Source organism: Sorghum bicolor, chromosome 1 (assembly GCF_000003195.3).
Source record: "Sorghum bicolor cultivar BTx623 chromosome 1, Sorghum_bicolor_NCBIv3, whole genome shotgun sequence".
Taxonomy (NCBI): domain Eukaryota; kingdom Viridiplantae; phylum Streptophyta; class Magnoliopsida; order Poales; family Poaceae; genus Sorghum; species Sorghum bicolor.
Genome location: NC_012870.2, coordinates 58,054,736 through 58,126,824, shown reverse-complemented (window position 1 = coordinate 58,126,824; position 72,089 = coordinate 58,054,736). Strand labels below are relative to the sequence as shown.

At 41.1% G+C, this 72,089-nt stretch overlaps 3 protein-coding genes across 6 annotated transcripts; 1 reads left to right on the top strand and 2 right to left on the bottom strand.

The window, feature by feature from the left end:
- On the bottom strand, positions 27,332 to 29,002 carry LOC8055654. Its single transcript, XM_002464895.2, has 2 exons — positions 28,346 to 29,002; positions 27,332 to 27,908 (listed from the first exon to the last, which is right to left on the bottom strand). The coding sequence occupies exons 1-2, from the start codon at positions 28,628 to 28,630 to the stop codon at positions 27,840 to 27,842; spliced, it is 354 nt and encodes a 117-aa protein (XP_002464940.1). The 5' UTR covers positions 28,631 to 29,002; the 3' UTR covers positions 27,332 to 27,839.
- Positions 30,155 to 53,192, top strand: LOC8058085 (CCR4-NOT transcription complex subunit 1). Of its 4 annotated transcripts, none has more exons than XM_021454994.1 (51): positions 30,158 to 30,370; positions 30,731 to 31,031; positions 31,140 to 31,368; positions 31,460 to 31,799; positions 31,877 to 31,990; positions 32,066 to 32,194; positions 32,272 to 32,448; positions 32,554 to 32,745; positions 33,500 to 33,637; positions 33,754 to 33,879; positions 33,981 to 34,225; positions 35,263 to 35,366; positions 35,910 to 36,004; positions 36,077 to 36,313; positions 36,470 to 36,673; positions 36,814 to 36,919; positions 37,033 to 37,130; positions 37,343 to 37,488; positions 37,576 to 37,684; positions 37,755 to 37,901; positions 38,182 to 38,229; positions 38,329 to 38,457; positions 38,543 to 38,782; positions 38,872 to 39,018; positions 39,102 to 39,187; positions 39,265 to 39,370; positions 39,475 to 39,570; positions 39,738 to 39,890; positions 40,069 to 40,251; positions 40,333 to 40,568; positions 40,684 to 40,780; positions 40,876 to 40,995; positions 41,351 to 41,395; positions 41,545 to 41,622; positions 41,709 to 41,825; positions 44,929 to 45,055; positions 47,692 to 47,792; positions 47,871 to 47,996; positions 48,081 to 48,164; positions 48,585 to 48,731; positions 48,807 to 48,941; positions 49,967 to 50,008; positions 50,094 to 50,240; positions 50,353 to 50,414; positions 50,721 to 50,874; positions 50,952 to 51,143; positions 51,221 to 51,325; positions 51,525 to 51,656; positions 52,164 to 52,406; positions 52,509 to 52,610; positions 52,683 to 53,176. In XM_021454994.1, the coding sequence occupies exons 1-51, from the start codon at positions 30,272 to 30,274 to the stop codon at positions 52,818 to 52,820; spliced, it is 7,254 nt and encodes a 2,417-aa protein (XP_021310669.1). In that variant the 5' UTR covers positions 30,158 to 30,271; the 3' UTR covers positions 52,821 to 53,176. The 4 variants fall into 4 exon arrangements, 3 of the variants coding, with proteins under 3 accessions (XP_021310669.1, XP_021310665.1, XP_021310673.1); XM_021454990.1 differs by having other exon boundaries at positions 30,159 to 30,370; positions 40,672 to 40,780; positions 52,683 to 53,192; XM_021454998.1 differs by lacking the exon at positions 33,754 to 33,879 and having other exon boundaries at positions 30,159 to 30,370; positions 40,672 to 40,780.
- On the bottom strand, positions 65,722 to 67,758 carry LOC8055653 (GATA transcription factor 2). The gene is made up of 2 exons (XM_002464894.2): positions 66,944 to 67,758; positions 65,722 to 66,805 (listed from the first exon to the last, which is right to left on the bottom strand). Exons 1-2 carry the CDS (start codon positions 67,328 to 67,330, stop codon positions 66,038 to 66,040), a joined length of 1,155 nt encoding a protein of 384 aa, XP_002464939.1. The 5' UTR covers positions 67,331 to 67,758; the 3' UTR covers positions 65,722 to 66,037.

Sequence of the window (72,089 nt, the reverse complement as noted above, 5' to 3'; positions counted from 1 at the left end):
GCACACACAATCTTTAGAAGATATATAAAAAACAACATAAGTATAGATAGATTATCTTTCCATTAGGTTGAGCGATCTGATCTGACAAATGTTTTAAATGTTACACTCATGATCTTATTATCCATCAACTTTGTCTTGCTCACTATGCTTAAGGTTAGAGAAGAACAAATACACTTTTGGTTCTGTTGGTGTTTTCCACCAACATGGCCCATGCACTTGATCTCTGCCTTGTCTCTATGAGCAGGTACACTTCGAGCAAAATATGAAGAAGTTTTACAACTCCCAGACTCCACCAAGTGAAGAACCTGGATCTACGAGCACAAACACACTGAGCAGGATGCTGCCAACACCTAGACACGTAAGAGAGGTGGAGGTATGCACCAACTCAAGAAAGTAGACATGATGTCTGCCAAGCTAGACCTGCTCATAAAGAAGCTCGATGATAGAGCTGGAGATAAGAAGAAGTCATGCACGTCTACGACTCTCACATGACTTGTGAGGAGTGTGGAGATACTGGACACTCAGGCAATCACTGCCCTGAGATGCTTGAGGACGTAAACTACACCACCACCAACAACAACAACTACTACTACAACCGTCCTCAACAAAATCAAGGTTGGAATCAACAGAGGCCTAACTACTTAGGTAATTATCAAGGTAATAATTCTTACAATAATAATAATAATTTTCTACCTCTGAGAGAGTTAGTGTCTAATCAAGGAAAGCTAATGGATAACCTATCTAAGAAATTCGCATCTAATGATAAAATGTTAGAAAATATAAATAATAGAATAGATAAAGCATCTCAGGGCAGTGATTGCCTGAGTGTACAATATCTCTAGTGTGTTTGTGCTTGTAGATCTAGGTTCTTCACTTGGTGGAGTCTAGGAGTTGTAAAACTCCTTCATATTTTGCTCGAAGTGTACCTGCTCATAGAGACAAGGTAGATATCAAGTGCATGGGCCCTGTTGGTGGAAAACACCAACAGAACCAAAAGTGTATTTGTTCTCTCTAACCTTAAGCATAGTGAGCAAGACAAAGTTGATGGATAATAAGATCATGAGTGTAGCATTTAAAATATTTGTCAGATCAGATCGCTCAACCTAATGGAAAGATAATCTATCTATACTTATGTTTTGTTTATATCTTCGAGAGATTGAATGTGTAACATTTTTGCTTATATGATTAGGAGTGTGGGATCATGAAGGTAGTAGGACTAAACATATTGAATCGATTGGGTTGGTTAATCTAGAGTTTTAAATCATACATGTTTGTCTCTTTTATTCATGTGAATGCTAGAACCAAGGAGAAACTTATAAAAGTGATAGTCAAGTACCTTAAGATGTTATCTTACTTGAAGAGTGATGGTACAATATCACCTTGTGGAAGCTTTCCTTTCTTAGCGGTTGTGCATCGTGTTTGTAGCACCCTCCATGGCTCCATGGATCATCTCTTGTGAGCTATGCCTTCCTTGTGTAAATTGTTAACCTTCATGCGTCTCTCTCTTTGTCTCCAATGTGAGTTTATCTCAGGACTTCCCAGGTCGATATTGAAAGTTTTCCTGCAGGGGTTAGTCCAACAAAATATCCAATATCTACTATAGCATACTATCGGCTCAAAGATCAACCTAGACACCATGTCTAATTTGATTTAGGAGGGTATTTTAACTTAAGCACCATGCTTAATTTAAAATCCCGTGGAAGTAAGATCATCATTCCTAAACTAAGCACCATGCTTAATTAAGAGATAAATGAAACTACTCCAAACCTAGACATATACTAAAGCAAATAAAGGTAGCATGAGAGCATTTATTGAGTTCTACTCAAGTGGAGATGAAGTAGTGTGATTAGTATTTAACAAATTGAGCATGTCTCAAAGGTAGGCACAACCAACATAGCAACATAACAAGGGATGTTTTTATGTAAAGTACTCCCTCAAGCTTGAATTTTGCAAAATTCAAGTTTGGATGAATTTAATTCAATGTTGTATGATGATTGGTTGGACATACCTTGTGCTTGTCATTCATCCGATCTTCTAGCTCCAATCTTGGAAAGGTTAGTGACAAGAATACTCGAAGGAATTTTTTTACAATTATCCTTATATGCTCAACACACAAGATAATGTTGCAAATAATTAAAAGCTCATGTTATGATGTGATCATTGCTGTGTTTTAGGACACTAAGCTTGTCTTTGGGAAACCATCAATTTAAGTCTGCGAAGTGGTTTCCCCACCAACGATGACCTATATCAAGATCAACTCAAAGAGATCTGCAAAATTTATTATAGACATATGCATCGACAACCGCCCTTTTAAAGTTTTTATAAATAGAAAGGAAGAGGGGGTTGGAGATCTCGAATGTGGCGATGTTGGAGAGATCAATGGATTGGGAAGATGTTGCATATGAGCATGGAGTAAATGAAGTGGCTATGAAATAAATTGCATGCTCATTAATGCTTGGAGTGAAATCCATGTGGTGTGGTGAAAATGGTAAGGTGAATGTGGTAAAAAAGGAAAAGAAAAAGGATACACGGACGACTTGGTTCGAAACTAGCACAGCTACCGTTCCCCAGCAACAGCGCCGGAAAGCTTGTTGGGTATTTTAAACGCAAACAGAAAAATCCGCAAGCGCATGGATACCAATGTAGCCTTCACCCGGGAGTATTCCAGAGTATCGATTTTCCACAGGGAACGTGAGTGTACTATTTAAGATTCAAGATCGCCCAAGGATAACTATATAATTATTTTTGGTGGGAAGAGAGGAAGTTTCCTGAGAGTTCTCTAGTTGATCTAAGAATCAAGAATTACTTCAAAGATTATTTATTTCGGGACATCAGAACACTAACCACAGAAAGAGATGAGAAGGGGGCTAGGAAGCTCTGACTACGGTCCTACAAACACCGATCCGAACGAGGTGGAATACGTCGACCGTTAGAGCTGTCACTACCCTAGGGCTACCACAACAATCCGCAGGATTGGGTGCAATTCGAGGTAATTGCAAGACTAAACACCACGTCTAATCTATTAATTACTACTCTAGCGTTATAAAGACTAGAGCACTTGATGCAAGCGGGAATCTAATAAATAACTTGAATGTAAATAAAAGTAATTAAAGAACTCAGGAATTATGAATTGAAGAACTTGGAGAACGATGAAGAATGAACCAGTTGCAGCAAAAGTATAATGTTGAGAAAGATCCGACAGCTCCGGCTCCTCCTCCGCTCTCCTCTTCTCTCTCCCTATTTTCTAGATTACAACTAGAACTAACTAGAACTAGAACTAGATGAACTAGAGGGATCCTCTCTATTTGGATGAAGAATTGAAACCCTAGCTTTGATTCTGTAGAAGAGGTATGATCTCCAGGGGCCAGGGGCCTTGCTTATATAGTCTTTTCAAACCGACATTGATTGAACGGTTATCCTTGATCCTTTAGGTCGGTGGAGCGTGATCCGCAAGACGGGTCTGGATTGGACACTATAGCAGGGCGGGCGCCCTGGGCCAGGCCCCGTTCGGCCTCCGCTTCGTTCCCGTGGCTACTGGAGTCTTCTAGATGATAGAAAATTGCGCGGCACGTTAATATCTCTATGTAAACCCGACATGTGGGCCTTTCTTCCGTATTTCCTGATAACCCCCTACAGAAATAGACAAACACCAAAACTCGTGGAATTCTGTCAGATAAAACCCTAAGTCTGGGTGTTAGTTGCATTTGGATCCTTTTCCATGATTAGTTGATGGTTAAATGTGAGCATTAAGGACCGTCAACAAGCTCCCCCAAGCTTAACCTTTGCTCGTCCCTGAGCAAAGATGAACTCAAGAGTTTCTGCAGTGGTTTCATGCCTTAAAGATATACATGTGTTCAAACAAGATCTCATCTCTGGGTTAGGGTAAACTGTTAAGATTTAAACTTACTCGTTTTTCCATCAACCATGGGGCTTGCAACCATCACTTGTGTCTTGAGCAGTTAAAAGATAGAACGATCTAATCAAGCGCCATGTCTCTTGTTCTTCGATTAACTATAGCTCTGGAGTTTTTGCAGATTTTCAAATAAAACTCAGAGATTCCTTGTATGACTCTCTCTAGTCTCTCTTTTGTGGTATTTCTGGATCCTTACCAAGGCAGTAATGGTGTATGCCTTCTCTCAAAGTATGTGGTATTTTGGTATGAGGCATAGTGGCATTGCCTTCTCTCTCGCCCTACTCTAATAAGGTTTTGATATCTGGAGCTCACAGGTGGGAGACAGCTAATACATACTTACAAGATATTTATTGTATAGTCAAACCATGGATCTAGAAGAACAAGTCAATAAGTCAAATCAAGATGTGCATGTGTGGCGAATGAATGGTGTATGGTGATAATGGTGATAACAATGGTGAAAGTCTAATTCTACTTGTGCTCTTTTGAGGGATACATACCTTTCTTGCTCTTTTGAAACTTCTTGAGGAGAATGAGATGCTCTATATTTTCTTTTTCTTTTCTCTCAGGTGGGTATCTTGTACCCCTAATTCTACTGTCGGACACTTGTCCATTTTTACCTCTCGTCTCACTTTTTCTTTTCTTTCGAGGTTTCGGGCACTTGCCCCTTTTTATCTCCTCGTATCTTCTTTTTTTTAGAGCACTCACCTCTTTAAATAATGTAGCAAGTGGTAGTAACCGAAATATCTTGAGCATTTATTTCACAGGGGAAAACAGAAATAGGAGAATGTTTTTGGCTATTCTCTCCCGGATTAGGAGTAGAATATTTTTGGGTGAATCTAGATATGAAAATGAGTGGATGTATGTGGATGCGTACTTCCGGAGTAGAAGCAGCATGTGTGAGTGAACGTGCAAGTGAATCTTGATTTAACCACATGAAAAGCTCCTAAGGGTCTACACAGCTTGACCACACTCAATGCGCATAAGTAGTAAAAAGTAAATGTGTGGATCAAAGTCTAGCAAGCTTGTATATATGGTTGTGGTCCAGAAAGCTTGTTGGGTATTTTAAACGCAAACAGAAAAATCCGCAAGCGCACGGATACCGATGTAGCTTTCACCCGGGAGTATTCCAGAGTATCGATTTTCTACAGGGAACGTGAGTGTACTAATTAAGATCCAAGATCGCCCTTTTATAGTTTTTATAAATAGAAAGGAAGGGGGGGTTGGAGATCTCTAATGTGGTGATGTTGGAGAGACCAAAAGATTGGGAAGATGTTGCATATGAGCACGGAGTAAATGAAGTGGCTATGAAATAAATTCCATGCTCATTAATGCTTGGAGTAAAATCCATGTGGTATGGTGAAAATGGTAAGGTGAGTGTGGTAAAAAAAGAAAAGAAAAAGGATACAAGGACGACTTGGTTCGAAACTAGCACAGCTACCGTTCCCCGGCAACGGTGCCAGAAAGCTTGTTGGGTATTTTAAATGCAAACAGAAAAATCCACAAGCGCACGCATACCGATGTAGCTTTCACCCGGAAGTATTCCAGAGTATTGATTTTCCACAGGGAACGTGAGTGTACTAATTAAGATTTAAGATCGCCCAAGGATAACTATATAAATATTTTTGGTGGGAAGAGAGGAAGTTTCCTGAGAGTTCTCTAGCTGATCTAAGAATCAAGAATTACTTCAAAGATTATTTATTTCGGGACATCAGAACACTAACCATAGAAAGAGATGAGAAGGGGGCTAGGAAGGTCTGACTACGGTCCTACAAACACCGATCCGAACGAGGTGGAATACATCGACCGTTAGGGCTATCACTACCCTAGGGCTACCACAACAATCCGCAGGATTGGGTGCAATTCCAGATAATTGCAAGACTAAACATCACATCTAATCTATTAATTACTATTCTAGCGTTATAAATACTAGAGCACTTGATACAAGCGGGAATCCAATAAATAACTTGAATGTAAATAAAAGTAATTAAAGAACTCAGGAATTATGAATTGAAGAACTTGGAGAACGATGAAGAACGAACCAATTGTAGTAAAAGTATAATGTTGAGGAAGATCCGACAGATTCGGCTCCTCCTCCGCTCTCCTCTTCTCTCTCTCTATTTTCTAGATTACAACTAGAACTAACTAGAACTAGAACTAGAGGAATCCTCTCTACTTGGATGAAGAATTGAAACCCTAGCTTTGATTTTGTAGAAGAGGTATGATCTCCAGGGGCCAGGGGGCCATGCTTATATAGTCTTTTCAGATGAATCTGGGCCGTTAGATCAAACCGACATTAATCGCACGGTTTTCCTTGATCCTTTAGGTCGGTGGAGCGTGATCCGCAAAACGGGTCCGAATTGGACACTGAAGGTGGGCGGGCGCCCAAAGGAGTAGGGCGGGCTCCCTGTCCCTGTGCCCTCTCGGCTTCGCGTTCATTCCCGTGGCTTCTGGAGTCTTCTAGATGATAGAAAATTGCGCGGCACGTTAATATCTCTATGTAAACCCGACGTGTGGGCCTTTCCTCCGTATTTCCTGATAACCCCCGGCAGAAATAGACAAACACCAAAACTCGTGGAATTCTGTCAGATAAAACCCTAAGTCTAGGTGTTGGTTGCATTTGGATCCTTTTCTATGATTAGTTGACGGTTAAATGTGAGCATTAATGACCGTCAACAGTGAGGGACCGCGTGTGACGGTGAAGCTTTAGCAAGACTTGGCGCCGATTGACCAAGGCAATGGTGAAGAGCAAGTAAGGTCAACATCTAACTTTGCATACATGTTAGGATCAAGTGGCATGGTAAGTTGAGAGGCTAACTTCTTTGGGAAAATGTTTGTGAAAAGCTAACACACATGCACATAGTGGTGTATACTTGGTGGTGTTAGCACATTTGCAAAGGTAGTAGAGTTTGAAGGGTTGAGAGGGGTTCGTGGAAATGAAGTACTCATTTTCCGTTGCACTAGAGAAAAGTTTCGGAGAAGTCACGGGCACTCACTAGACGCTGGCAGCAGAGGCGTCGGATGCTGGCTTGTAATACCCGATTTTAAGAATAAAATCAGATATGCACCATATGTGAGTCTTAGAAGCCAAATCTCACATATAGCTACAAATAAGGGGTAATATCAAAAGATAATGCTTAAATATATAGCGTACTTAGTATAAAAGAGATAACCTTTGATAGCAAACAGCGGATAGACAACTCCAAACTTCGGGTATTAACTTCACTCTACAGGATCCAACTGACTGGTTGATCACAAGCCTAAACTTCTCCTGAGGTTTGAGGGAAATAGCAAGAGTGAGTCCATGTCGAACTCCACAAGTATAGCAACTAGATTGTATAGATCCCACAACCTCATGATCAATGTGACATAAATAATGTAGAGCATTAAACAATAAATAATGAGCATATTTAACACACAAGAATCATCATCGTCGATGCAAGAATCCCCAAGGCCGCTCTTGACCGTGAGCACGGCTAGTATACCAGTTTTTAACACTCTGCAGAGGTTGTACATCTTTACCCATGAGTCATGATTTACCCTTTCGCCCGAGGTGATCAGCCTCTTAACCCACTACCAAGGAGGGTCGGCAGGGATCACTATGAAGCCTTTCAAAAGTTCGTCTCACCTGTTAGAGCCGCAAGGTTTCCTTTGCGCGCAGATATAGAGCCCCCCTTCTGATGGCACAATGACGCGCAGCCTATACACATACAGACAGAGGCCACACTATACCCAAAACGGTTCAGCCCCTCCGCCCTTTCGGGTAACCTCTAACAAGCTAGAAAAGATCTTCATACTGAGCTAAAGCCAGAGCCATTATAGCCCTCATGGTTGCACTGTTGTGCCGGTTATCACTTACAGATAAATCATCAAGATGCTAAAAAGTCATTTTTATCATTTATTACTTAACATTAATCTAGTCACAAGATCATGGTCACAGAAATAAAACTCAAATGCTATACTTGCCTTAATCCAAATGCTCTTGTTGATCTTGCTAATTGTCCAAGGCTCTGATCTTGATCACCACAAAGTGCTCACCGTCTAAACTCGATCATCGATCATCAACACACAAACAATCGAAGACAACATACACGAAGCAAATAAGGCTACAATTAGAACAGTACACCAATTCAATAAAAAAGGTTTAAAAACTAATCTACGCATTACTACGAGCACACAGATACGAAAAGCACTCTAATAGGAGGTAAGGTGTAAAAGAAACAACTACCGAAAGATTTGCAAGAGTGAAGGCTATATGCTTGTTTTATTCTAATTACAAAACCATGTGAGAGATATCAATTTAGTCAATTTAGTAATTCTACTATATAGAAAACATGTAGCATTACGAATGTTGATACTGGCACGTAGATTACGTCAACATGTACGTGAGTCTGAACGATGAACCAGAGGAGAATTAAAGGCCACGTACAAATTAAGATCAGTGGACGTAAGTAGAAAAAGAAAACACATCCAATACTTGGATAATATATAGCTAAAAAAATACCAAACTTGTATGGAGCAGGAATAGGTGGACTAAAAAAAATTGATTGAATAACGATCTGCTCTAGTCATAGATTGTAAGGAGGCAAACCCAGCGCGGTAGACTGTATGATCCGTAGATAGCTAGTAACTCACATATCAATGGTGGAGAGGTACTGCAGATTTGCACGTAAGCATGCATCATGGAATTGTGCTTGCTTGGTATTGGCCTCCTGCCACACAAAGAGCAGAGAGATTGACGGCGTGTGATAGCTGTTTGCTCGGCTTGCAAAAGGCAGTGAAACAGATTGCTTGACAGAGCCTTGTAGTCTCTAGACATAGCAGATAGACAGGGTATCGTCATGAAACAAACAATAGCTAGAAACGGAAGATTGGATTGTATGACATACACATAGAATCATGGTTGACGAGAAGATTGGTGTACAAGTGCTCACCATGTTTCAGCTAGTACAAACGGCAGCGACGTGCGGCCGGGCTCGACGTGGAGACGAAAATATCAGCTTCGTGTGGTCTGGTTCCTAACGTGCTTGATGGGCATCATGGTGCGATTGTGGCGTTAAAGATTGTATGGTAATTTACTACCTAGGGATTTCCAAATAAAGGACTCCCCTTACGGTAGTTTTGGTGTGGTTTGTCTAAAGGAGCTGGTGTGTGTGTCTATATATATATATATATATATATATATATATATACACTAGGTAGTGTGCCCGTGCGTTGCTACGGGACAACTAAACTTTCATACTAAAAATATACGAATCATACGATAAGATAACAATATCATAAAGTTAAATACCGATGTTAAAGTGACATTTAATCCAAAAGACAAAGTTCATGAAATTAACATAGTCACGAAGAGTACAACATCACAGGCTCACTGACTCTATTATATAGATATTTCCATGATACGACTAAGATAATGTTTTGTATCAGTAGGAAGAAATCCCCAATATTTGTTTCTTTCGTACATTATCTTACCTTCTTTGGCAGTCCGAGTCTTATCTCCTAACGATGCACAAGAACGGTTATTTTTCATGCGTCAACAACCATGTACATAGGGTGATTTAATTATCATGCAACTGAAAATTCATCAACCCCATATCTGAGTTTTTCCAACTACTGTGGCTACAACAATGTCAAGTTTGACCTTAAGTTCAAAATCCATGATCAATGCAGCATGTTTAAAAGTATTTCACGTGTTGCCTGAGGGGTACTGCAGCTTCAACCGGCCATGTGTTAAAGTATTGAGGCCAGTATCATTATCCTTCAGTTGTACAATTATAATACTTAGTTCGGATAAAAACGTAAATATTCACGGAAAGTACAAATACTATTTCTTTTAGTCATTAATGCAAACCTATCAATCAAAATAGACAAATATTGATATGAATGATTGCCATTTTGTTAAGCATCTATGGGTACCAACTGCTACAACTGCTGCCTCCCCTCATTGCTGCACAGTAGCAGCTCACAGTTGAAATCCAACTTGCCCCGGGGTGACGACTGACGACCATCAGCATCAGCAGGCACATGCGTCTCAATGGCTCTTCCCATCCTAAGGTGCTGCATCCTCTTACTGCAACATGCATCATATAGATAACTTATAATGGTCCAAATACAAATTTTAACCAAAGTTTAACATTGGTTCTAAATGAGTTGCGTGAGGTTTGCTTTAGAAATGAGCTAAATGATAACTGGAGTTTAGCTCCAAATGCAAAGCCATCTAACAGACATAGCAAGCAAAAGCGCACCGGGAGAGCGAGCAACTTTGATCCCGATGCCTCTGATGATGTCTTTGGGCCAGAAGTTGTTATTCGAATTACATGGAATCAGCGTGTGGACCAAAGATCACTAACTTAGTTTGCTCTGATGACAGCAAAAATCATTTAATGTTGCTCCTAAGAAACCCTGTCATATTAAAATTATCATGATGTTTATGGGCTCTTGCTAGACCGGAAACGATACCGCCTACAATTCAGGTTTTGTTGATGACAAGTAACAGTGCCGTATAAAAACCTAAACACAAATAGCTAAAGAAATCCCATCAAAATAACAAAAAGAAAAACAATGAGTTGTGGGTGCTCTATGTCTTGTCTAATTGAATCAGGGAGTGAGGCCCTGATGGGTGAGCATGTCAACAACATTTAGTGTTCCACTGCAAAATGGCAAGCACCATAGGAGAGTAAAAGTTTCATGGGACTGAACAATGTAATTTATAAAAATCAACCTTCGATTTCCAAAAAACATAGTGTACCACTTATAAACCCAGACAGTACTATCAGTTCAAACAAAAAGTAGAAGTTCATATATACTCAGATTTACATGGCCAAAAATTTACAAACTTAAAAGTTTCAGGCAAGGGTCATGGCGCCGATGCCACCTCTGCTCCTATGGGCAATGGCCACAACAGACTACTTAGAAGCATATGAATTATGCAAACATTAGCTGTTGTTGAGAACAAAAACACAGAGATTAAAAACACGGTTTCCATGGTCTGCAGGTGTCTAAGTTTCTATGCCAATTTTTAATCTTAAAACCTAAACAAATAGGAAGGTGCAAAAGTATTTTTATAGGAATCTATAAACAGGTAAAATACATTAACTGTAAATGAGAAGAACCATCACCTCGTCCTCTAGAAGGGAAACAGAGGCTGACATAGCAGATGCGTTCAATTGACGAAGCCATCCAAGTTATACGGAAATAAACACATGATTGGTAAAGGGTTGTGCCAATGACAAACTTGTCTTTTCGGACCGACAAACCTGTTTATTAAGTCCACATAGTAACTTTTGTTTAAGTATGATACTTAAGAAACTTACAACCTGGAGAAAGACAGTCTCATGGCTTTTGCAGTAAGAATAAACCTTGGCCAAACCAGCCGAGGAAATCCACCACGCCAAATCACATCAAAAAGATGTGACACAAGAAGCAGAAAATTGCAAGACTAAACCATGGTAATCTGAATCCATGTCATTTTTTGCTTTAAGCTCGTCAAAAACTTGTCAAAAAAGACAAGAATTCAAACTCTTGCAAGCAACTAAGTAGCTTCTTTGCTGATGATTTTCTCCTATTTGAGTACACTATTTCTCTTTATCTTTGGCAGCAAATAAGCTAAGAACATTATAATACTTGGCTGTATGCGGTCGCAGAGGCCAGAATTATTTCTAAAAAAACTAAGAAGCTTCTTAAGAAGGTAAAAATCATCAAGTCGGAACGGAGAACCTACAAAAGTTCTGAAGAAATTGAGGCCAGCATTTTTAAGGTCGAATGACATCCATGAAAATAAAGTAGACGTAAACAGTAGTTTATCAAGTTTGCATAGGCTAGTGGTGTTGGTCAGATCTTTGTGGCGTGTGATCCTCAGATTGTTCTGAAGATGCCATATGCAAGGCAAATCTCATGATTAGTAAGTGTAACTGAAAACATAAAGTTAAGTTACCAAACAAATGAACAAATTTTAATTACATTGAGGGAGTATGTAAGCTTGAGACTTAGAAGACCTTAAATATGTAGTATGTACATTGCTGAAACTACTTACCAAAGCAGCTTTCCATGTCTCATGTACTCCAGTAGAATGTCCTCGTCCCCATGCTCCTGCTGTAGCTGCCTGCCTCTCGGACACAACACAAGACTGTATGAAGTTGTCACCATATTTTAAAATTTCTGATTCTCTACTACTAATAAACAATTAACATATGTTTTCAATGAGCATGAAAGATTTTTAGAAAAGCATACATTCTTTTAGTGTGCTACTGCACTTTACTGATTCAATTATCAAGCATAGTTTTATTCACAAGTAATTAGCTCACACATTATATTATATGAGATGGATGATCTTTGTTTGAGGTATTTTATATTTTGAAAAGGCATGTTTAGCAAGCATCTTTGGACATCTTCAGACCACCCTCTTCACTGGCCATCCTGCTGCACTGTGCTGATTCAATGATGAAGCATAGTTTCTTCAGAAGTATTTCACATGATTTATCTTTCTTCTAGCCTCTTCAAACAGTTCATCAAACATCATGAAAACTTTTGACGTTGCAATACATGGGCACGTATGTAGTCTATAAGAAACAAGAAGCTGACAGATGCCAATATGACACACCATACTTCTTAGTTTGCAATTGTGCCATGCCAGACATCTTGAATTACAGTAGCAGCATAAAATCCAACAAATGTAACACATAATACTAAATAGGCCATCCATCTCTCACCTGACTCACCTCGGTGTCCACTGAAGGTGTGATGCCGAGGACCAGGAAGTCATCTATCTCCTTCAGCAGATCTGCAGAAGCACATGTGCCACCATCAGCACCACACAAGATCCTAGAAATGTAAATCATTTTAGCACATGATGAAACTGAAAACTTACATTGGATCCTATTGTTTTCCTCATCGGTCCAAGCTAACCCCTGCCACTTCTATTGCGTGAATGGCAATCTGTCGTCTAGGAGAATCAGAAAAAGCACACATCAAACAGGTTGTCAGTTCCCGTCCTGAATCAGATCACAACACCCAAACAGTAGGAGCGGAGAGGAAAAGAAATGTGGGGCAGGTGAGCAGGCAGCCGGGCACGTATTGGAAGAACCAACCATTCGAGGAGGCGGTAGCCCTTGAAGCCGGCGAAGAGGAGGGACTGCACGAGGGCGTTGTCTTGTGGGTCCTCAGATTCCTTTGTGCGCTCGGGTTACAAATCGGCCACAGTGCGGCACCAGGCCATAGGAATGCGTCATGCGGTGTTTGTCGGTGCGTGCGATGGCATTTAGTCAGATCGACGCATCAGGGCGGCGGCGGCAGGCAGATCGTGGAGGCAGTAGAGCAACTTGGCAGCGGGATGGTGAAGGCTAGGGTTCGTGAGGGTGGGTCATGGAGTGTAGGCGTGCGTGAGGGAGTGCAGGGTTCCCTCGCGATGTCAGGGTGGAGGGGGAGGCGTGAGCTGGGTCCCACTTGCCGGCCATGGTACCTGTGGGGGAGCCGCGATCGCAGGACGGGCAGGCAGACAGACGAAAACAAAAGTCACACCAAAAAAATGTCCACACTTTGTTCTTTTTATTAGTTGTAGGAGATATATATATATAGGGAAAAAAACTCTTTATATCCACATCAATTAGTAATATGGTACTAATTGATGTTGCAACCTTCATCTTTTACTAATAGACCTAATTAATTATTAAAGCCCATTAGTAAATAAAATCATGGGCCTTGAGCGTTGGAAAAAGAATAAGAGATTTATTATTTTCGGAATTATTTAATTTCATGGATAAAATAATTCCAGAAAAATCTAGAATTATTATTTAAACTATGAAAAATATTCCGAAAGCTCTAAAAATTCAGAGAAAATTCTCAGAGACATTATGGAATACGAGAAACCCAAATAAAGTATTTGGAGCTCATGATAAGATAATTTGGAGCATCTAAAAATTAGATTGTGCTCTAAAAAAAGACCAGAAAAATTTCCTAGAAGTTTGTAGAGATTGCTTGATGGACGAGGAACTAAAAGAAGTGCTTTGAGTGACAAAGAAAAGATTTTAGGAAGCTCCTAATAAAAACTTGAGCTTAGAAATAAGGAATTTTGTTGTAGATAAAGATAAAGATGTACTGACCAAGAAAGATCGTTCTACTAAATGAAATTTTAAAAAACTTTGCTTAGTCTCAACACATAAAGGAGCAACAAGCATCACATCAAAACATATGCACCAGCATGTTTGCATAATAATATTGCTAAGCCTTATGATAAATTTTAATTTAAAAAATATATTATTTTTCCTATATTTTCATGAGCACAAAAATATAAAATTAAATAATTTTATCTATATTTCAAAAGGAGTAAATTTTAGGGTGTTACATGGCTACCGTCCGGTGCATTTAGCGTAGTTCTGAGCGGTGTGTCGACACGTCCGATCAGTTTGTGTCGGATCCCGGCCAGACATTCTTGAGCGTTCGATGCTGAGTGATGTCAGCAGGGACACGAGTGAGGGTTTCGAGCAGTGTGCGCATCGGACGCAGCTGAATAAACTTATTCAATGGTCACTGCTAACGACTTTTGGTCCCAAATCTTTTGTGTTGCTTTTTCCAATAAACGTTGGTTACATTTCTTTATGCTATTTGTATGTTTATGGATGAGTGCTATTGGCATAGTTGGTCTAGTTCTGAACCTACGTGTCTATGACTTTGTTTCCTAGAAAATTTGTGGAGCGGAAAATCCTAAATTTGAGACTTTCTACACCAAAAATATTCTTTTAAATGAGGGTATTCGTGCATGGATGGCAGCTCGGGATCAACCTCATGAAAATCTTATATTCCCTAAGGTGGTTCTACCACGTGGAAATGCTCTTTAATGGAACTTTCATTTTAGCTAGTCATGACCAAGAAACCACCAACTTTGCTTGGTGGGCTAGGAATGCAGACTTATCAATTTGTCCGGTAAACTACTTGGAGCTCATGTAGCCCATGCTGAATTAATCGTATTCTAGGCCGGAGCAATGAACCTATTTGAAGTGGCCCATTTTATACCAGAAAAGCCTATGTATGAACAAGGGTTGATTTTACTTCCGCACTTAGCTATAGAAGGTTAGGGAGGAGGGCCGAGGGGAGAAGTTCTAGATACTTTTCCTTACTTTGGATCCAAAGTACTTCACTTAATTTCCTACGCAGTCTTAGGCTTCAGTGGCATTTATCACACTCTTCTGGGACCCGAGACTCTTGAAGAATCTTTTCCATTCTTTGGTTATGTATGGAAAGATAGAAATAAAATGACTATAATTTTGGGTGTTCACTTAATTTTGTTTGGTCTAGGTGCTTTTCTTCTAGTACTCAAGGCCCTTTATTTTGGCGGCGTATATATATGTGGGCCCCGGGGGGATGTAAGAAAAAATACCAATTTGACCCTTAGCCCTGGTGTTATATTTGGTTATTTACTAAAATCCCCTTTTGGGGGAGAAGGATGGATTGTTAGTGTGGATGATTTACAAGATATAATTGGAGGCATGTATGGTTGGATTCCATTTGTGTACTTGACAGAATTTGGCATATCTTAACCAAACCCTTTGCATGGGCTCGCCATCCATTTGTATGGTTCGGTGAAGCTTACTTGTCTTATAGATTAGGCGCTTTATCTGGTTTTGGTTTTATTGCTTGTTGTTTTGTCTGGTTCAATAGTACAGCTTATCCAAGTGAGTTTTATGAGCCCATTGAACCAGAAAGCTTCTCAAGCTCAAGCACTTTTCTAATTAGAGACCAGCATCTTGGAGCTAATGTAGGGTCTTCCCAAGGACCGACGGGTTTAGGTAAATATCTAATGTGTTTTCCAATGAGAGAGGTTATTTTTTGGAGGGAAAACTATGTGTTTTTGGGATCTTCGTGCTCCGTGGTTAGAACCTCTAAGGGCCCAACGGTTTGGACTTGAGTAGGTTGAAAATAGATATCCAACCTTGGCAAGAACGGCGTTCAACAAAATATATGACCCATGCTCCTTTAGGCTCTTTAAATTCCATGGGTGGCATAGCTACCGAGATCAATGCAGTTAATTATATACCGAGATTATATGACCCTCTCTCTCCTAGAAGTTAATTAGTTAGCGACCTCCCATTTTGTTCTAGGATTCTTCTTTTTTGTGGGCCATTTGTGGCATGCAAGAAGAGCCTGGGCTATTGTAGTAGGCTTTGAAAAGGGAATTAATTGTGATTTGGAACCTGTTCTTTACATGAGCCCCTTAACTAAGATTTTTTTATTTATACATGTTCTAGTTTTTTTTCTGTTCTGGCTCAGTTATCCCATCTAGCCGAGTCATTCATGTTTTTTACGAAAGAATGATATAAATGGGTTGAACAAAGAAAAACATAGATAGAAAGAAACAAATGTATTCAATATACAAAAGGAGAGAGAGAGAGAGAGAGAGATTTGAACCCTCAATAGTTCCTAGAACTATACCGGTTTTCATGACTAGAGCTACCAACCACTCAGCCATCTCTCCACAACCCAATCCTTATTTTATTCCTACAAATAGAACATATGAAACGATCTACTAACTCATCTCAGATGCAAGTCCACTTTCAATATATCTTTGTATACCGTATACATGGATATAGAATCCGCTATATCCGTTTGTGAAATAAAGGCTAAATCTCCTCCCCTCAACTCCATATCCAAATAAAATCGGTAAGGAAAAAGTTTTAATAAAAAGAAGAATCAATGGATTCATGATTAAACCCCTCCTACTTCTTGTATTTTTGTACAATTTTGATTAAGTGAGGGATCAAATAGAAATATGTAGTCAAATTCATTTGAAGGTAGTTTGGAGGATTATAAACATGACTATTGCTTTCCAATTAGTTGTATTTGCATTAATTATGACTTCCTCAGTTTTAGTAATTAGTGTATCCCTTGTATTTTCTTCTTTAGATGGTTGGTCAAATAATAAAAATGTTGTATTTTCTAGTACATCATTATAAATTGGATTAGTCTTTTAGGTAGCTATTCTAAATTCTCTTATTTCTTGAATTTGTTTACTCCATCAGACGCATCCGGCGTGTCCCCGAGAGGTTTTGAACCTCTCTGAGTAGCATCCGGTGCTACTATGTCAGGCGCATGTGCGAGTTAGCCATTAACGGCAACAGTTGTGTTCAAATAGCTAGTGACATGTGGCAGGTCGGTGAGTGTTAGACGCTAGGGAGGCGTGTTCCACGCCTAGCATCGGAGCATTCGATGCTCACACATCTTGTGCAATAAGGGCTCCAGTGGCTCTATTTGGCTAGGGGGCTATAAATAGAGACAGAGCTCAGTTTTGGCCGGTTGCTGAGCACACTAAGGCCTTGGTGGCTTATGTGATGGTGTTTAGGAGCTCTCTAACTTATATATGCTTGATAGTGATCATCCGTTTGTGTGAGTGAGCGATTCTAGTGTGATTGCATCGTGAGGTTGTATCGAGTGGCACTAGGTGTTCGTGTTGTAAGCCAGTGGTGCTTGTTACTCTTAGAGGTTGCCACCTCCTAGATGGCTTGGTGGCTGGTGACTCCGTTGAAGCACGCAAAGAGATTATGCAGTGCTGCAGAGAAGAGATTGTGAGAGGGTACGGTACTCATCCCGCATGGATCACGAAGAGCAACTCTAGTAGAGCGAGACATGAACGGCGACAAGTGGTCCGACTGGGTCAAGTGCTAGAGCTTATTGTAAGCACTCCATTGGGAAGAGTGTGACTTGCGAGTCACCACTAACAAGAGGACCAATGACAATCTTGGAGCTTGTCACAACGAGGGCACTGCTTGGTGGCAACCAAGTGAACCTCGAGAGAAAATCATCATAATAGCGGTCCACCTTCTTGGACTCCGTTTCGATGCAATGTCTCCTTGATCCTTCTGAAGTCTTCTAAACCATATTTTGCCATGGTTAAGTTTTATTTGTTTTATTGATAAATAGATCCTCTTTCTTTCATATTCTAGAATAACCCTACATAAAAATATAATTCACCAAAACTAGTGAAAATTGACAGTTAAAACCCCTAAGTTTCTATTGGTGATCACTTATATGCATAAAGTTGACAGTTTATGATGAACAATAACTACTATCAACACTAGTGAAGCAAAATCACAAAGTTCCTAAGCTCACTAGCAATGCTAAAAAACAAGGCAACTAATGCCAAATTAGAGAACATAAATTACTTAGCTACACAAAGTGACTAACAAGGTTACACAAACTAAATTAGACATGCAAGGGAACTACTTCTAGTTACACAAGTAAGAAGGTAACTAGCAAGCTACACAAGCTAAACTAGTTACAAGAGCAACTAAACAAGCACAAGTATATAGAAAGTAAGTACAAGCTTGTGTATGGCGAATGCAAACCACCGAGAAGGGTAGATAATGTTGACATAGTGATTTTTTATCGCGGTTCACTTGGTTGCCACCAAGCTAAGTCCTTGTTGAGACAAGCTCCATATTGCTGCCGGTCCTCTTGCTAGTGGTGACCCGCAAGTCACACTCTCCCATATGGAGTGCTTACCACAAGCTCTAGCACTTGACCCTATTGGACCACTAGTTGTCCTTAGCATCTCACTCTACTAGAGTTGCGCTTCACGATCCCCACGGGATGAGCACCATACCCCTCACAAATCCTCCTTCAGAACATCGCACGATCTTCTCGTGTGCTTCAACAGAGTCATAAGCCACCAAGTTGTCTAGGAGGTAGCAACCTCTAAGAGTAACAAGCACCTTAGGCTTCCAACATGAACACCTAGTGCCACTTGATGCAATCTCTTAATGCAATCACACTAGAATCAATTTCTCACTCGATAAGATGAACACTATCCAGCATTAGTGAGTTAGAGGGCTCCCAAGCACCACCACACAAGCCACAAAAAGGCCTTAGTGTGCTTAGCAACCAGTCCAAGGTCTACCACCACTTCTATTTATAGCCCCATAGCTCAAAAGAGTTGTTGCCCCTTCACTTGGCAAAAGTCGGGGGCATCGGATGTGCCGACGCCAGGGCGTTGGAATGATGCTGCTCTAACAACAACACCTAATTGCTGCCATGTATCCTCAGTTGAATCTCACATGTTGATCTCCAATGATCATAAAGTTAAGCATTGCCATACTCATAGAGGCATTGAACACGCCGATGCAACTTGTTGGACACCAACGCCTTATGTTGGACGCTACTCAGAGAGGTCCCGAACCTCTTAAATATGTGTCGGACACGTCCAATGAAGTACCATCGGACGTGCGTCAACATCCAACGCATACAACCGTGAAAGCCTAAAAACACTGTGAGCATCGGACGCGCCGACGACCCATGATGATGCACGTAATTCTACAAAACTATGTCAGACGTAGGTCCAGCGTCTAACGACTCTCATGGCTTCACCTCCTCTTCAACACGTCCTCCCATGTAGTGGAAAATAAGCATTTCACTATCATAGCATGTATGTAAGGTTAGATCACTCAGGTGGCACTAGATGACTGATATACAAACAACTTTGCCTCTCTTGATAGTATGGCCATCTATCCTAAATCTGGTCATAAACTTCTCTACACACCTTTTGTAATGTCGTAGGCTATACCTTTGTCTTGCATATTACATTCCATCTCCTCCAATATTGATACAACATATGCACCAACCAATCACCAAATGATATGATCCACTTCATATCCTCATGTGACCATATTGGTTTATCGATCTTGACCTCACTTGCTCTTCACCATTGCGTCGGTCCATCGGTGCCAAGTCTTGCTCAAAGCTTCACCGTCACACGCGGTCCCTCACTTCAAAGCCTTCGACTTGCCCTTCACACTTGTAACCAGTCCATCAAGCGAAGCCTGATCTTGATCTTCTCCATCTTGGTCACATGACTCCATGTCATGTCTCATATACAATGAGCTCCTCCATCATAAAATATTCATATGTGGACTAATCTTCTGTGGATCTCACATAAACACTGTTAGTCCACCTAAGGTTGTCAGTTAATTAACCTTTCAGTGTGCCCTTGCAAGCTAGAATTGGTTAGATGAGCACTAGCTAGCCAGGCACCTTTGTTGGCTTTTTGGGATCCTTTTTAGGTGCTTGTGAATTTAGATAGAGGGGTGAAGTCTTGGCTAGACCGATAGTTTTAATTTTGCATAAGTTTTAGTTAGTAGGTGCGATAAGTTTAAGAAAGGACTATTCACTCTCCCTCCAGTTCGTTATCTTGACCCTTCACTTGTTGTAAAGAGCCTCTCAAGATGCTCTACCCGTGACCTAACCAAATTAGCAAGAGCCACTTGTCGGAGTGGAGGAAGAGGGGTGCCAATGGCTAGTGGCACTTTGTACGGAGTGTCATCTCCAATCAACATCGTGCAGATCTCGCTACACGCAAGGCAGAGATTGCATGCCAAATTTCCCTCCATATATGTCTTGGCCTCACCATTTTTTCTGCCATTCCTCTCCCTTGATGGTCTCTACTGCCCTTGCACGCCTTTACCGATGTCCGCCACCTTGCCTCTCCTGCGATGTCTAGCAAGATGGCATCAGTTTCGGAGAGGAAGTCCATGACAGCTTCGAAAAGCAAGGCAACCATAGCGCCAACAGTAACGTCAGCGGCAAAGCAGATTTCCTCACAGAAGTGGCTCACCCCAGCACCCATCCCCGCCAGTCTCAGGAATGGTGTGGCAGCAACATTCGTCAATGGTGGAAGTTTTGCCTCAATGGATGCACCACAAGCTAGTGGAAGTTTGTCTCAAGGAGTGGAAGTTTTATCTGACCAGCAAGCTGTTGAAGTTGGCAGTAATAATAAAAATTTCACGACTGAAGAGGATCATGTAGACACCAGAATAAGGTGAAAGATTGATGAGTGCTTGGTTGAAAAATTCGACAAACTCATCCACATATTGGAGCTGATAGGAATAACGAGCACTATTGGGGTGATGTTGTTATGTCATACAACATGACTACCCCATCACATAGGAAAAAAATTCAAAACAAGCCAAGCATCAATGGCATTAAATTAATGGCTGGACTGACCTGTATGAACGTGCATATATGAAGTCTCACAGAGTATTCACAAGTGGCTATTCTGATCAGATGTGGATTGATGCGGCACAGTTCTGTTTAGTAGACAACAAAAAGGCTAATGAATGTTTAGAAAATATACTGTGAGGAGCCAAAGTAGAAAACATACAACAAAGAGCTAAAAGGTGCACGTAAAAGGAAGTCATATCACATTGAAGGAGAAGTGAATAAAAATGATGATATTGAAGAAATGCTAGAGCAACCTATTGGACAAAAGGCAGCTAAAAAGGTTGCTCTTGTTGCAGAAGGGAAGCCCAAAAGATCAAAGGATGCAAACTGCTTGACAAATTTATGCATTGTAATTCTATTTTTTCGGTTACTACTAATTTGATTTAGATGGAAAATTATCAATATTATCTAATGATTTGATGCAGTTAGAAATTAGATTTTGGGATAGTAATTGCAAGATCCATGTGTTCTAAGATCATTATTTTCAGTTACTAATAACTGATGACCGAATGTTTTCTAGCTACTGAATGTTTTCCTTAAAAGATTAGCTCTGATAACTGAATGTTTTCTAGCTACCGAACGTTTCAGCTCCTTGTTCACTTGTTTAGTTCACTAGAATTGATATATCTGTTCATTTTCTACTAGCATGGAAAAGGAAGAAGCCATGGTGATTATCTGAACAACAAGGAAATTCTGCTACTTCTGGTAGTAATTGAAAGGTCCTAATATGGCTAGAGGGGGGTGAATAGTCTATTTAAAAAATCTACAAACTCACTAGAGCAAGAGGTTAGTAAATAACAAAGCGAAGCTTTTAGCTCTAGCTCTAAAGGGGTGTTTGCAAGCCACCTATCCAACAATTCTAGTTGATATAATTACTAGGCACACAAGAGCTATGTCACTACAAGCTACACTAGTGAACTATGCTACACAAGGCAAGACTAGCAACTAAACTAGTTATACTACTTTGTGGTAAGTAAATTGGGAAGAAGAGATATTTATACCGCCGTGTAGGGGATAAACCAATCACCAATATATGAACAACGAAGCATCGAGAGAATGCCAATCAAACACAATTGAGACACCGATTTTTCTCTCGAGGTTCATGTGCTTGCCGGCACGCTACGTCCCTGTTGTGTTGACCAACACTTAGTGGTTCGGCGGCTAAGAGGTGTAGCATAAACCTCGTCCTCACTAGGACACCGCAAGAACCTACCCACAAGTGAGGTAGCTCAATGACACGCGTAATCCACTAGAGTTGCCTTTGGCTCTCCACCGGGGTAGGCACAAACCCCTCACAATCACCGGGAGATGGCCACGAACAATCACTAACTCATGTCAATCCTCCTCCGCTGCTCCAAGCTATCTAGGTGGCGGCAACCACCAAGAGTAACAAGAAAACCGCAGCCAAATCGATCCTCAAGTGCCACTAGATGCAATCACTCAAGCAAATACACTTGGAATCACTCCAAATCTCACAAAGATGTTTAATCTATGAAGAAGATGAGTGGGAGGTGTTTGCTTAGGCTCACAAGGATGTCAAGTATGCTAGAATGCCAAGAGAGTGAGCCCCAAGCCGGCCAACAACTATTTATAAGTCCCTCAAACAAATAGAGCCGTTGGCTCTTTCACTAGGCAGAAATCGGGACCATCGGACGCGCTGCAGGAGACCACTGGACGCACAAATCCTGCGTCCGGTGCTCCAGAGGAAGCCACGTGTCAACCTTTTGAACTATGCGTGTTGATCTCCAACGGTCAAGAACGAACCACCGGATACACTCAAGTTAGCACCGGACGCGTCCGGTGTACACCAGTCACGTGCGTAGAGAGAACTGCAAACGCACGGGGTCACCAGACCCACACCACCAGACGCATTCATGAGCGTCCGGTCCCTTACCTAGAGAGCAATGCAAACGCTCAGGGGCACCGGACGTAAACCACCGAACGTGCCCTGAGCGTCCGGTGCTCTCAGTCAGAGACACAAGCAGAAGACAGGCAGCATCAGACGCATGAACAGAAGTTACCCTGCGTTCGATGCTCAGCGTCCGGTGCTTAACCCTAACCAAGCCAAGCATGACAGCACACCGGACGCGTAGGCTCAGCGTCCGGTGCCTCTGCGGCCAGCGTCCGGTGAGTGTTTATTAGTGAGAAACACTCCCGCGACTTCTCCAAACTTTCCACCGGTGCAATAGAAAATATGCATTTCATTTTCTCAAAAACGCCAAATCCCACCTCGCAAGCTTGGCGGGAGGGAGAGAGGAACCCAACCCCTCTCTACCCTTCAACCTCCACCTCCTTCTCAAAGTGTGCCAACACCACCAAATGTACACCACGATGTGCAAGTGTGTTAGCATTTTCATAATCATTTTCTTCGAAGGAGTCAAGTTAGCTCACTAGGTTCTAAATGCATGCATATGAACAATGACACCTAGTGGCGCTTGATAACCGTTTAGCCAAAGAATTCCCCTCTTTATAGTACGGCTATCTATCCTAAATGTGATCACACCCTCTATGGTGTCTTGATCACTAAAACCAAAACCCTAAGCAATACCTTTGCCTTGAACTCCATAGGGTTTTGTTTTTCTCTTTCTTCTTTTCCAAGTTGAGCACTTGATCATCTTGTGGTCATCACCATCATCACATGCTCCATTACTTGGCATGTACCAACCTCATTAAGTCTACACACTTAGTATAGAGGTTAGTACTAGGGTTTCATCAATTATCCAAAACCAAATTAGGGCTTTCAGTAATCAGCTGATGGCATGATGATTTTTCTTGTAACATGTTGTCTTGGTATACACATGTCGTTAAATGGTTTACTTTTTGGGTGCCAACTAGTTGAACTTGTTGTTATATGGTTTAACTTGTGACTTATTTTTGGTTTGCTTGTGATTTAGCAACACAATAGTATGATAGAAATGGTATTCATTATTGATCATAGCTACATGCAAACATTAAACAACTTGTAGACACCAAATAGAAAGTAGTTGTCTATGAATTGTCTATTTAGTTATCTATGTTGTAAATTTTAAGAAATTGCAGATGAATCACAAAAATTATCTCCAAACCGAAACTAGAACCTATTGTCAAGCCCAATTCCTGCATCATAAGACAAAATTCCCTCGAGCCGAAACTAGAACCTATTGTCAAGCTCACATGACTCTGAAAATGGATCGAGAGAAGGGAATTCTGAAAGTGTCTGAGCTGGTTTTGAAACACAATCATGCACTACACCTGCCAGAAACCTTACACTTAATGGTGTCACAAAGAAAAATTTCAGATTTACAAGCTTTTGAAATTGAAACAGCAGATGATGCATGAAATGGGCCAAAAGCTGCCCATGAGTTAGCTACTCGCCAAGTTGGTGGTCCACTTAATCTCAACTACACCCTCCATGATCACAAGAATTATTTGCAAACCAAGCGCCAACGAGAGATGGCATATGGACAAGCAGGTAGTATGCTTAAGTACTTTCAAGACAAAATTGCTGATAATCCATCGTTTCAGTATGCATTGCAAATGGATTGTGAAGAACAAATAACAAACATATTCTTGGCTGATGCTAAAATGATAATGGATTATGCACACTTCTGTGATGTTGTTAGTGTTGACACTACTTTTGGAACAAACAAGGAGAGCAGGCCTTTTGGTGTGTTTGTTGGATTCAATCACTTCAGAGAAACTGTAGTTTTTGGTGCTGCTCTCATGTATGATGAGACGTATGAATCTTTCAAGTGGTTGTTTGAGACCTTTCTAAAAGCTAGTCCACCAAATGATTTGTTGATCAATGCTAGTCTGAAGAAAAAGGATGTCCAAACAAAAAGTTCAAAACAAAAAAGAACTTGGCTTGATAAGAAGCACAAGGCTAGAAAAAAGAGACAAAACAAAGCTTCAAATTCATGGAGGGTGTAGCTGAGATTCACAGTTTGGAGACAAAACAAAGCTTCAAATTCACAGTTTGGAGAAGAGGCTAAGAATGATGCTGCACATGCACAGGAGGCAAGTAGTGGTGGTACAATCTGTACATTATTTCCTCGGCAGAAGGACAAGTTGCATTGCTCCCTTTGTTTACTGAACTCCCTAATTCGGGTGCTCCACAAGCCCAAGCACAAGTTAGCTTCACTCAAATGTTGACGGTAATACACTTATATAAAGTCAGTTTACAAATCTAGAGGTGATAATTTTGTTTAAAACACTAATACATTTAACTTATAGGATTTTGGTGTTCCTGTTGTTATGAAGAGGTAGTAATATTTGGGGGCATAGTGTGTTTCAAAAATATTTGGGGGCATAGAGGATCATATGCCATATATCACTCATTTTCTCTCAGATCAAGATGCTGCAACTTAAAACATTCTATACAGATCAAGATGCTGCACTGGGAACTCATTTTTCTTTAAATAAACATACTTCTATTTAATTTACAGGGACAAATGGCGAATGACGTTTTATCTCAGCTGTGGTGAAGTAATCTGTTAAGTAGATGAATATTTGGGAGATAACTAGGCCTATGCTTTGCCAAGAGGCAAGAGCTTGAGAGCTTGATGGAGACTAGAATTGTTTCTTTATAATTTATTGCTTGATTATATCGGTAGAGTCTACAGATATTTATATGTCCCTTCTACTTTACCTCTTTTGCTAAATAACCAATCTGGGACTAATATATAAATTGCAAATACAAAGATAATTAAACTTATAAAGATAACTGGGCCAAACCTGCCCAAGACATCTCACCCTCCCTTGAGGACTAGCTCGTCCTCGAGCTGCAGTGATAGTGGTCAAGGAAGGTGCCGAGAGCGTCTTGGATCCCATGGGAAAGACCCAACAGCTAGCGTTGCGTGGGCTAAAAAGAGGAGGACGTAGCAGCCAACGAGTCCTCTGGGCGCTTGAACAGATGAGATGGCCACTGGAATTCGTGGCACAGGTTCAACCGCCGGTGGTGTTGGTCGCTGCGTTGCCATGGTTGTTGCCGGAAGACACCAGACCTGGAACGCCACAGGAAGAATATGCGAGCTCGAGTAGTCAAACCATCAGGCTGTGAATTGCCAGCGCGCCGGAATGAGGAACATGCGTCTCATCCGCACCATGCGACGGACAAGAAATCCTCGCACTGATCCTTGTCGGCGCACCGCTGCTTGCTCCTTCGATGCTTTTATTGCATGAAAAGCCTGTGCTCGACGGCGTGCCAGGAGTCCCCATGTTGCTGCTTAGAGGCGTACAACCGCCCGACGTTCATGTTCCTCCTTGTCCTTCACCTGGAGACGCGCCCTGAGGCGATCCAGCTATGTGGACACATCAGTAAGGATGCGTAGGGTGTTGTGGACGCCAAGGGATACCTGATGGAGTAGGTTGGGCATGGGGGCGATTTGAAGCGCAGGTGCAGGAGCTCGGTGAAGCGACGCCATGCCAGGGTGCCTTCATCATGCTGGACTTGGAGGAACCAAACCCGGGCGTCATCTTCCAAATTACGGGAAACCAGCCAAACCTTTTCGTCCTCCATGATGCGCTCTCGGCGGAAGTAGGAGTCACACTGGTTGACGAAGGCCACAGGATCAAACTTTCCCGCAAATTTAGGAAAGTCCATCGAGGCAAAGCGTGGTGGTGGCGGTGTGTGGTGGGGTGGCGGCGAGGGGTTGCGGCGTATCTGAATCGATGATTGCAGCGGCGGCGAATGGTGGTGATGGGGCTATGGCGCGACGGTTGTGGTGATGGGGGTGCGATGACGGCCGGTGGCGTTGCTGTGGCAGCGCGACACGATGGATGAAGTAGGCGATGCAGCGATCTGGATCGATATCTGTTTTTTTTGAAATGGCTGATGGAGGATCGGAGGTGCTGGAGGATCTGGGTGATGGAAGAGAATCGCTGGACTCTACATACCAGATGTTAAGTAGATGGATATTTTGGAGATAACTAGGCCTCTATAGATATCTATGTCCCTTCTACTTCACCTCTTTTGCTAAATAACCTATCTCGAACTAATATAAATTGCAAATACAAAGATAATTAAACTTATAAAGATAACTGGACCGAACTATCAGCCCGTCGGCCCTGGCAGCCTGTTGGTTGCCCATGACATAATCCTATTCGGGTCACTTTGCAAAGAGGACAGGTTACAGCATGTAAGCAGACATTTTGTGAGCACTGAAGTTGGTTCAACATGGAGACATATAAAAGGTTCAGGTCTCCATCTATTGCTCTAAGTTGTTCAACATGGCACCATGAAGGACAAATCACAGATGATACTTTTGTTTTTTTGGCAACCCTATGTCAAGAGTAGGATATGAAGAATGGAGGATTTTCAATGCAATTCAATTATCTTTGGCCACCTGCAGTATAGTACTATTTTACAACGACTATCTGAATGTATAGCATATATGTTAACTACAACTAAATTTAAGTATCTAGATGTGATCTGGAACAGAAATGGGCAATTCAGTTATCTTTGCCAATATGCCTTATGTATTTCAGATAAAAACAACCCTGTATACAGGATTCAACCCTGCCAAGATGCCATATGTATTTCAGATAAAAATTTACAATGTGCATACATCTTATGCCATTTGGACGGCAACTCTTACAAAGCAATTTCAGAACAAAACGATGTCTAAGCTAGACTGAAAAAAATCGTACACTGATCTACTTGGGTCCTTTGCAACCTCGGCGAGATTTCCATCGACAATAATCCTGCACATATGTCCACACTTGAGCAAATTCTTGGCTTTAATAGCTTCAAGAGGATCCTGCATGAAACTGAACCTCCTCCGATGGCAACAGGAATGGATGGTAGGTAGCATCACCATGGATCATTGATATTAGCCTTTTTGTACCATTGCAGAGAGCTAATTCTTCAAATGACATAGACACAACTAATAAGACAGAAGTCTCGATTAAAATTCAAACACAGTTGGAGATCCACCATGTCATCCAGGCATCTAGCTTATACAGCTCATCAGTCTGGATCACTTCCCAGATATTCTGCTTCCTCATTATCATCCTCATCCACCTCTTTATTTCCTGCCTACAAGTTTGCAAGATAAAGAAAAATCATTCACAAATTTACTGCACATTACATGTTATCTCTATATAAGTTTTTCCATGTAGCACCTGGCAACTAAAAATAAAGAATCCGATGGACTGAAAATCAGGTTTAGTGGCATGCCTCAAATTTGAGTTTATTAGCCATGGCCGTAGATAAAGCATCCACCTCAAGCACACCCAAACTGAACCAACAACTTTAGAATCTGAATTCCACATATATACCATATAAATATACTTAAGCTCACTTTATAATTTCACTGATAGGATTAGAGCCAATATACAGGCAGTGGCAGTCAAATCCCAGGACATGATTTCAGTAGAGTTTAAAGTTTATCATGATTACTCCATATATACATACTAAGCATAGATGGGGAAGCAAGACAAATATGAGATGGATGGGCGAGTCTGGTTGGTCACCTTGCTGATCTTTGGCACCACCGAGCGCAGCATGTAGAGGCGGTCATTCAGCTTCTTGTGACAGCAGCGCTCGGCCATGAGGTTCTTGCTCGGCATCCCTTTCTTCTTGACTCTCCCGCTGCCACCTCCGGCGCCACTTCCCCACGGTGCCGCGCCCCGCAACATTCTCCATGGAGTTGAGCGGCAACAACCGACCGGTGGCCATCTTCTTAAGCGTGTCGGCGGCGGCACCGGCAGCGAATGAATCTGGAGTGTCTCAATTTTTTCTTTTTCCTCGAATAGCATAGGACGGAGGAGGCCCGCGGTGGAGGAGAGCACTTTCCCAGAGACCTACTTGCCTGCTCCAGTGCCGAGGGAGGCCGCGAGCAGCATCAGCCGCCCGCCGGTGGCCATCTTCGCACGCACTGCAACGACGGCGAGTGCTTGGAGCACTCCGTTCCTTTGCAGAGAATGAGGGCGATGGAGGACAGAACTTGCCCAGCAACCTGCTTGCCTTCTCCAGCACCGGGGGAGGCCGTGAGGCCCGTGAGCAGGCAGTAGCAGCAGCTAGCCGACGGCCGACGAGCAGGGCGCGGCGGACGGCGGCGTGTGCCTGGAGCATTTCGTGTCTTTTCCGACTCTTGCTTTGCGTTTTCTAAACGTGGGCCGTGTCGAGTATATGGGCTGAGGCAAGAATTAGGATACTTTTTATGTGTATGTCATTATAAAAGTTGATAGTTATTTATAAATTATTAAAAAAGTTAAGCTTTCACATGTGTCATTGCTTTGGCTCTATGTTCAGGAAAGGAATGCCCTCAGGGAAGAAAGAGGAAAGTAGCATAGCATAGCAGAGAAAAGAATCTCTGTTCTCAGTCTAAGTAAGCCCGTCCTAGCAATAGTGGCTGAAGCTGGTCTCGATCTCGAACTCAAACTGATGCCTAGCTGCCTCCATCTCCGCTTCCTTCTACTACCAGCGTGCGCTCATCCCTTGCTTGTTCTTTCAGGACTGAGTATGATGAAATATTTTGAGATCTGACTTACTTTAGTCCGTATCGTCGGTCTACTTCTGACAAGCAAAAGGCATAATATCCCCAATGAGTCAGGAATAGAAGATGCCAACGTGTTGAGACCGACCTAAAGATCTTGTCAAACAATACAGGCTTTCTTCCAAAGAATATCCCACTTTGTTGGCTGAACTTTTTTATCTTCTATGCTACTTTCATTAGATTTGACTCCAACGGTATTAAACTACAGATATAAAAAGTAAAAAATACTATCATATCTAAAATTCAATTAATTTTGAGTATCTTAACGATCTCAAATGAAAATACTTAAAACTATAAAATCGTAGATCTCGTTGACATCTACAATATTTCTATAAAAAATTTTATTTGATTTTGTATAAAAATATTTTTTTCTAAGACATATTAATCATATCAAATCATATATTTTTTTATGGAATTCAATGAAAATATTTTTATACAAAACTTACAGGTATTGTTGAGATCTACAACTTTGTAGTTCTGAGTTTTTTCATTTAAGGTCATTAAAATGCTCAACAAAATTTATTATATGTTCAGCCTTAAAGGTATTTTTGACTTTTCATACTCGCGGTTTGACAACGTTAGAGTCAAATCTAACGGAAATGATATAAAAGACAAAAAAAAGTTTAGAGCAGTGATACCTATAAAACTTCAACATTTTTAATGGCTTATAGATAATTATCAATTTTTATAATGATATATACCTAAAAGCCTCAAGAATTAGACGGCTTCCGAGCTTATTTCTGCTGCACCGTTGGATGCCCAACGAACGTCATCCGGCGTTCTATGTACTGGTCACCTCGCCTGCGCTCTCTCCGCCTGGCGATTGCAGAAGCAGAAGCCAGCAGCAGCGATCCCGCCCTAGCTAGCTCGCCGCCCTCGTTCACCGCTTACTGCCGGCGGGATGATCCCGTTCAACCCCGCGGTCGCCGCGGAGGTGCGCGCCCTGATCCAGGGCGCCGAGGACTCCACCTTCGATCCCATATATCGCGAGCTCTCCCAGGTAATACTCCAGCATCAGTTGCCTACCCCAACCGTAGACAAGCTGTCCGTGTTTCGTTAAGGTCGAGCGCGCGTTGCACGACCGATTCGCAATTTGCTTGTCAGGATCCAGCAAACGATCTGCACATGGTTGATCCCGTGCTTAGAAATAATTCTAGTGTCAGGATTAATCTAGGGTTTCTGTACAATCTGCCCACTGTCGATCCAATGTTTAGAAATGCCATTAACGTTGTGGGTAATGTATGGTTTTTGAGGATTTAGCTGCCATAATCTCCTTTTTAACATGAACGTGTATCCTTGTTTGCTCTAACTCTGAACACACTCTTGGCATGTTTCTTACTAATTATTAGTATTGTTTCAGCTTGTGGATTGTAGCCCTGATGGGTGCGTTTTGTTGCTTCAAGTTTGTGTGGATGAAATGCTCTTGAACATTGGTGGGGCAAAGAACCACCAATTGAAACATGATCTTGTAGCCACCATCTTCAGATATTGTGTGGATAAACCCTACTTCAGCACCAGTTTCTGTGAAGCATTGAGGGCAATACCTGTCAGCGATGGGTTCCTTGAAACACTGTCCAATGAACTTGAGTTATCTGCAGCTGAGAGGGTTGGAGTTGGACTTGCTCTCTCAGATTCTGAGAATCCAGACTTGAACCTGGAAGGTAAATACTTGGATTTTGGAAAGTTTTTTTTATTAGATTAGAAATAGATTTGCTTTGTGAACTATTAATTCACTTCCTTGATATGCTTATCTGATTCTTCCTATGCAGGGAGAAAATTTGTAATTGCTCAAATTGAGGAGTTATGCTCAAACCATGCTCATTCTGTATCAAATGAATGGATCCAGGAGATTGTTGTGTTTCTTCTTCGGACTGAAGGCCTCTCAAAGCATATGAACTCCTTTACTAAGATTATTTCCCTATTAAATGTTGAAGAGGGGCCATTCTATTTTCCTGTTCCACTTCAGCAAGCCAACAGTGATCAAGCAAATTCTTTGAGGTTTTCAGAGTTGCCTCATTTATATATGTCTGTTCCATGTATCAGGTTGCTTTATTCACACATTTTTCTTTGCTTTCTTTGTGTTGTACAGATATACAGAGATGTGCATTGGTAGCTCAGATGATGATTTTGACTCCCTTCTATCTGAAATTGGAAAACAAATAAGCCTGCCTGATATCATCAGTGAACTGGGATATGGATGTACTTCTGATACTACTCATTGTAAAGAAATGTTATCACTCCTTGAGCCTCTTGATGATATGGGAATCTCTAAGTTACTAGGGGCGGTTGTTTGCACTCGTATTGGTGTTGGAGAAGCTCAAAATACATATTCAATATTCCTTTCGGCTTTTGGGAACAACCAAACAATTGACTCATCTCAGTTGACTGCATGGGATATTGATGTCCTTGTGGATTCAATCAATGAAATTGTGAGACTTCACTATTGTTGTTTTTGGTGCTCATTTTTTTTTCCATTTCTTTCTTTTACAGTACTTGCAAACTGCAGGCACCTGGAACTAACTGGACGCATGTAATAGAAAGTCTTGATCATGAGGGTTTCATTATCCCTGATGAAGCAGCTTTTCGTTTATTGATGTCTATATATTCTCGATCCTGCAAGGTATTTACCATTGTTTCTTGTTCTAGATACTAGATTTCTGAACTGTTCAGCTGACTTGTTCATGGAGTCATGTAGGATCCATTCCCACTTCATGCCATTTGTGGGTCACTGTGGAATAATACAGAAGGACAACTGTCATTCTTGAAACATGCAGTGGCTTTGCCAAATGATACATTTACTTTCGCACATTCTACCAGGAAGATGGTATCTCATCCTAGTATATTGTCAACTTTTGCTTCTTAATAAACATGCACACATATAACATTTGTTGTATTTTTTAGGCTTTTCCAGACTTGGGAAATCACAACCAAGGCAACCAGGCTTGGTACTGTCTTGACCTTCTTGAGGTGTTATGTCAGCTTGCCGAATTTGGCTATGCAAAGCCAGTGCGAGCAATGCTTGATTATCCTCTGATCAATTGTCCTGAAGTGTTACTTCTTGGTGTTAGCCATATCAATGTATGTTTTGAGTCCTTGGTGTCTCAGAATTGATCATATTTGCTAGCTGCATCCTTGAGTAATTCATATTTGTTAACTATCATGAACTCTAATCATCTTTTGCAGACTGTATATAATCTCATCCAGCAGGAAGTGTTGTCATGTGTTTTTCCTTCTGTGGTGAAGAACACCATGCACAGCAGTCTTATGAACTATCTTTGGCATATCAACCCTTACCTTACTCTTCGAGGATTTGTTGATGCTCATTCTGACATAAGTTGTCTTCTGCGAACGGTTGAGATATGTGAAGACCTAAAGGTAGACGACCCTTATGTAGCGAGTTGGCTACTGAACAACCTTATCACAATTCCCCTTTGCAAGTTGAATTGTCTCTGTTTTTTCATGTAATTTAACAAGTCCTAACTGGGTAAGCTGATAATATTGTATGCATGTGAATGCTGTCATAAAAAAACTTCAAACTTGTACTTGTCACATGGACCGTTTAAGTTGGAAATATGTTAATGGCAACTCTCATGGTTGCACATGGAGAAGCAAAATGTAAACTATAAACTAGCTAAAGGAATGGTGAGGACTGAGGGTACTATACAAGTCTTAAAGTTTAAACTGTGGATAACATGCATTAACACAAGAATGGATTTGATAATACATTTCACACTAGAGGCTCCAGCATGGCTTATGAATCGATAATATATATGGTCCAGTTTTCTGTTGAAAGATTGAAAGAAGATGCTTGGTCCACATTGGATCAGCTCATAATACTGAACACTTCACAGAAGCAACCTTGGGCTGTGTTTCGGTTTTGTAGTAGATTAAAGTCCTAAACATCTATTGCAGAATAACAATTAGCCAATTATGTGCTGCTCTGTTTGAACTTTGAAGGTTTTTTTTTCCTTTTCCTTTTCCTTTTTATTTTTCACACTAGCCTTATAATTACAGATTTTTTGTAGGTGGATGTGGCATTCATATTGGCTGTACAAGATAGTTTCTTCTGATATTAACGGATTTAGTTACTGCTTGAACCATAATCCTTTTTCATTTCCCCCTGAAACAGATCTTGGCTACTGTCCTTGATTCCACCCCGTTTGCATTTAGCATTAGACTTGCTACAGCTGCCTTTAGGAAGGACCATAGCCATCTTGAAAAATGGCTATCTGAAAAGTTGAGTGCACAAAGAGTTACCTTTCTTGAGGTAATACACATGACTTTACCAATCATGCTACATAGTCATGAAGATCTTTTCATTTTCTATATGTACTGCTAGTTCTGCTTGGCATTATGATTTACATGCTAGTACTATGCTCCCAGGAATGTGTTCAATTCTTGAAAGAAATTATGATAAACACAAATTATAATGCTGTGGAAGGTGCCATTCAACATCTTCAAGCTACTCTTTCAAATATCTGCTGGGACTCTTGCCCTGTATTTATAAAGGTTTCAGTTATCTTATTTTCATTTGTGCTTTTGTTATGGTCTATGGACTTACTTTTCAAATCAAATGAGTAAACATATGAGCAAATGATGTACGTTTACAGGTTCTTCGTTCTCACTCGGGGCAGCTGCTATCTAACCAACTGGTGGATGAACTAAGGAGAGTTGAATCAATGTATGAATCAAGTAATCGTGGTGATGTAGGAAGGGACATGCCTTCTTCTGATGGAGGTTCTGAAGACATCGAAGCTCAGGCAAATATTTATTTTCAACAGATGTTTGCTGGACAGATAAGCATTGATGCTATGATACAGATGCTTGCACGCTTCAAAGAATCAAAAGACAAGAGGTATTTTTCATTTTTTTCAATTTTCCGTACTTGATCTTTGTTCCGCTTAATCTGTTGCCTATCTCACTCAAAATTGTGTATCATAACAAAACTGCAAAACTAGGTAGCTAATAAAATAACGCTTAATGAGGTGCTGTGCGACTATTCCTTTATATAAGATGTTATGAAAGCTTTATTATATGCATACTATGTTGTGGCTTTAAATTGTTTCTTTTTGGTTTTTGGGCCTTTTGTATATGTACTAATTAATGTTACCACAATCTTCTATTTTTGACATGGTGCTGCTATATATGTAGTTCATTTTTTTCCTAAGGAGTTGCTTTGTACTCCCTCCGTTCCAAAATATAAAACCTTTTGGCTTTTCTAGATACATTGCTTTTGCTATGTATCTAGACCTAGTGTATCTCTAAGTGCACAACAAAGACTACGCATCTAGAAAAGCCAAAGCGTCTTATAATTTGGAATGGATGGAATAGTTGGTTTAGCCATTTTGTCCTCATTGGCACATGCCTAGGGTTCTGCATGTGAGTGGCGGAACTGGTGGCCTAGTGCCCTTTTCATTATCTGTATACACCTAAAAAGACTTAACATCATCATCTAACCGGTGTTACCAAATCTTAATCCCTGCTTACGCATTTACGTCCAATATGAATCATCCTCCACTCGGAACTCACGCGTCCGCGTCCTACCCGGTTCTAATACGAAGACCGAATGCACGTGTCCGCGTCCGATACGAAGTCCTTGAAGCTCATGCGTCCTCGTCCGATTATTGAAGTTCAGTTCAAAAAATCATGACCTTGGTGCAACACACGGGCATATATCAAGTGACTTCTTTATTTGCATGCAGTCATTTTTTTTGAACGTGTTTGCATGCACAGTCATGTAAATTACCTGTTTCAGTTACATTCTGGAAGCAACCACCAACATCTTTTGTTTCTTTCACCTTTTGTCCGCAATGAATTGTTTTAATGTTGAATTCTGTCTATTCTGTTTGTTACTTGCTGATGTCTTTATTTGATAATATTATGGGTAAACAGGGAGCTATCAATTTTCAACTGCATGATCTCAAATTTGTTTGAAGAATACAAGTTCTTCCCAAAGTATCCAGATGCACAACTTAAATTAGCTGCTGTGCTTTTTGGTAAGTGTTGGCTTTTCTTGTTTTCTGTTCCTAAGTATATACAGAAACACATTTGCCTTGGACAATACATTATTTACTAATAGTTGCAATGTATTCCAATTCCAGCATGTTGTTGTCTACTAGAGCTTTGCCTTTTGCTTACCAAGCCTTCTGACATCTTCCCGTGTTTTTTTATGCAAAGCTGTAGTTTGGTCTTGGTTCATTGTGACTCTTTTTTGGTTTAATATTTGGGAAAATAGTGTGGCAGTTATGACTTATGAGAGAGACATGAGTTAGGTGGTTTCAATTTTTTTTCATGACTCTGGTTTCTTTTCAATACACATTTTGATCTTGTGGAAGAAATATTTGTGTCCCACACGCATGCTTTGCTTTTATCTGGGTTGTCTAAGTTGGATGATATTTGGCAGCATTGTTCAAATGACCAGGCTACCATCTCCTTTGATTCTGTTTTGCTATGTATCTGTGTTTACCAAGTCTCTGAGTAGCGCACTGAAGTCATTATCTGCTTAAGTAAGCTGATTCTATTTTTCTGTTTGGATATAGGCTCTGTCATAAAACATCAACTTGTGGCCCACCTGGCACTTGGAATTGCTCTACGCGGTGTTCTTGATGCCCTGCGTAAATCCATTGATTCAAAGGTTTGTCTATGGTTGTTTTCTTTCAGTTGTATGTACTCTCCCCCATTACATCTGATTGCATGATGGTTGCAGATGTTTATGTTTGGTACAACAGCATTGGAGCAGTTTATGGATCGAGTAATTGAGTGGCCACAATATTGCAATCATATACTGCAGATTTCACATCTTCGTGGGACACATGCTGAGTTAGTTTCTGCTATCGAGCAAGCACTTGCCAAGATATCGTTGAGTCAAAATGAGCCCAATTTGAGCCCCATGCTTCCTGTGGATCAGCGAGGTTCTGGTTCACAGTCTATTGAAAACATAGAGGTACACTCACATCCATTAGGTCAAGAAGGAAACATTCAACTGGTTGTAGTAACAGAAGCTTGTTTGTACATGTTTTTTTGCCACTTCTCTAAGAAGGTTATTCATGTACAACATCACCTATTCCTTTTTTCTGAAACAAATCCTTCGTGTATGTAGTCTTCTGAAGCACCATGGCAGTTCATAAATTCAACTCCAACACAACTAGATAGGACAATTTCTTCCTTTGCATTGCAACAGAAGAATCAGGGATTTCTCGAGGAGAGGTCCAAAGGCTCTACTAGTACCAGTCAAACAAAAACCATCATGGCTATTGGTCAACCTCCTCTCACTTCAATTAGTGATTTGGGTGTCAATTCAAAGGTATTGTACATGATGTTATATTTCCATGTTGTGTGATGCTTGACAAACGTAGAAATCTGTATTATGTACTTTTGCATCTCTTGAATATTCAGTTTAACGCTATGTTTTAATTAATTGTTGCAAAATCTGAACATGTGCAGACTACTGTGTCACTGTCGGCTCAAGCTTCACCCCATCATTCTAGCAGCGCATCAGCTCTTTCACAATCTTCTGGTTTTCTACGATCTAGAACTTCAGCTCCAGCAGGTTATTTCCACACTCAAATAGAGTAAATATTAACCAGGATTGTGGTAGCTAACTGTAGTTATTTCTGCTCTTAATATTTGGCTAGATTTGTGACTTGTCCCATTGTTTTGCAGGCATTCTTCGACAACCTTCCTACACTACAGGATTTGGATCTGCTTTAAATATCGAGACTCTTGTTGCTGCAGCTGAACAAAGGGATACACCAATTGAGGTTTGTTTAGTTTTTAGGGCGAATTGACACCAGAAGTCTTTGTAAATTTGTGTGGGAACCCTAAAGACTAGAATCTAATTTGAAGACCTAGAGGACACAATAGATCAGGTTTTGAGGGCATCGAGTATAGATTTTATTATTTTATTTGGATCCTTATTCTGTAAGATAGTGCGTAAGTTTTATTTTAGACTAACTTTTCTGTTGCCACCTAGGCCCCACCACCTGAAGTTCAAGACAAAATTTTCTTCATGATCAATAATATTTCCATTTCTAATATGGAGGCTAAGGCAAAAGAGTTTAATGAGGTTTTACAGGAGCATTATTATCCTTGGTTTGCACAATACATGGTTATGAAAAGGTAGACACTGGTGATACAATTGTACTTTTTTTTATTTCAATGCAACAAAGCATGCTCAATTTTAGGATTGTGCACATGTATTTGCAGGGCAAGCATTGAACCGAATTTCCATGACTTATATTTGAAATTCTTCGACAAGGTTAACACAAAATCATTGAATAAGGAAATAATGAAAGCTACATACGAGAACTGCAAGGTCATGTTCACTCATATTTGTCTTTTTATTTTTTGGTCATGCTCTGCTTGAGACTTTTTTTCCCCAACAGGTCTTGTTACGGTCGGATCTTATCAAATCTAGTTCTGAAGAGCGTTCGTTGCTAAAAAATCTTGGTAGCTGGCTTGGAAAATGCACTATAGGTAGGAATCAAACATTACGAGCAAAGGAAATTGACCCAAAAATCTTAATAGTTCAGGTAAATACTTGTATTTAAATCAGTTTCTTTTCTTTGTTCATTCTATAATTTTGTGCCATGCTTGTTTTCGTAATCTGTGTGTTTTGCTGTTAGTTGCTTCATCCAATCTTCTAACTTCTAAACTTTGTTAATTCTGTGCATCTCTTGCTGCATTTCACTTTTGTAATCTGGATTGAATGCTGAATTAAGTAGTGGTGCAATAATGCTTGTCAAGCAGATGAAGCTTTAGCCATAATGCTTCTTCCTGACCTGACATTCAATTTTGATTTCCCCTTTTCAGGCTTATGAAAGGGGGTTGATGATTGCGGTCATTCCGTTTACTTCAAAGGTGCTGCTCTTTATCTTGATCTTATCTTTTTTCCCCTAAGAAAAAAGAAACATAGCCATTATTGTGCTTGTCATTGTGATACTATTATTTTTTTTTCAGATTCTTGAACCTTGCCAATCAAGTATAGCATATCGTCCTCCAAATCCCTGGACGATGGGTATTCTTAGTCTTCTTGTTGAGATATACAATCTACCTAATCTCAAAATGAACCTCAAGTTTGACATTGAGGTTTGTGCATATTCAAAGTTATGGTAATAAGGGATATGTTCTGCTTAAAAGAATGATATCTAATTGTGACTATTTGTTGTTCTAGGTCTTGTTTAAGAATCTTAGTGTGGACATGAAAGATGTAAAACCATCTTCTCTTCTTAAAGATCGGATTCGGCAAGTTGTCGGAAATCCAGATTTTTCAAATAAAGATGTTATTGCATCTCAAACACCTTCAGCAGTGGAGGTCTCTTCCGGTATCGTTCCTTCACTGAACCATGTAGAACTACAACCGGAGATTAATAGCACTTCACGTGCTACAAGCCTTCCAAATATGCTTAGTCAGGTCGGTTCACTTCTCTCATAGTCAGCGAAGATTTCAGCTTTTTGCATTTTCTAATATTTCAATTCACCTAAATTACTTCTGTTGTGCAGTATGCAGCACCTATTCGCCTACCTCCAAACAGTATGGTTGAAGATGATAAGGTTGCTTTAATCATGCCTGAACAAGTTAGCTCTCACAGTCTGACCCAGGTTGCACCACCTCAAACACCATCACCGTCCCCATTTTCTTTGAGTCAGGTTGAGACTCGTTGCTCCCATAAACTTCTCCCTTTCTTTAATTTCATTATTTCTGTACTTATTCGTTAATGGATTCTTTACAGCTTATGGCAGCAATTCCACGTGCTGATATATATTTCAGAATCAATGAAAAGCTTAACTCACTTGGCCCACAATTGCAGTATAGCAAGTACGTTTTTCTCTTTATAAGGTTACCGTACACTATAGTTTCTTTTAATCATCTGACAACACTCTTGATCTTCATAGAATCATGGATGTGGCATTAGATAAGGCTATTAAGGAGATTATAGCTCCTGTTATTCAAAGAAGTGTTACAATTGCTAGCCGAACCACCAAGGAACTTATTGTAAAGGTAAACATATTGTAATATTTCAGCAATTGTCGATCGGCAATCGGCATAGATATTTGTATTACTGGCGGATTTATTTGTAATAGACTACATTTACTTTCCTGTAGGATTATGCAATGGAATCTGATGATGGTACCATTTCTCGCTCTGCACATTTGATGGTTAGTACATTAGCAGGAAGTTTGGCCCATGTTACTTCCAAGGTATTTATTCTTAATTCTTATTTGATTTGGTCACATATCTTTTTAGGATAATAGGACATCCAAGCCATGCTTAAGTTCAGCTCTTGCTCTATTTTCAACTTGATTAGATGTTCTGGTTGGATATCATCTACAAAGGATTAAATTCAATTCTTTCGTTTCTATTGCAGGAGCCTCTTCGTGTTGCTTTGTTATCTCATCTTCGAAGTCTTGTTCAGAACCTGATTAGCAATAGTGAAACCACTGAACAAATTAGTCACATCCTTGTTAATGATAATCTGGATCTTGGATGTGCTCTAACAGAGACTGTGGCAACACGCAAGGTGCCTCTTTGACATTTTTTTTGTGCCTTTTGGCAATGTGCATATTCTTTTTCTAAAAACTTTTATAAGTTCTATTTATTTGGTAATTTCTTACATATATTATATTCTATGATGGCAATAATGGCATAAGGTAAGCTATGAGATTTGCAGAATCACAGTGCCAGTGGTATTATTGCAGGCTATAGAGATGATTGATGGAGACATAAAGCAAGCTTTTGCACAACTCAGGAGACAAAAGGAACTACAAGGCTCAGCTTATTATGATGTTTCTTCTTACACTCAAGGTCTTACACGTGTCCCTGATGTACTGCGTCCTAAGCCTTCTGGTAATTTGTCTGCTGTCCAACGACGAGTATACGAGGTGAAATAGCATCATGAATTTCATCATTTTCAGTCAATTTTCATTTCCAACACCTGCATCTTATTTTGATGTCAATTTCAGGACTTCATGACTATGTGGCATAGCCAGAGTAGTCAAAATGCTGGTGCAACAACTTCTGCTACAACAGGGGTCATTGCCCCAACCGAATCCAGTACTGCTTCAGTTCATGGACCAATTTTAGCACCATCAGCCTCCAGTAGTTTCTCAACTCTCCAATTTGCTGCATTCACATCTGCAAATCATTCAACAGAACTAATACCTGACAAGATAGATCCTGGTGCTCCACAACTTTTAAGGTAAGGATGAGGACTTCCCTCTTTTGTCTTACTTGTACATTGATTGAAGCACCTTGCTCTGATGTATTATATTTTTCCATGATAATGTTTCTGCTCAAATTAGTATGACTGACAGTTCTGGCCAAGCTCGTGGAATCACAAATGTTGCATCGATTTTTCCTCCTATGGCCTCTGGTGACCTTCTAGTGGGTGAACTAGCAACTGCAACTAAGGTTAGTAACTTATAGTCTTGTGTTCACTGAAGTAAACTGGAGAGTGTTTGATTAAAGAGTACTCTTGATTAAACATTGCACAACTATGCTCTCAGGATATAGGTTCTGCAATATCACCTTCACCCACAGTTGCTATTGATCGTCTAGGATCTGCTTTTCCAGAACTGCTGAATACTGGTGATGCATTGGACAGATATGAACATGTTTGGCAGAAGGTAATATTATTTTGTACATTGGGAAATAACTGTATTGGATCCAGTAGTATCATAGAGGAACAGCATGATCTATGCCATTATGTCAGGTACTAAATTAAATTAACATAAAAATGGAGTAACTTCCTGTAATGTCTGTCCATGTTATCTGCTATAGTTCGAAACCTTGCATGTGGATTTTAGTGTCATTTCTTCTTTGGCATATGCAAATAATCTTCAACTGCAAATCACGATACTATTAGACCTTGTTAAGTTCACTTTATTGGTTTCTGCTCTAGATGCCAACTGTGTTAATGTCTGGTACACATTTTGGGCAACAGTATTGTTGATCAGTTTCCCCATTCTCTGTATCTTTCAGCTCGAAACCTTGATTGCAAACAATGGGAAAGAGGTGGAAATTCAGGTCAGCCTGCTGGCTACATATTTGAATGTTTCTTACTAGGGTTTCATGTTTTCATTATTTTTATTTCTTATATTGTTAGGCTAGATACATTTTCTCATAAATTAATTCTTTCTTGACAAAGTGGCATCTATGACTGTTGTTGTGTTTAGTCTGTTATCGCCGAAGTTCCTGATATCTTGTGCAGATGTGTGAGTCGAGATGAAGCTGCGTTAGCAGTTGCACAGAAGGTTTGTCATCAGTTATGTTACACGTTCTTCTGTTCCATTATTCTCTCTTTCCTTGAGTTTCTTTCCCTTTGCTGTTTTGGTTGCAGGTTTTCAGAAGTTTGTATGAAAATGCGTCAAAGAGCACTTTTGTCACTTGGCTTCTAGCAACCCTTGTTGCAGTGCGTGATGTTTACAAACTTGTTGTGAAAGAGTTGACAAGCTGGGTATATTTCTCCACAGTAGTCATCTCCTTTTATTCTAAAGTAAAATTTGATCAATGCCACATCTAGCTTTTTTGTTTGTTTGTAAAGATCTGATTCTATTGCCTTTTCTTCTTGTGATGATCTATTTACTGCTGTAGAAATCGGGATAGTTTTCTCTCTATGCATTGTATTTCAATTTAGTGGTGAGAGACTTTTTTCTCTCTGAATTGGAACACACAGGAGAGATTCATATCTTGTATTGAAGAGAGAAGAGATGGTCCCTTAAAAGACACTTACAAACAATCACTTTAACTCCACTGAGGCTTAGTTTGGGAGGAGAGGGTAGATCCGCGCCCATGGAACAGCAAGCCCCTAAGGGGATTATTGTGGGCCATTGGATCCCCTCGACTGCAGGGGAGATCAACCCTATTCCCTGCTGCTGTTTGGGAGCATCTGACTCCAGGGAAGATCTTACATGTGAATAAAAAAAGATGAATAGAAGGCTAACAAAGCATCCACAGGGACTTGAAAAATACACATAAAAGGCATGCCAAACTCAAGAAAAAAAACGAAAATTTAAAGATCGTAACAAAGATAAAAACATCAGTTACTTGATACAATTACATGCTCTGCATCATAATTGTTGCATACATAAATAAATAAATAAATAAATAAATAGATAGCTAAAAACTCAGTACTCCATACAGTACTTTGCTCTGAACATTAGTCTCAACATGGCATTCTTCAGTCTTTTTCTGAACAATGATGATGTTCTATTACTCCTGAAGCCTCAGGAACTCAAGGAGAGCATGGGACAAACTAACCAATTGCTTAAGGAGACAGATCATGCGTCATCACAGTATATATGTAATTACTAACTAGCATGTTCGTCAAAGTATGTTAACTACGGATACAATGTTGGTGTTGGTTGACTCCACCTCCAGTTTCCCTACATAGCCATAACAACATAACTTGATGCTTAGGATACACATACAAAAACAAAAATGTACTTAGATCTTCTGCTCTTTAAAAAACTCGACCTGCAGGGGGTAAGACAGCCCCCTGGGTATTGCATTCAGTTACCAATTAACAGTGATCCAAAGACTTAACATGATTTATACATGAAAGGTAATAAAATGTAAATAACTGTTAAATTTAACATCCAGCATGTGAAATATGCTTAATCTGTCTAGCCAATGTGGCGGTGTTATTACAGTACAAGCTTATGCACACAGCGACGTCCAGAAGCATGAGCACGGACGGACAACTGGACAAGAAACAAGCTGTTTGCATAACTTAAATTCTTGTTCTAGGAAAGAAACAAGACAATCAAGATGTTAGTACCCAACTCATACATGCACCTGGCAAACTGCGCATGTACATGGAACTCCAGTAACTTATTTAGATAAATCAGGAAATAGGTTTAGTAGAGGATCTGCACAAGGATGAATCATGGCTAGCCCACCACCCAAAAACAAGAAATCTGACTGTTGAACAAAAATGGACTTAAAACACAAGCATTGGTAAACGTAAAAAGAAGTCCTCACACATCTATGATGACAATCTATATTGCAGAGCATTCTGTTAGGTATAAAGTGAATAACAACACAAACATAGGCTGCTTGAAAAATAATACAGCTTTGTACTTATTAGCTCAAGAGTTTATAAAAAAAGACGGACCTGTAGAACCCAGTGGACACAGCTAAGATGTGCAACGTTGGGGCATAACATGATCAGAAATTCAGAATCGATTCTATGCCAAAATCCAGCAGGCTTGAGAGGCCAGGAGGTCCTACTTGATCCAAGAACAGACAAAGACGTATAAACACTGAGATGTGCAATGGGATACATTTCAGCCAAGATAAACAAATTTTCAGCTCCAGTTCCTCTTATAGAAACAATTTTTCTTGTGCGATTCAGGCCAATTCATCTTGATAACATACCACTACCATCTCCAATCTAAGAAAACAAGCATGCTAGAATTGGCACAATGGCCTCAGGTAAGAATCAGCAGATCTTGGAGAGGAACTTGAACTGGATCTTGGAGCTGACCTGGACTGGATCTTGAAGCTAAGGTTGCGGCGGTGTCGATAGTGAGGGGGACCTCGACAGTCGCATATCTAGGACATTATTTTGTGGCATTAGTTTCCACTTCATTGATACTAGACATGATGAGGCATTAGTTTGGAGGTTCAGTTAGTACCCAAGCAAGATACCCTTTGATATTTGTGGCTGATGCTACAGAAAAGTGGGTAGTCGATGAAGATGTTAGCATAGATTAAAGGTGCTAAGTATCTGGAATTTTCTGTGGCTGGAGGTGCCACAGAAACTAAAAGGTGAGTTCTACACAACACTGGTTAGATCTACAACGTTGTTCTAGTATATCCTAGGCCAACATCCAGCAATTAGACCTAAAAATGCTGGTTTTAGCCAACATTAAGGAATTGAACATGTTAACTAGCAGAACCCTAAATGCGCAACTAGTCATTTTGCCCTTTTCGGTTTTATAATGAGTTATGGATGCCTAGGTGTCAGCACTGTGAATCCAACAGACTGCTTTGGATAACTACGATTTTTTTTAGAATTACATAGTACAACGCAGACTCTCACAACGCACGCACACTCACCCCTATGAACACATGTACGCAAACCCTACCCCTATGAGCACGCACACTCACGAGATTTACAAAGTCACCACATGCACCTTGCTGTCTACTGGAACATTGCCTACCACTGAAAGCATAGCGCCGATAAATCCTGGAAAAAATCCAGAAAAATGCGAACACCCATGCCAAGTCGAGGACTTGAACCCGAGTGGGCAGGTTCCACCACAAGGAACCTAACCAGCTAATCTATCCATGTACCATCCACAGTCACCTTCTAAACATTTTCAGTTTCGTTCGTTCTCTTCTGGCTGATATAGTTGCAATCTTGCATACATGATCATACCAACACACATGACATCTTTGGATCTGGAAGGAAGTGGCATGTTTCTATACGTCTAGTGACTTCTAGAGCACTCTTTTCTTGTTCTGCAAAGTAGAATTGTCTGGTGCCATGTTTATTTAGATTTGTTGCAATTTATTTATGTATTTTTTGTTTATTAATTGGACTTCCTATGCAGGTAATATATTCAGATGAAGAGAAGAAATTTAACTTGGAGATAGTTATTGGACTTATTTGTTATGATCTGCTTCATCTTGGGGAGTATAATGCTCATTTGGCAAAGCTTATAGATGGTGGAAGAAACAGTAAGTTTCTGTATGTAGAATTCAAGAATGAAAACAAAAACACCTTGCATAATGAGTAGCTGATATGGGCAGTGCTATGCTTTTTGTCCAAGCCCTTATGGCAAGTTTTGTTCAGAATAAGTCATGGATTTGGAATAACTCAAATCAAGTGATAGATTACCTAGTTAGGAAATAGAGATAGATCAGGTTGATTTCTATAAAAGCATATATTGGTATGCTACATTCCTGTCATCCCTATATATTACTGATCGTGAGGGCGGAGCCGTGGTCGAGGATGCCATGCTGGAGATAGCTATGGTCAACATAGCAGTTGAGGTAGCCGATGTCGAGGCGGCCGCATAGAAGATGCCAACACAGCACACGGTTGTCAAAGTAGACGAAGTAGGTGGGGATGAGACGGCGACGCTGACAACGTGGTTGTGTTGGACAAAGAAGAAGACGCGTCTAACCTGATGGCAGCAGGTTGGGTGGGAGCGGATGCTCGACGCGAGGTGCCTCGCCATCAAGTAGAGCTCCAAGATGGCGATGAAGAGCTGATCAGCAAGACGAAGACCTTGTGCAGACACATGGCGCAGCACAGCCATCGATGCACAGGGGACGATGATGTATATGCAATGGCGAAGAAGACACATGGAGATGCGCAGTTTACTTGGAGTAGTGCATGAGGTTGACTGGCGATGCGTGACTCGGCCCCGATTAGTGATCGGGCAAACCAAAAAGGACACAACAGCAGGGGATTGAGTGTACCCAGCAATGGCCCCTATACTTTAATCTCCTATTTTGGTCTCTCCCATGCACATAGAGAGAAAACAGACTGGGAGAGGAGAGGCAGAGGGGTGGTGTGGTGAGATCTTGAGGCAACAAGGCAGGCAACCCTCGGTCGAGTGGCGCCCCTAGCGACAATGCAAGCTGGCGTGGCTCGTCGCGGTAGCTCAGGGTTGTGCGAGGAGGGCGCAGATTGGCTGGCCGTCACCATTGTGGCTCGGTGTTGGGGTTGACCTGGCCCAAGCCACCATGGTGGCGTGAGATGGGGTGATGCCTAGTGTCCTCCACGGCGAGCGCAGGGAGAGCGACAAGGGGGTGCGGTGTCGCGAGAAGGCCCGATCTACTGCTTGACGAGGAGGATGGTAGCGGGATCAATAGGATCCAGTGCATAAAGGGTGGCACTGTCCCCTGCAGAGATTGCTCTCCCGGGGGTGGGGGTGAGGGATGCGGAAGCTGGCGATGGCTAGGATTGAGCACTTGCTTCTTTTGGTGATTAGCATCATCCACCATCTTCTAGCCTTGTTCAACTCCTTCCTGTGGACCTAGCTCATTCATCTCCATTAAAAGCATTAGTCCACTAGTTATCACTCAATTACCAAAGGCAAACTAGGGCTTTCAATCTCCCCCTTTTTGGTTCATGCAATTCCAAGCTAGCACTTCACACAAGTGTAAATTGCTAACTTGGTTTTGACTTTGTGCTACCTATCCAAGCAAGAAGACCACTTGAAGAGAATTGAATAAGTTTCAGAAAATCCTACTTGGTAGTGTTAACTCCCCCTACATATATGCTAAAATGGTTTGGTTTAAGTTTTGCACAATATGCTAGAATGAAGTTGTGGGAGAATTAGCACTACTAAATGATGCTAAGGTTTTTGAGATAGAAATATACCTTTGTAGCCTGAATACCACATGAAATCTTCATCCTTAGCACCATGGTTAGCTAGACAAGCACAAACACTAGACAGCGTGAGACCAACTCAACATTAAAAACAGACGGTTGTAGCTACTACTTGAAACAACAAACTAAGCTCTAGATACCACTTAGAGACAAGCTGTCGATCTATCTAGCAATCATTTCACGCAAGCATACAAATGCAAGCAAACATATGCATGCACATCTCAAATGCAACAAACAAAGGTTCATGAGCTTGCTCCCCCTACTTGTGTGGTTCCCAAGAGTTTGCTCCCCTTCTATTCTCTAATCTTGCTCTTCATGATATCTCTGTGTCCATCTTCTCCCCCCTTTGTCATCAATTTCCACAAAAGGCACTAAGTTTAGTTGTTCTTGTGCTAGTGTAGATTGTTGTTAGTGTTTACCTTTTGCTCATTAGTATGTGTAGGAGCTCCCTTGTGCTTGCTTGAGTTCTACTTGCTTAGGTTGATTGACCTTGCATTCTAGACTTGTTTAGGTGAGCTCTCAGTAGCTTGACACCCTATTTGCTCTCTTGTTTAGTCCATTGTTAGGGTGCCCGTGTACTTAGTATGAGGGGTGTAGTCGTGGCTAGACCTTTAGTTTAAGTCTGCATTTATTTTGGCTAGCCTTCGCGATCAAGTTTTAGAAACAACTATTCACCCCCCTCTAGTCAACCATCTCGATCCTATAGGATAATAGAGTATATTTTGTAGTTAGGGATATTGTAATCTCATATTGCCATGTGTATTGGGGACAATGGGGAGGTGTCTTGCCCCCCAGGTCTTGTACTCTGTTTGTACCGCTTGAGAGCTCATTGCAATACATCCACACATACCCAATCCTTCCTGCTTTCACCTCTAAACTCATTAAACAATGTACTCATTAAACAATGTATATGCTACTGCATACTTTTTAATATTCTGATCACTGAGTGTGGACTGCATTTGCTTGTCCTCAGAGATGGCAACAGAATTTGCTATATCACTCATCAAGACATTGGTTACCCAAGAATCCAATAGCGTCTCCGAGCTTTTTAGTGTTGTTGATGCCTTATCGAAGGTATTTGGAGTGTATATTTTATGTTTCCCTCGTCTCCTAGTTGGCTTGCAAGTAATGGTAATGTTTGCTGTGTTACAGCTTGCAATCAGGCCTGGGTCACCTGATTCATTACAGCAATTGGTTGAAGTTGCAAGGAGTACCTTCACCAGTACTAATTACGCTGCTTCAAAGGATGAAAAGGTTATTCAATCAAGAGATAAAAAGGTCTGAATATTGATAAATGGTTACTGATGTCCATAGAATGTATGCCCTTTTTGACTTTGGTAAATTGCTCCTGAATGGTGACAGGTTGTATCTGGTCAATCTCTGATGAATAATGAAGATAATGCTGATGGCATTGCTTTTACTAATGCTGCTGATTTTCAGGACAAGGTTTATGGAACACATTTAACTATCTTTTCTTTGAAAATCAGGCAAAATTCATTTTTTTCCCCAAGACTTTGTTTATGATGTTGCATCAATAAGTGTCTTGCTGTTATTAAAGGTGTTGCAAGAATACACTGAATCCGTAATGCCATTTAGTGAGCCTTTGTGGTATTTTTCAAGTACATAAAGAATTTAATAGTTCATTTTGTATTACTGCTACTGTTTTGTAATCAAGATGGTAAATACCATAAATATATTGGTGTATGTATCCTTCAGAATTAATTTGATGTTCTGTTGTTTGATGTAATAATGCTAGTTCTGGTTGCCTGACACAGGTTTAATTAGGATACTCCCTAAAGTACTCTCCACCGAACCTAGTTCTTTTACTATACTGGAGAGCTAATATGCTAATTCGTTGGTGCACAGGTTGCGGTCTTGTTTTCTGAATGGTGTCAAATATGTGACCATCCCACTACCAGTGATTCAGTATATAGCCATCACATTGTGCAGTTGCAACAGAATGGCTTGCTGAAGGGAGATGATTTGACTGACCGTTTTTTCTTTAATCTCACTGTAATTCTTTTACTCTTGTTCTATATTTTACTGATCCACATGATACTTTAGTTCTGATGTTATAAAATTGTCCAGGAACTTGCTATTGCACACGCAGTGTCTGAGCAAGCTATTGCTCCTAGTGGACTATCTCCACAGTCATCCCAGCAACACCAGATTTCTTATTTTTCAATTGATTCATATTCAAAACTTGTGACTTCAGTTGTCAAGGTATATTCAACTCTGTTCTGTTTGTGTGCTTATAACTTTTGGAGTGTAGGTTTCTGTGCATTGGTTATCCTTATAGGCAAATGAGACTTCATGTGCATAATATGTCCTGTTGGAAATAATCCTGTGTCTAGGTGCATAGTCTTTAGTAGTAACTAAATTTTAGCATAGAGTAATGGGATTAGTAGACAGATTTATAGTAGTTAATTTGTGCACTAAGTAGGATATATTCTCAGCCTTTATTTGTAGCTTTCGGCTGTCCATATAATGAAGAAAAATCAGCAAAAACCTGCAACCATTTGACAGCACCAACTACTGTTCATGTGTATGTTTTGCTGCGAGTCCTGGGGAACCTGTTAGTGTGAACCTGTTAGTTACAAACCCTATATCTATGTTTGGGCCTTGCTAGCAGCATGCTAAACTTAATACTACTTTTTTGAACAGTTGAACTGTTAGTGTGAACTGTAAAAAACAGTTAAATGGACCACTGCGAAAAATATTTTTTTAACAGAGAAAATTTCACATGTGAACTCAAATTTCATATGAACAAGTGAAGTGTCGATATATGGGAAAAGTTCTCATGTGAATTCCTGTTTCTTTTGGAAAGACTCCACAAAATTTCATGTTTAATCTTGTCTTGTTTCTAGAAAATGGATTGTGAACTATTCACGTCTAGTTGTGGGGTTATAGGACATCCCTTCCTCTGTACTTAACTGCCTTCCTGGATTAGGTTTACATCTTGTAATTGCTTTATAGATTAAATGACTATAAACGTATGTCAGCATAAAACATTAACCAGTGCTGTTGCTGAACTTTTTTCTTCAAATATATTGCATTAGAGTAGAATTCCCATCATTTCTGTCTTAGTTATTTTATTCACTAAATAATTGCACATAACATGTTTTATAGTTGAGTTTAAGCAAAAGTTTTTTTAATCGATGAGGAAGGGTAAATTTGATGTGGGAAACATGATCTTATTGCTAATGGTTTTTCCTGTTAATATTTAATAATTTGTTTTCTTTCTGCAGTTAGTGGATTTGGGACAAAATAAAGGCAGTCTTCTCCATAAGGTCAGTCGTTACCTGAATTCAGAATTTTTCTGAGGATATATGTTTGGCATTTTGCTTAAAAGGCTCCCTTAATTGTTGTGTGCAGATTTTCTCTGTGACAGCTAGGATCATTCAGAAAGATGCTGAAGAAAAGAAACTTTCTTTCAATCCTCGGCTGTATTTCCGTTTGTTTATAAATTGGTTAAGTGAGCTTACTTCTTCTGACTTTCACCATGATGGCGCTAATTTTCAGGTACACATGTTAAATTGGCATGTATATGTCCTAATTTTATATATGTTAAAGCAGTTTCACATATCCAAAACCTTTTGGACTACCTATCTGGTACCTGACACATGTTTGCCAGGTTTTGAGTACATTTGCAAATGTACTTCATATTCTGCAACCCTTGAGAGTTCCTGCTTGGAGGTTTGTATATTGTTTTAATCCCACTTGGCAATTTCCTGAAATCTTTGACTTCCTACTTGCTTTGATGTTTAATGCTTTCCTTTTTGTTGAACAAATAGTTGCCATTGCATGTTTCATTTACACTAATATTTTCCAATGCCTAGTGTCAGAATTTTTTTTTTCTAATGTGTAATATCACTTCAACATTTATTTATTTGCACAATGGTCTTGAAGAAATGACAATTAGTTTTTGAAGAAATTACATGGTTGCATGATACATCACTATACTGTTTTATTGCTTGTTAACTAATTACATTTTCCATATAGTTTTGCCTGGCTTGAATTGGTGAGCCATCGATGCTTCATGCCAAAGTTATTAATGTGCAATTTGCAAAAAGGCTGGCCATTTTTCCAGAGGTTGCTTGTCGATTTGTTCAAATTCATGGAGCCATACCTAAGAAATGCTGAATTGGGACAACCTGTAAGTTTCCTGCATTTTTAGTTATTTGTCCAACTATTATTTGCTGGAGTCTGATTTTCTTTGTTCTTCTTTTGTAGATTCTCCTTCTGTACAAAGGAACATTAAGAGTGCTACTTGTGCTATTGCATGACTTCCCTGAATTTCTTTGTGACTATCACTTCAGTTTCTGTGATGTGATTCCCCCAAGCTGCATTCAAATGCGTAATGTTATTCTTAGTGCTTTCCCACGTAATATGAGACTTCCAGATCCCTCCACTCCTAACCTAAAGGTATTGCTTTGTGCTTCCATGCCTCTAGTCATATGCTTATAGATGTCTGATCAATCCAGTTCTTTCTTGTAACATAGATTGATCTGCTAGCGGAAATTTCAATAGTTCCTCGAATCATGACTGATGTGGATGGTGCTTTGAAGGCAAAGCAAATGAAGACTCAGATTGATGAATACCTAAAGGTGAATGGCAACATTCTGTACTTTTGTGTTTTATATATGCTTATCATGCTTCTGTATCTCACTGGTGCAAGGCCGATAAAGACACCTTCAAAATTATCTAAGTTTAGTGGAAGCCTTCTTTTCAGCATCCATCAGAATGCTTTTCTAATTATAAGGATGGAGTAGATAACATTATGTTCTCTCATTTGCATCTGTGCAGAGACCAGAAGGTTCCCTCTTTTTAACCGATCTAAAGCAGAAGTTGTTATTAACACAAAATGAAGCAAACATTGCTGGGACTCGTTACAATGTCCCTCTAGTTAATTCACTTGTCCTTTACGTTGGCATGCAGGTCAGCTGTGAAAACCTTTGTTTACTTATCATGTTTCTTTTTTAATATATTTTGTTGTAGGTAATAGTTACTTTTTCTCCAGTATTTATTATCCTACAAGCAAGCAAACAAATAACTTCACTGTGTTATCTATCATGTTACTCTTGGTATTATACAAAGTATGTGTATACAAAGTACCCTAAAAATTATCCCGTCCGTTTCCAATTATAAGTTCTGGCTTTTCTAGATACATAGTAAAAGCTATGTATCTGGAATAACCGGATCGACTTACAATTTAGAATGGATGGGTATAAGGCCAAAATGACTTGCAATTTGGAATGGAGGGAGCAAGTTTTTGTCCTAAATTTGTATGTAATTTGAATATGTCTTGGTAAAAATTTATAAAATTTGACTTTTCCTGTGCAAAATACGATTATCATTCTGGACAAGAGAATATTTTGTTTCCTCAAGTTGAGTGCCACTTAAGTATATTTCAGGACTATAAGCTGGTAGAATTTATAAATGCAGGCTGTGCAACAGTTGCAGCAAAACAAGGTGAATGCATCAGCACCAGCACAAATTAACCAAAGTCAAATGGATATATTCCAAATTGAAACAGCTACTGAGATGTTCAGAAACCTTGTAATGACTATGGACACAGAAGGTCGCTACCTTATTCTCAATGCGATTGCTAACCAGCTTCGCTATCCAAATAGCCATACCCACTACTTTTCCTTCATCATTCTGTACTTGTTTGCTGAGGCAACACAGGTATATAAGCCTCCAGACCCTTCACTCCTTTTCAATTGAATTTTTCAGCGTCATTTGCATCCATGAAATCTCTTTTTGACGAAGTTATCAATTGAAACACAGGAAATTGTCCAAGAGCAGATAACAAGGGTTCTTCTGGAAAGGTTAATTGTCAATCGGCCGCATCCTTGGGGATTACTCATTACTTTCATTGAGCTTATAAAGGTATGCTACCTTGACTTCACGAAACGCATAAACATAAGTGACTTGAATAAAAAAAGGAGTGTGTTTTTGCAGAACCCACGCTACAGCTTCTGGACTCGATCCTTTACACACTGTGCTCCTGAGATAGAGAAGCTTTTTGAGTCGGTTGCAAGGTCCTGTGGAGGTAAAGGCGCGGACGATGGAATGGGTCTAGCGGACGGAGGCCACTAGGGGAACATGCCTAGCATCGACGAAAGCATCAGATGTGGTTTTGCTGATATTGTATATAGATTAGAGTAGGACCTGGGTGGTTTGCTTTGGATGTAAGATGGGCTTGTGCTATGCTGGAAGTTGAGGCTATCTCTTTCTCTCTATAACACAAAAGTCAGGAGAAACCGTGGGCAATGGATCAGGCAACATGGCTGTTAGCCTGCTAATCGTTTAGACCCTGCAAGCTCGCAATATCGACCGTTCGATTTGGGTCATCATGGGTCTATCATATTTGGGTCATCATGGAATAACTAGGTCCAAAAGATTTGTCTCGCGATTTACAGTCAAACTGTGAACTTAGTTATTTTTTATTTATATTTAATGTTTCATGCATGTGTCCAAAAATTCGATGTGATGACTTGTAAACTTTTGGAATTTTGAAGGCATCTAAATAAGACCTAAGTCTAAGGGATCTAAACAGCCCCTGAACTGCTGCAGCCAGCAACAACGGCTAATAAAAGCAGCTAAGCCCAAAAAATTTCGTGAACTAAACAAGGCCTTCGTTGCCTCTTCTGATTCTCTCACTACCCTCTTTCTCCTGGATTACATCACCATGTGTCCTACTCAAGTGGGTGGTCGCACATGTAGCCAACTCGGTAGGCCTCGTCTTTATTAGGTTTCTTAGTGATCGGCATTACCTAGATGACTTGGTGTTGATTGGGAGTTTGGTGATCATTCGGTGGAGCTTATGGGTGACCTAACTCATGTTGTGAGTGGTTGTAGGCAATTTACCATGTCAGATTGCCAAAGTATTAGCTCGTAGAAAGGACTTGGTTCTTGCACGGATCAATGGGGAGCTATACCCTTGCGTGTGGGTGCTCCAATGAGGACTAGTGAGGAGTATTGACTATCTGATGCCTTTGGAAAACATTGTTGTGTTTCTTTCCCTTTACATTACACATTTATATTTGTGCAGTTACTTTGATGTCTTTATATTCTTTAAATTGCAATACTAGCGTAGGATTAAAAATAGGTTGCAAAACTTTGTGTGTAGGATAGAAACATTATTAGGCACAAGGGGTGACATGGGCTAAGTGATATGTTTTAATTTGCGACAATTTTAGATTAACCCAATTCATCCCCTCTCTTGGGCATCTTGACCTTTCATCTACTTCTATGGTTCTAACTTAGCAAGACAAGCTATAGTGTGACAGAACCTCCTAAGTAATTGGGCCCACAAGCACTCGTCATTGTCCCAAAGACATCTAACGGTAATGCAAGTAAACCAAATAACCAAGAAGGCTATTGGGTGTACTAAGGTACCCAATTCACCGCAATCGTTGGCTTGTCGGTAGCGTCAGTCCTGACCACGTATGATGGTCAAACAATATCAAACTGCTTCTTCTCACCATCAAGTGATTGCAAGTGGCCACATTAACACCACAAAGACATTGCAGTATTACAATGGTTTGTTCAAATATAGTACATCAGAGTAAAATACGCAAGCATTACATAACTTAAGTTTACAAACCTTTTGTTTCAAATCTAACAAAACTTAAGTATAGTGATATTACAAACCATAGGTAGTGGAGTAGCATTAGTAAACTTATACAGAACCTCCATACCAAAGACCCTCTACTACTCATCGTCATCATATAGCTAGCAAGACAGAGTTCTTACACAACTTGCACACACAACTAGGTGAGAAATGACAATATACATATAATAGTGCCAGAGCTCCTAGCGGGTGGTCCTACTATTTTAATAAATTTCTATAACACATGGTGAAATATAGAGACCAGATAGGGTTGTCACCACCTACTGGCTATGATAAACAATCCATGCCACAAATAACAACCACAGACAAAGTATAGTCTAGACACCACGTCTACATTATAACTCACTAGTATGGCTGTGTGCACACAGATCAACTATAGATCACCAGTTTAAGGGTGGTGATCTCGAACAATATGGGTGATACTACTGAACTTTACAACCATACAACTAATAACTATACTTGGATAACCATTACGACATAACCAAAGGTATGTTGCACAAAGTAAGGACTAAGCAAAGTAGAGAAAGATAATATATTGAATGAAGTAAAGTCTTACTAAAAAGGGAAAGGGTACACGAGCTATACTAGAGTCACAGAAGAATAAATTAGGAAACCCAAGACTAGCACATTACTCCCTAATTCCCAACACTAAACTATCCTGCTAGTGCTATGGTACAAGTGGATCTCTCTACTTCAAATGGTGTTCATGCTTTTGGAGTGAGGAGGTACCCCCTATTTACAGTAATGGAGAGGTAGACCCATCTATCCAAGTGATCTTCACCTCATCCCTTGGATCAAACTGCCTTAACATGGACGGTGGTGATCCACCACACTTTTGCTTCTTTGTGTGTTGACTAAAGGAAGGCTATGGAGAAATTTGATAGGGTTTGGCAACCAAGGGGTTGATTGACCCCCCTCCCCCCGCTATGGTAGGTGGGTTCTCCCTACCAGGTGGGGAGGCTTCCTCCTCCCTTACATGGGTATTTGCTGGTGGGGCCACTTGGACATCTTTGATGTGTGGGCCCTTCAATCCTTATGAAGTGTACATAATCGTCTAGAGAAAACACAAAGTGAATCCAAGGGTGTAAATCACTTAGTGTCAGATATATTGGCCAAGGATACATACATCTCCCATATATTCAACAATGCCCATCTATTGGGCTAAAGACCATGATGACTCATGCCTTGACCTCCAAGATGATGGACTCATTGATGAGGGAGGCCCACGAAGGCTAGCTGAGTCCATCATCTTGGAGGTCAAGGCATGACGAGAATGTCTAACATCATCATATCTAGAGGATAGAATAGAATCAATATGCTATGCATTCCATGTAACAAACTAGGAAACCAATATGTTAGCCGATCGAATCTATTGTAACCCTACTCATTCAGCTTATATAAGGGGGAGTAGGGCCCCTTAGTTGGGATCCCAATCATTCTCATCTACTTTATTCCAGTGCATAGCTAGGAGGAGCAGCAACTCCTGTAACTAAGCATACAAATACAAAGAAGAAGCATCACCCTCAATTGGACTAGGGCATCACATGCCTAAACCAGTATAAATCTTGTGTTTTGTGTTCAACCTGATTCATCTTACGCAATTAGCTGCTAGGTTTTGCCAAAGCTAATTATTTTACACTTAGGATTGTATTTCTTGGCTCCACAAGATTCAAGGGTAGTAGGACCCACTAGAGTGGTCAATCAACCCCCTAGGATAGGCCCACTACCCCCATGAAAGCCCAAGTTTAGTTTTGGTAATTAATGACACCAAGTTGCTAATGCCTTGTGCTTAAGTGATTTGAGCTAGGTATAGCAACACATGTGATGAAGGTGCAAGGTGGCATGGAAAGGTGGCCACATGATCACAAAGGGATGAAGCATGAAGTGAAGATCATGATGATAGACAAGGAGTAGAGTGATCAAGGCAAAGGTATAAATATAGGGTTTTGCTTTTGCCGGTCTAAGTTGAGTAGAGAAGTGATTGACTGTGTTTAGGATAGATAGCCGACTATCAAGAGGGGAAATCACGGTCATCTCTCTAATCAAGTGCTACTAGGTCCATATCTTGAGCATATGCATTAGGATCTAGTAAAGTGCTAACTTAACTCCTTTGATGAAAATGTTTGTGAAAAAGCTAACACACATGCACTTTGGTGGTGGACACTTGTTGGTGTTAGCACATTTTCAAAGGAGGTGGAGTTCCAAGGGTTGAGAGGGGTTCGGCGCTTTTGAGAAAATAAAAGGCATATTTTCTATTGCGTCGATGGAATTCTTCGGGAAGTCGCGGGACTGGACGTAGTGCGTTGAGGCACCGGACGCTGGCCCTTAGGGTCTGGTGTACTGTCGAGTTTGTCCAGAGCCAGCAGAGCGCACCGGACGCTCTGCACCGGACGCAGGGGATCTGCTGTTCACGCGCCCGGTGCTCGTTGGGTTCTGAGAGCGACACGCACCGGAGTGAGTCCGGTGCTCAGCATCTGGTGTTAGTGCAGTTTGCTGACCTCTCTGCACATGAGTCCGGTGCTCCGAGTCTGGTGAGGTCGTGTGTTTTCAGAACTCTCTACGCACATGACCGGTGAGTATCGAACGCGTCCGGTGCTCACTTGGTCGCGTCCGGTGGTCCGTAGGTGACCGTTAGAGTTCAACGCGTGAGATTCAAAGGTGGACACGTGGCTAACTCCAGAGCACCAGACGCAGGGGATTGAGCATCCGATGGTTCCCTGCTGAGCGTCCGATGCCCCCGAGTTTTGCCCAGTGACAGAGCCAACGGCTCTATCTCTTTGAGGGGCTTATAAATAGAAGGTGGCCGGCTTTGGGAGGCTCTCTCTTGCACATTGGATTACTTAAGGCATACATTGAGCTAGAGTATACTCCTTCCACTCATCTCCTTACTTGATTGCTAATCCTAGTGAGATTGAGTGAGATTCAAGTGCATTGCATTGAGAGTTGCATCTAGTGGCACTTGATCCTTGAGTTTGTTGTGGATTTCTTGTTACTCTTGGGTGTTTCCCGACGCCCTAGATGGCTTGGAGCAGAGGTGGTGTTGAGCTCGTGATTGGAGATTGTTTCGAGCCTCACCAAGTGATTTGTGAGGGGTTCTTGAGCCTTCGCCGCGAGAGATCACAATTGGCTACTCTAGTGGATTGCTCGTGGCTTGGAGGATCCCCATCTTGTGAGTGGATATGCGGCACCCATTGAGGGTTTGGCTTTAGATTGCCAATTAGCTAGTGATCCATCAAGTGGGTGTATCGCCACAATGAGTTCTAGCTTGCCGGGAAGCAAGTGAACCTCGATAAAAAATCTTGTGTCATCTCTTGCCGAGGATTATCTATTGTGATTGTGATTGTGGGTGATTGGTTTGATGTATCTCTACACTACAATGTCGGTATAACAATCATTCCCCACTCCTCTACCTTCTTGTTTACCTTGCTAGTTGTTTAGCTTGTGTAGATCAGTTCTTTTTAGGAGTGTAGCTAGCCTTTGTTGTGCCTTGTTGTTGTGACTTAGTGTTTAGCCTTCTTGCTAGACTTGTGTAGGTGGCTTGCATAGCTTAGTTGTGCTAGTGCTAGAATAGCTTCGCCTTTTGTCTTACTAACTCACTTGCTTAGTAAAGTTTGTAGAAAATTTAAATAGGCTATTCACCCCCCTCTAGCCATTTGGAACTTTCACCCCACCTTATCCAATTTCATATATACTATTGAGAAATACTCATATACATGTGGAACTTGTTATTTTAGAAAATATGCTCATTTTTTTCCTCTGAGGTATGTTGATGGTGTTTACAAAGTGTAAAACTATGACATTTTCAACATCAACCTGAACATTGACCCATGACCGAATGCTAATCACTAGTCGTGGTTACGAATCCATGACACCATCCATAGATCCTTTCAAACTTTCATGGCATGGAAGTACCATAGATCCTAGGTGAAAACTACCACATCAAATTGACAGAGTGTAAACATAAATCGAGTTGAATACTAATCTTTCTAGAGGCGTTTCCTTCCTTTTTCATCATAGCCTTGCAGTAAGAGCTTAAGGGAAAAGTAGATCAGATGTAAACCCTAGAAATCAATTCAAACAGGTTTTCCACCATATTAGAGAGCACCACAACCACAACAGTAAGGGGCAATACATAAGATTTAGCCTAAGGTAGAACAAAGTCACCAAGGCTTGCCTATGTCCTCATTGATGAGAAAGGCACAAAGGCTTTGGGTCTCTTCTAACCCTATCCTCATCTCAAGCAAATCACAAAAGTCAAGCTTTTAAGGATTCTTACTATCTTCTTCAGGCAATACAAACTCCCTAGCACCCCACAAGTCTGAGTGCTACACCTAGAGGATGAACCAAGAGCTCAAGGGTTGCATCTCTTGCTCACAAGCTCTCTAACTCAGCTTCTAAGCCCAATCTCACAATGGATTTCACCAAGAATCAAGAGGGTAGATTGGGAAGCCTTTAATGAGGGTGAGGAGAGCTTGTCCATGGGTTATTGGAAGAGTAAATGCAAATATGACTATTGAGGATGAAAGATAAGGAGTATTTAAACCCCTCTACTCCAATAGTCGATTATCTAAGTGTGAAAGTTCCTCACTTAGACAAACTAGTTATTGTGGCATGGAGGTTCCACAAATAATTTCCAAACTTCTAAAAAAGGCCAGGAAGAATGAGAAAAAGGTATTGTTAGCTTTTGGTTTTCTTAGATGGATATCTAGTCTTTTGGATAAAAGATTGAGCACTTGATCACCTTAAGGTACCAAATTTGTTTCCCCCTTTATATTACATCTTTCCTATACTTAATTTCAAAATATAAAATGTAAATAAGCCTTCATGTATCCTCTTGTTGTATGCTTTAGAATTTAGGGTCTCCATACGTTATCATGCTCTCACAATCACTTATAATATGTCATCATCTTGTAGATTTCATTAGATCCTCAATTCCATGGCTATCAATACATAAAAATCCGCTTAGGGGCCTAGATGCTCTTTCCAACACTTGACAACATCACTCTCAATCCTAAAACTAGCTATGACACTCGATGGTGATGCTCCTGATCACCAACCATGATCATAGGTTCACGATGTTCTCAGTTGCCCCTTTACTCATTAGCCTATGCCACTCCTGCCTTTCTCTTTGGTGTCATTCCTACTTTTTGAATTCATCCTCACTTGACATATCCCTTTTTCCAATATAAGGGGAAGTGCTATGGTGGCCAGCAGCCTATTTGCAAGTTGTGTTGGATCACTGATCACTGATTGCTATAGTGGGCAACGCTGCTGACATCCATCGACAAGTAATTTGAGGAAGCATCCCTTAGTTGTGCCACAAAATAGGTCGATCTTCTCAGTTGTTAGCAAATGGAAAATAAATAGAGGAAGCTTCATTAGTCAAGGAGGTAAATTTGGGAGTAATTTGATTGTTGGTGATTTGGTTGATTGGTTCCATTCAATGTTCAAACTATTGTATAATTCTAAAATTTGATTCAGAAATTAGGCGTTTACTCAAGGATAACATTTCTAGAAACAGATAAGATATAAAAAAATCAAAGTCCAAAGCTAGATTTATGACATCATGAAAGATAGATTGTTTGTTTATTTTGGTCGAGAATGTTATTCTTGATCACAATTCACAAAGACTTACATATAGGGTTCCTAGTATTCCTCTACCAAGTGTTATGGACAGCACCACATTGCTCTCACTCCCCCTGCATCAATGAAGTGGATATGGAAGCCTAAATTTGTTCCAAAAAATGAAGTTCTTCAGTTGGCTTCTTCTTAATGGTAGGCTCAACACTAGAAATATTCTAAGAAGACATCACAAGCATTTGGATGAAGGCTACAATTGTATAATGCCTAGATTTTATTGAGGAAACCATGCAACACCTTTTTGTAGTGTTCCTCAAGTATAAAACGCTAGTTCTATCTAGGAATCCTTTGTTCCCTTCTGAAAGCCCTAGTTTGGTTTTGGATAATTGATGAAACCCTAGTACTAATCTCTATACTAAGTGTGTGTAGACTTAATGAGGTTGGTACATGCTAAGTGATAGAGCAAGAGATGATCATGGTGATAATCGTGATGACCACAAGATGATCAAGTGCTCAACTTGGAAAAGAAGAAAGAGAGATATTTAGGATCAAGGCAAAGGTATTGCTTAGGTTTTTAGTTTTGGTGACCAAGACACCATAGAGGGTGTGATCATATTTAGGATAGATAGCAGTACTATAAAGAGGGGAATTCTTTGGCTAAGGGGTTATCGAGTACCACTAGGTGTCATTGTTCATGTGCATGCATTTAGAACCTAGTGAGCTAACTTAACTCCTTCAAAGAAAATGATTGTGAAAATGCTAACACACTTGCACTTGTTGGTACACACATGGTGGTGTTGGCACACTTTATAAGGAGGTGGAGCGGGATTCGGCGCTTTTGAGAAAATGAAACGCATATTTTCTATTGCGCCGGTGGAAAGTTTGGAGACGTCGCGGGAGTGTTTTTTCACTAGAAAAACACACACCGGACGCTAGCTCTCAGGCACCGGACGCGTCTAGTGCACTCCTGGTTTCTGGCGAGCTTAGGGTTGAGCATCGGACGCTCTACACTGGACGCAGGTTAGACCCTGCTTGTGCGTCCAGTGTGGCTTGACTTCAGTGGGTGCTTCTGACTGAGAGCACCGGACGCTCAGGGTGCGTCTGGTGGTGTGACTCCGGTGGTCCCGCACGTTTGACAAACTCTCTGCGTACGTGACCGGTGTGCACCAGACACGTTCGGTGCTAACTTAAGCATGTCCGGTGGTTCGTTTTTTACCGTTAGAGATCGACGCGCTTGGTTCACTTAGTAGACACGTGGCTTTGCTCTGGAGCACCGGACGCAGGGGTTGAGCGTCAGGTGCCTCCTGCTTGAGCGTCCGATGGTCCTGATTTTTGCCCAGTGACAGAGCCAACGGCTCTATTTATTTGAGGGGCTTATAAATAGTTGTTGGCTGGCTTTGGGCTCACTCTCTTGGCATTCTAGCATACTTGACATCCTTGTGAGCCTAAGCAAACACCTCCCACTCATCTCATTCATAGATTAAACATCTTTGTGAGATTGGGAGTGATTCCAAGTGCATTTGCTTGAGTGATTGCATCTAGTGGCACTTGGGGTTTGATTTGGCTGCAGTTTTCTTGTTACTCTTGGTGGTTGCCGCCACCTAGACGGCTTGGAGCAGTGGAGGAGCATTGGCACGAGTTGGTGATTGTTCGTGGCCATCTCCCGGTGATTGTGAGGGGTTTTGTGCCTACCCCGGCGGAGAGCCAAAGGCAACTTTAGTGGATTGCACTGTCATTGAGTTACCTCACTTGTGGGTCGGTTCTTGTGGTGTCCTAGTGAGGACAAGGTTCGTGCTACACCTCTTAGCCGCCGAACCACCAAGTGTTAGTCGATACAACGGGGACATAGCGTGCCGGCAAGCACGTGAACCTCGGGAGAAAATTGTGTGTCTCCATTGTGATTGTTCATTGGATTTCTCCCGGTGATTGGACTTCATATTATTGTGATTGGTTCATCCCCTCTACGCGGCGGTATAAAGATCAAACTCTCTCGCTTACATTCCCACAAACTAGAATAGCTTACTTACTTGTATAGAAACTTTAGGTAGCTCACTAGTGTAAGTAGAGACATAGCTCTTGTGTGCCTAGTGTTCATATCAACTAGAATTATTGGATAGGTGGCTTGCAAACACCCCATTAGAGCTAGAGAAAAAAGCTTCGCTTTGTTTTTTACTAACCTCTTGCTCTAGTGAGTTTGTAGTTTTTTTAAAATAGGCTATTCACCCCCCTCCTCTAGCCATATTAGGACCTTTCACCTCCAAGGATGTGTTTTCCAAATGATAGTTCATCAAAGAGCACATCTCAACTACCATTCTTTATGGAGATCTTCATGATAGCATCTTGGTGCATATGGAATGAAAGAAATGCTCTAGTCTTCAATGGCACACCTCCCTCTCTGTATCCTAGAAGCTTTTGTTCAAGAATGAAGTTAGACTTCATTTGTTTAGAATCAACCCACGTTACCAAATGTCAATTATAAATTGGCCCAATCACTTGTGGTGGGTGTTTTCCTCCATAGCTAGCCTCTTAGTCTGTTTTCACAAAGTTGTTTATAAAGTCTTCCTAAGTCAGTTAACCTCATGTTAGCTCTTGGCTAATGTCTTGGAAGTTTTATTGTTAGCCTATTTTTAATAAAGTGTTGGGGAGCTTATGCTCTATAGTTTTGTTAAAAAAACAAGAGCTAACATAACTTAATTCGAGGTGTCAACTATATGCATATTAAATACACATGAATGTAAAGGCACAACTGGACTTACAAAGTATTTATATGCATATTATGTTGAAAAATAAGTAGACAAAGCATGCAAAGATAAGTATATTTTGTTAGTGGTAGTTATTAAACACAAATTTATCTAATGATTATGACTTCTAAGATTGTAGCCTGATGCAAGAGTATGGGTTCTAATCTGTACACATAATATTAAAGGTAAAACTTTTTGCTTTCATGTTTCACTATCTCCTTCATTCGTTCATCCCTCAAACATGTACTTCACACTATCCTTCTTGTCCATCATTTGTCATCATCTCTCACTCGATCTCAACCTTCGCTTTAAGTTTCAAGTATGGACATTCACATTGTGGTGTGTGTTCCAACCCCTAGCCCATTCACATTATGATGCACATGTGTGGGCATGTGGCTCACTTTCCATCCTTCTTAAACTCATAACAAGTGCACACAATAGCCATTAAAGGGACTATGGCACCAAAGATGGGGTTAATTAGATAACTTAAAACTAAATTTGGTCTCTAAAAAACTTATCAAAGCCTATGCAAAATATCTATCTAGATGCACAATTAAGGTGCTAAGTGTTGCTATCTCTAAGGTGAAAGAGTTACGCAACCTAGGTTCCAATCTTGCGAACTAACCTAGCAAAGCCAGAATAGGAAAGGTAAGCACACAACCTAGGAAAGCAAGCAATTGTGAAAGCTCAAATGAGCCAAAGATGCAAACTAACATTGTTGCTTGATTTTTTTTCTGAGGTATGGAGAAGTTCATTCTTCCATCTAGTCCTTGTTGGAGCCCCTTGTAAGGGCCAAGCTTCTAGCTAGGAAACTTTGTAGATAGTTTGCGGGCCATCCCCACACGCAAGTGGATCTCTAAGATGGCCTCTTTTGGACCGTTGCATGTCGTCTCCACTATTGAACTTTTTTATCAAACATCACGGGCCTCCTTCCCTCTAATACAAGCTAGGCAGCCAAACCACAAACATGATTGGTGTGATCTCACAGGATTACTAGCTCCTAGTGTACAAAAATGATGCGCGCAAGCACCGAGTAGCAAGAGGTATGCAAACCTCACTAATAAACAATAAGCATCAGCCTAGAGCAAAGCTCTAATACAGTGGTCTAACTAGCTTAAGCACTATGCTAATATTTTCTTAAGCACTTTTGGTAGCTAGAACACTAATTGATGAGCCTCAATGCTCTCACAACCTCAGCACACTCTGGCAACATCAAATGGGTTGGGTATATGGGTATATAAGCCTCCATCCCCAAATATAGCCTTTACGGCCAAACTGTGAGCATTAGAAAGATTCGGTGCCCCACCAGAGTTTAAGGTGACTGCCACATAGACTAGTCGTTACACACTTGCAGTGAGCATCGAAGCTTTCTGGTGGGCAAAACTAGTTGTTGGGCGAATGGATGTCACACATACTTCTGGTGGTCACACAAGAGTTCTAGCATCGGAGCTGTACAATGGTCATCGAAGTTTTCTGTTAGCTGCTTAATTTTCAGCATGACACACTTTAGTATTTTGGGCACAAATTTCCGCTATGAACTTTGACTTTGATGATCTTGTACTTGTTGGAAAGCTAATGAATAGGCCTAGAACTTTGGACTGATATATATTATATCAATTTGAGCATATCCTCTTTTTTCTGGCTTTGATTTGATTTCTCAAATTTTTTCTCTTGAGCTTCTTATACTTGATGTCTTGGACTTCTTGATTATCTTCCAAGGTCTCCAGACAGTTCCTTTGAGATGTTGATCACTTGATCTTCACTGTTGCTTTGTTCAAAGACATCCGTACACTCATAGGGGGAAAAAAACTTGTGTAATAGCCCACAACATTAGTCCAATAATAGATCATTTTGTCACTCAATCACCAAAACCACTAATGGCCTTAGCTAGTTGCCATTTTTCTTAACAACCACGCCTATTTAATAAGTATATAGTTAGTACCCTGTCAATTTTACACTAGCGTCTATTATGGCCTTGAATTTTATCTGATTTAAGATTGTACAAGCTCAATTAAGTCCAGCCCGTGCATGTTGCTAGTAACTGACCGATATATGCTGTCCGTAATAGTAAAAAAAACTACACGTAGTTACGACTTTGTGCGCACACGGAACATGATTGTTTAGTACGGACAGTGCAGGCGTAGAGCAGCAGGGCAACCAAACGCGGCACGATATACGGGCACCCGGCGACCACGGCCACATGGAAGTCGGCAGAGGTCGCATGCACACACCTACGACACTCCATGGCCACAAGGAGGGTCGGCCCCGAGCCCGCTTTGCTCGGCCTGCATGCCCCTTTTGTGTAGCCCCACGGAGAAAACAAACGCCGAGAAAAGTCGAGGAGAAAGACAGTTGCATGATGCTAGCTAATAAGTGAGGAGAGAAGGAAAATATATGATGCATGGGTGATGCATATATGGTATCATAATAATATGGAGGAGGTGAGGGGGAGGGGAGGCACTGTCACGTGACCGGAACGTTGCCCACTCTTTCCCCTGCCAAAAAGGCCACCATAGGGCCAAGTCACGTGCTGGCCCACCCACCATCCCCGGCTCTCTATCTCTCTTTTTTTTTTCCTCCGTTAAAAAGCCTAGACCTACCAGTGAATGAAGGAAAAAAAAAGAAGCATGGAGTAGGAGTAAATAACCACAAAGAAAGCTGTTGCAACCTAACGATCGACCAAATAAGTACTTCGTGCTTGCAGCTTGAGACCTGCTGAAAGAGAAATTCTATCTCATCAGGTAAAAATAAACAGACAGTAGTATAGTACATAGTGAAGGATTGAATGGCGAACAAAACTGATGATCAACACTCAAAGTACGTATTTATTTACATGGCAGTTTCGTTTTTCTTTGAAAATTGTTGAGGATATATAGATCTGTCACTCAACTAAGAAGACGGCACGCGCTCATCACGTCGTACTACCAGTGGGGTAGTACGGACGGAACCCGTGCCATAACTAATATGCTTGCTAAATCGCAATCATGGCCATGCATTCGTGTACTAGTTCGATACATGACGACTGTTTTAGCAGCATGATTACTCACAAATGATCGATCACAATTTATACCAACAGAATTCATTGATCTCTCGTAGAACTCAGAAGCAGGGATCGGAGGAGGTAGTAGGTACCAACAATTTAATAATTAACAAAAAGAGAAATGAAAAATATCTGGAATAATACGCAGGGAAAGAAAGAAAGAAAGAAAGAAAGAAAGAAAGAAAGAAAGAAAGAAAGAAACGGCAGAATTTCGCAAAAGGATCTAAGGCAGCTCCATGCATGCAATGCAATGCACGACGCGATCGAGCTTCCTCTCCGTGCCGGAGACGGTTGCCAAGCTTGCCGGCCATGCAGCTAATTAACACACGCCGTAGTCACGGAAGATGAGCTCCGGCCTCGGCCCGGCGGCGGATCCTGCAGCAGCCGCCGCCGCGGCAGCTGCGGCTGCGGCGGCGTCACGGTGGCTGTGGCTTCCGCGGATGAGGATGAGCTCCTTCTGGCGGCGAAGCTCCATGACCTTGCGGTGCGAGTTGGAGTGCTGCGTGAGCACGAACGTGGGGCTGGCCGCCGGCCGGTACTCGGGCATCAGCCGCCCGGACTTGAACCGCACGCCGCACGCGTTGCACAGGGTCTTGGGGCCCAGCGGCCCCGTCCGCCACTGCGGCGTCTTCTCCGACGCGCAGTGCGTGCACCGACGCACGCCGCCCTCCAAGCCCACCTCGACCCCAGCGGGACCGCCGCCGGGGCTCGCCGGGCTCTTCTTGCCGCGGCTGCCGTTGCCGCCCCGTGCACCGCCCGGCTTGTTCGACGACGGGAAGTCCGAGGACGAGCAGGACGACGACGGCGACGACTGCGACGGCGGGCGCGGCACGAGGGAGTGCCACGCCGCGGCTGCCGCGGCGGTCGCGCGGGACCGCTTGCTACGCGCGCCGCGGCCAGGCGCCGCGCCGGTGACGCAGCTGTCTTGACCGCCGGCCGAGGTGCCTCCTCCTCCATTGCCTGCTGCCGCGTTAGCAGCCGCGGCCGCCGCCATTGCGGCATGCGCGGCCGACGAGTAATTCGGCATGTCGGAGTAGGAGTCGTCCACGAACTTGGATAGCCACTCCAGCTCGGCAGCTTCCTCGCTCTGAATAACAATTATATTGCTTGTTTAGCTAATAAGCATCGAAACCGAAACCTCTCTAAGTACACTAGGTAACACATTCATATATATATATATATAGGTGTGGGATCATTTATTTAATTGGTATTAGTATATACTTACGGGTATGTAGAACTCATCGGCGAAGGAGAGGAGCGACGTCTGGTGATCCGAGGAGTTGGCGGTGGGCGACGGCTCACCCATGGCGCCCGAGTGGTGCTGGTGCCCCTTGTCAGTGGCCGCGGCCGCGGTGGGGAAGAAGTCGTGGGCACCGGCGCCGGCGCCGGTGGAGAGGTCGAGAAGATCGTCCACGCGCATGGCGTCGCCGCCCATGGGCGGCATCCCGTAGTAATGGTGGTGGTGGTGGTGCGGCGTGGAGTAGCTGGCGGCGCCGCTGTGGTGGCTGCTCATGGGCGCGGTGGTGATGCTGGAGGCGTTGTGGTGGTGGTACGTGCCCATTCCCATGCCGAGCTCCACCCCCATGGCGGCCATTTCCCACTCCGACGCCATCGCGCGAACTCAAAGAGGTAGTAGTTAGCTAAAGATCGAGCTAACCGTACGACGTACTAGCTACTTAATTGGCACTGCAGGGCAGTTCCTTGAAACGAGCAAGTGACAGTACGAGCTAGTAGCTAGCCTTGCTAGTCTCAGTGACGACGAGAGTGTGTGAGGGGAGAGGAGAGAGAGAGAGGAGGAGGAGGGGATGGAGTGAAGGAGTGATGATCTGAGACGGGGAGAGGTGTGAGGAGGGGGAAGAAATAGTGCTGAGCTCTCGGGAGCTCCAGTCACTTGATCACCAGTAACAGAGCAAGGGGTTGTTGCGAAGTAATTAATATAGAGGTAGTGATGGGAGGAGAGAGAGAGAGAGAGATGGCACCAGTAGTGCATGTGTGTGCACAAAACTATGTTTGACAAAAGCTGTGCATAAGATAGCATTAGGGAGGTGCGATTACGGAGGGTATATATAATTAGATTAGAGTGCAGAGGGGCGGGCGAGGGGCGACGAAGCTGCAGCCCAGCACGGCAGCAGGCCCCAACGTGCTCCCCGTCCCATGCACTGCATCTCCGGCCATCCCCCTCTCTCTCTCTCTCTCTCTGGCCACCACCACATTCATATGCTCCACCACCACTCGTCTCGTCTCACACGCAGCACACTACTCTACTCTCTCCCCTCCCTCCTTGGCATAATTCCGTTAGCTACTGGCTGTACCAGTACCAGCAGCAGTCCCAGTATTTTTTTATAAAAAAAAAAGAAGAAGAAAAAAATGGAGAGAGAAAGAGAGGAGGAAGAAGAAAGAATCCGGCCTGTTACTTTAACCGCAATGCATGCACACGACCACGTGACTCCATGAGCTGTAGCCTGTGCAAGTGTCCATGGAAGTGGATGCCGAAGCATCCTGGCGGAAATCAATGCTGCTCGCCTCGCAGGGGCATTCGTACTACGCAGCCACGCAGAAGGCAGGCAGGGGGCGAAAAGTCTGCCACAGCATGCCACCGAGAATGGTTAATCGGTCAATTTCCTCTGTCTTCCATAGCTCCATTCGACGACGGAAGTGACTGCCGTTTCCGGAGGGCGGCCTCGATTTATTGGCGCCTTCGCCGTCCTGCCCGCTCGTCTTTGCCGGTCTCGGCATGCAATAAAGCTAGCTCACCCGGCGGTTGCATGCCTGGCCGGCTGCTCCCGTTTCGACGGATTTGGGAGGGGAGGCCGGGGCCGGGCTCGCCGCGCCGGACCCCGGCCGGCACCCGACGATCGAATCTTTTCTTTATCCGGAGAGGGAAGCAGGCGAAGCAGTAACGCGCGGCTGCCGCTGCCGCTCGCCATGCTTCGGTATGCGGCGACTGTGCGCATGTGCCATCAAGGCGGCCGGGCGTCTCGTCGTCGACGCGCGGGCAACGCCGCATGCAACTGGCGTAAAGGCAAACCTTCCCGACGCATCTCACGTTGCTTGGCACCGATAAGTGCACTGCTCATAACTCGCACCAGCTCTCGCACCGCTGTGCCCCTACCATCATGCTCCCTCCCTAACACAAAAATATATCGATTTTCAAAAAGTCAAACAGTTTTAAATCTCATTTTTACTCTTACTAAGACCCTCTCACCATGGTAATTCTTATTAGATGTGCTAGAAGAAAGATATAAATCTAAAAACTTCTCAAAATAACAATAAAACCATCGAATCTATTCTATTATATAAAAAATCTAACTCTCTCACTATGAAAAATATATAAAGTAGCCTCCTAATTTTTCATCTAAATTACCCACATCTGCGCTATGAAAAGACATTTCAAAATAACCCATAAATTTGTAAATAAATAAAACTTCTACTGTTATAAAATATAATTTAAAATTGCCTCCTAAATTCATATCTAAATTACCCACCTCTACCATTATAAAATATAATTCAAATAGCTTGTAAATTAAGTTACTGACCTTTTTCATTTTGAAACATAGTTTAAGGTAACTTCTAATTTTTTTTGTGTAAGTTTTATATCTCTACCATTACAAAAGATAATATAAAGTAATACATTTTAATTTGTATCAAAATTGTTCATCTCAGTTTATAGAAACAAAAATGACTCTCAAATATACATGTAAATACTAATACCAACTTTTAAAAGACACATTAAGCACTAAAGTTTCCACTCTACATATGGATAAAAATTTGCAACAAATAGACTTAAAGTTCAAAGCTAAACTATTGATTCATGATGTCACAGAACGTGATACAACAAGAGCTTATATAACTTAAGCTTAGGTTTAAGTATCTATGTATCATGCTAGAAAAGGAAAGGTAAATCTAACCTCCCAACTAAATACATATCACTCTAGAAAAAATGATAAATGCTAACTAGAAATCCTGGCCTCCCAAGCAATCCTCGCAAGACTAATTGAAAAAATCCTAAAAGTTGTCAAAGAAAATAGAAACATCTCCTGACCATTGAATCTATTCTACTATTTCCTAACTAATTACCCACCTCTATGTGGTGAACAACATAAAGTAATCCACGAATCTACTGTATCATTAATAAACATGATCTAAAGTAAACATAGTTTTGCATCTAATTACCCACGTGTTATTATGGCATATGTTTTACATAACCTCTTAAAATTACCTCTAAATTACCATTTTATTCTCTCTTAATATCAACATCTTTTGTTGCAAAAAAAATGTTTGTATAAATAACCATAAAACATATAAATGTTTTAACGTGACTCACTTCTATGAATATTAATATATTGAAAAAATTTACTAAAATAAAAACATAAGAGGTACTAATATTTGTAATATCAAATAAATAGCATTCATCGATGCTATTTTGCCAGTTGTGGCTGTTGCAGCGGCTAGACATAAAACACTATTACAAAAACGACGAATGTCATTATAGCTACAGCTGTTAAAACTAGCAGCCAATCGAGCCCATTAAATTAATCATAAAATATATTTAGGCCTTGTTTAGTTCCAAAAAAAATTTGTAAAGTTTTTCAGATTCTCTGTCACATCGAATCTTTAGACTATACATAGAGTATTAAATATAGACAAAAATAAAAACTAATTACATAGTTTGGTCGGAATTGACGAGACGAATCTTTTGAGCCTCGTTAGTCCATAATTGAACAATATTTGTCAAATACAACGAAAGTGCTACAGTGTCGATTTTCTAAAATTTTTTGGAACTAAACAAGGCCTTACTTAGTATACCTATTTAGAATCATAATTATTAGTTTGTTTTTGGTAATTTTTACTCCATTCAAATGTACTTCTTTTGTCTTAAAATAAGTGTCGTTCTCACTTCTCGAGAAGTTAAATGCTTTTAAATTTGCAAAATAATATAAAAAATATATTTATAGTAATTAATTAGTATCATTAGATATGTTATTGAATCTTTTTTCATAAGAAATTTATTTGAAAATGCAAACATTGCTAATATTTTCTAGTATAAATCTAGTCAAACTTTTGAAATTTTGATAGACAGTAATATCATAGCAACACTTATTCTAGGACGGATAGAGTATATTGTTTTTTTTTTTTTTGAACGACCGAGGTAGTAGTAGTAAATTTCGATGTTCTGCTGCATGCCTTTCGGTTATTAACGATGATCGATCACACCGGCCGGTGCCGGTTCGTACGATGACAGAGGCCAGCCGGGCGTGTGGTACCTTCTGGTACGGTGAATTGATCAGGCTCATTGATTATTACTCGCTGTAACGAGTCATCAGTTTGGCCAATTAACTGGTGGGCCGGGTGGGGACGTGGGGTAGAGCCAGCTTTTGCTAGCTAGCTTGCTGCAGGTTGAAAAGAAAGCTTCCACGCATTATGTGCATCACGTAGTAGCCACAGTACTGCGACAAAGCCCGACACTAGACATGTTGACACATGGTGCGTCTGACACACACGGAATATTGATACGTGAGCTAATGATGCGAAGCTGTCGTTTTATTACGCGCTAGTAGCAGCTCTCCCACAGTCCCACCCCCTTCTCTCTCACACACACACCGTCTCTCATGTGTCATGTACTACTACTACTACTAGGAGCGAGGAAAGTACTACGAGCTAGTGACATGCATTTAGCTGAAGCCACAGGATCTGCTCAGATTTCTCACGATTAAAGTAACTGGAAGTTAGTTAAAGAGCCTGTGTTGAACTTTTAACCTAGTACGCTAGTTACATGTGGATATATAAGTACGTGAGTTTTGATTTCTCTGCAATAACCACAGCTCGAATAACTTGGAGTACTACTACTACTCTCATCACACGTACGTACTCCTATACCTACGGCTGGGACGGAGCAAGTAGCTAAAAGATGTTTGTGGAATACTCCCTCCATACCCATAAAGAAAAGTCGTTTAGGACAATAATACGGTCTCCAAAGTCTAACTTTGACTCTTTATTTTTATAAAAATATTTATGAAAATGTAGTATATCTATATTTTTATGAAAGTATTTTTTAAGACAAATCTATTCTTATGGTTTTCATATTTCCAAATTCAATAACTTAAAAGTTATTCATAATTTATATTTCTAATTTTTGACTCAAACCTTGTCTAAAACGACTTTCTTTATAGGTACGGAGGGAGTAATCAGCTAGCTAGTAGTCAAACTCTGCAAATAAAAACGGTGTGCCGGCCGGCCACACCGTGTGTGTGATCGTCGATCACACCGAAATCACATGCCTAAAGCGCGCTGCTCGCGCGCGCGGCACATAAGATATTATTGTTTGTAAATACAGCAGGAAGGCAGCATAATTCGTAGAGTAGTGCTGGAAG

Coding starts and splice junctions, on each gene's coding strand:
- LOC8055654 (XM_002464895.2), bottom strand. CDS start 28,630: ATGCTATTCGAGGAAAAAGAAAAAATTGAGACACTCCAGATTCATTCG. Junction 27,909..28,345: donor TGGTGCCAAAGATCAGCAAG/GTGACCAACCAG, acceptor GCAAACTTGTAG/GCAGGAAATAAAGAGGTGGA.
- LOC8055653 (XM_002464894.2), bottom strand. CDS start 67,330: ATGGCGTCGGAGTGGGAAATGGCCGCCATGGGGGTGGAGCTCGGCATG. Junction 66,806..66,943: donor CCGATGAGTTCTACATACCC/GTAAGTATATAC, acceptor ATTGTTATTCAG/AGCGAGGAAGCTGCCGAGCT.
- LOC8058085 (XM_021454990.1), top strand. CDS start 30,272: ATGATCCCGTTCAACCCCGCGGTCGCCGCGGAGGTGCGCGCCCTGATC. Junction 33,638..33,753: donor AAAGAGTTACCTTTCTTGAG/GTAATACACATG, acceptor CTATGCTCCCAG/GAATGTGTTCAATTCTTGAA. Junction 47,997..48,080: donor TTCAATCAAGAGATAAAAAG/GTCTGAATATTG, acceptor GAATGGTGACAG/GTTGTATCTGGTCAATCTCT.